Below are 72089 nucleotides of genomic sequence, written 5' to 3'. Positions count from 1 at the left end.
GTCTTAGTGCCGGTCTGGCCTAGAATTTGAGTCGTAACAAATATAATATGTTATTTAATTTTATTTTATAATTGAGTAATAATATGTTATAACTATTAAGTAACTCAAGGGGAAAGTTTTGCTATTAAACACTTTATGTGGCTCTCCTATTATGCTAAGTGGTACTAATATAGAAAATCACATGACAACAACATAGGATTAACTCATTCAGCTTTATTATATTTATTTATATAGATATAAATATATAGATAAAAAGAAGATATTCTCTCACGCCCAATATTTATCATAATCATAGGAATAATAAACGTTTCCAAATCCAATTCGACTCACCTCAAATCTGATTATTTTTTTTTCAACCCTACCCTAACCCAGATATTGTGTAGGGCACAATAACATATTATTATATTTTTATTAAAAAATATTTTATTTTTATATATTTATGTATTTAAATATTATAATTTTAGCAAATATATATATATATATATATATATATATATATATATATATATATATTATTAAAATTTGTAATTAAAAAAAAAAAAAGAAAACCCCCGTAGGGAACCTTGCCCCGCTCTTCAGCGGGCCCCAAACCTGAACTCCGGTGGGGTGGGGACGGGCAAGCGATCCTCGCCCCCGATCCACCCCTTTGCCATTCCTACAAAATTAGACAGTTGAAAAAAAGAGAAAAAAAATCCACTTCAACCATAACTCGAGGCAAACAGCAAAAGGTATAAATGCTTGATTTTTCAACCACACAACAAAAGGCAAGGAGTTTAGAATAACTGCACCTAGCAACGTTTTATGCTCCATATAATTATCATATTCTGTAAAGCAGATTTCACAAGTCTATTAAGGCACATCAACATGCACAGAACAAGATTAAACTTCGTATGCTTTGATATCTTCACGAACCCTGATGAATCCTTTGTATCTCGGTGTCTCATGAGATCCCCAATAGCTTCTTTATGTCATGCTGCAATAATGTAAAAGACCTTGAGAATTACTTAACACAATTAATATGATGGTTTTTTCACTATATGCTGACAGACGCCAATTCATACAAGATTAACTTGGAGATATAGACATGCTTCAGAAGCGGGTTGCACTTTACCTCGAGACTTAGAGGAGAAGTTGTGGGGTAGTAACGATCAACAACTTGCCCGTCCTTATTGACAAGGAATTTGGCAAAGTTCCATTGAATATCATCACCAAAAATTCCCCATTTGCCTGACTTTAAGAACTTGTACAGTGGAAAAGCATTCTCACCATTCACTTCCACCTAATACCAGTGAAGTAAGTGAGGATGGTTGTTTCACAAAATTCACATTAAAATAATCATATCAAATTTCAGATGATAAAAATAAATGGCCAGTCATTCTCACAAAAGCAGCCATAAGTAATATTTCAAAATTAATGAAAGATTGTAGTGGTTAAACTCACAAGATTCACTTCAATCTAATATGGACGAAGTGAGGGAGAACGTTAGAATACAATCTTTCACAACTCACATTAAAATAAATAATCAAATCAAACTTGCAGATAGCCAAAACCAGCCATTGATAATATCTTTAAGTATTACAGTTGCTAATACAACAATTTTCTTTAGTTATTTTTCACTTCAATCTATAATGGACAGAATGAGAGGGCAGATAGTTAGAATATAATCTTGCATGCTAGATACAAAAATAAACGTGTAATATGTATTACAGGCCAGGTTAATGCTTGACGCCCCCAGGCCTAGACCTGGCCTGAAATTTGATTGGACCTGAATTTTTAGGCCCTGCCATAGATCTCAGGCCTAAATTTTAGTCCCAAGCCCTTACATTTTAAGAGCCAGGCAGGCTTAAGCTGGCCATAGGCTGTGCAGTCCATGCCCAACCCTGACAAGCAATTAACCAAAAATAAACTTAGGCTTCGTTTATTTCACGAAAAATACTTTTCGCATTTTCTAACATTTAGAGCACTCAGGAAAATGAGCAACAGAAAATGTATTCTTAGTCAAAGGGAAAACTAAGTCATTTTTAAAGAAAATGACCTTTGTTTTTTAAGGGAGGAAGTCATTTTTCATTTTCTAGACTTTAATAATGTTATTGAAATATGAAAATACTTATATATATATATATAATATAACTACATACCATTAGTTTAACATTACAACCAAATAACGAAAAATATTTACATAGAAAATATTTTTTTAGAAAATATTTTTCATACACAAACTATTTTCCACGAAACAAACAGAACCTTAGAGGCTATTTATTTGACTCAGGCATATGATTTATTTCATTTACCGTAAGTGAATATCATTTATAAGTGATGCTAAGTGGCGAAGCTGTAATGAAGTCTCAGCCATAAGAGTAATATACAACAAAATGAGTCCTATAACTGTCAAAAGGAAAAAGGAAGCTGATATTCACATTTGAGTGTAAATTTCATACATCTGACATTTACCTTGCCAAATACAGGAAATTCTGATTTAAAGCGAGTGCAGACAAATTCTTGAATCTCATTGTTACTTCCTGGTTCCTGCTCACCAAATTGATTGCATGGAAATGCCAATATTTCAAGGCCTGCAATAAGGCAAATACAAAGTTAAGTTGTATATATTACATAGAAACGACGGAACAAAGACCATTGCCATTTCATTTTTCTTATAGCTATACACTCCAGATGAGCTACTGAACATCTCTAGCGTGCAGATACTAAGGAATTTGGAGTAACTGGATTATTGACAAACATAGTAAACACAATGACAGGCATGTCTCAACATGCCTAGACACATGGAGATAGGAAGAGCATGTGATTCGCAATCAAGAAAGTGATGCTTTGACGATACAAACCAAATGAATGTTTTTCTAGGATCTAGCCAACAAACTTTTTCAAGGTTATTGAAACCAGAGACATCAAACATAAAATGCAAGCACAAGTTACTAACCTTGGTCTTTGTACTTCTCATATAACTGATTCAGCTCTGTGTAATTTGAGTTGGTCAATCCACTGTAGAATCAGCCAACATTAAGGAACAACAATGGAGAAAAAAATCTTCCACTCAAAAGAGAAAAATATGGGAAGTGGGGCAGGGATTAAGAGATAGAGGATCACATGAATATGCAGGACGGATTAAAAAAAAATGAGAACCTTAACTAACACTTTAGTCCTTAAATAATGTACAAGGTCTAAGATACAGCAGAAACAGTTGCATAACCTCTAAAAAACCAGGCAAAGTTCAAGCTTAGCCACAGAAAATAAAATGGAAAAAAAAATTATGTGGGAATACCATTTAGAAGCAACATTAACAATTAATAAGACTTTTCCCTTGAAAATGCTAAGATCTACATCATTTCCATTAGCATCCTGCAATTGAAAAAAAAAAAACATACAGATTATTTTATGAAGAAAACTGAATGGTTATATTATCTTTAGAGGACAGCAAAAAGAAGGACCGACCTGCGCCATAAAGTTTAGCTAGATGCCCAAATGGGCCTGAAATATCTTAGTAGAAAAGATGTAAAATAGCTTAGCCTACACACTATTAGCTCAAGTGGTAAAAGGGCAGATTGCATTGAAATAGATCTTTAAATCTTAACAAGAAAAGAAAGAATAGTGTGACTACTACTCCTTCGTTTCTTGCAAATAATGGTCTCACTATTGTATTGAATAGAGTATTTATTTCATGGTATTGAATAATACCTTGGAGCATCACATGCTTTTAAATGCATTGCAATACCAAAGCCATTTGAATTAAGCAGTAGATTAATGAGAATCATTCAAACTCAAGGTACTTAAAGGGCTGACACATCAACCTCAGATTCTTCCATTATTAGCGCTTACTAGGAGGAGCGATAAGAAGAAAAATTTTAATTTAGCGTTCTGGATTTTTCCAGCATCATATTATAAACAGAAAGCAGTATAAGCAAGAGGCCACCAACTTCATCTATTTCTTTTGTAGAGCTAAATATATTTTGTTGACACTTTTTGCCTCTAGTATTCTGTCTTCAATTCCTTAAAAGCAAAACACAATACAAATTATTTTACATAGATAAAGCTAATTTTAGCTAAAATTTAGTAAAATCTAAACGTGCTCGAATGGGTTGACACTTTATAGCATTATAAGCAAGCAACAATCATCACATAAAGATGTTTCCAATAAGCAGTCAAACTTGGAAGAGCATAAAGAAGATTAGTTTGAAGAGCAAAATGCCATCTTTTCTACAGAGTTGGAAGTAGGAACAATTTGCATAGAAGACTAGGGAAAAATTAAGAGCAAAATACAAATTTATCAACTAATAAAAAGTTCTCAAATTTAGGCCAAGAAATTAACCTTGATAGTGAAGTCATAGACTGATTCAGGGTACTTAGGGGGCTGGCTTGCCATTACATGAACAAAAAATAGAGAGAGAGAGAGAGAGAGAGAGAGAGAGGCTCAAGACGAGAATAATTGGTGAGCGACACAGCATAACAAGAGAACAGTGGAAGGACGGTAAAGTTGAAAGACAACAGAATATGCAAACAAATATGCTCTTTTTTTGTTTCTAACAAACAAACAAACAAGCAAGTATGCTCTGCAAATAGTTAAATTGACTTTTTGAATCGTAATATTAATATTGTTGAACGTGTTTAGATCTCTGTGGTTACGCTCCTTGCCGATGAGTCATGGAAAGCCCTCCTGGCTGTTGGATTGAAATGGTTAAATTGACTATAACAATATAATTATTATTTTAAATTATTAACTTTTAAAATTTTATTTTAGAAGTTACACAAGCATTTACCTTTTATTTGAATCTTTATTTGTGTAGGCCACAAAAAGAGGAATTAAGCAGAAAAAATGAAGAGAAAATAAAAAAATATAAATTTAATTTCTTTAATGATGTTTGGATAAATTATTAAAATGGGAGAGAAATGAAATTTCTCCCTTAAATGAAAAGATAGATGTCACAACTCAAATTTTGAATCGGACCGGCACTGGAACTTAGGTCAGCATAAGATCCTCAAAGTCAGTAGTAAGCCTAATTATTCTCTAGCCTAACCTTAAAGCCCATATCCAATCCCATTTTGAAGAAATCAACCGGACAAAGTTCAGCTACAAACTGGACTATTCAACGAGGAGTTTTTTTTAGCTCGCTCGACCTGTGATCACAACATATATATAATAGGGAGCACAACTCACCCTTACAACTCACAATCAATCAGTTTAATCAAATAGGAGCTCAGCTTCCTCATACAAAATATATGTCCATCCTATTCAACCATGCATGCATAATATTAAGTTTACAACATCAATTAATAATCTTTTATAACCTCAAATCAATAAAATATTTTTAGCACATGTGGACTTCTAGAGTTTAAATCAATAACATAACATAAATATAAATACAATAACTATTAAACTTGCAAGGAAGAAAGCAGCTAAGTCACAAAGAAAAACTCTCCTATAACCTGAAAAAATTGGTGAATAGGAGTGAATGTTTAACTTATAGAGTAAGATATTGATTTTATATACAATTTCTATAACTATCTAAGTCTAGTGCAACATTTTCACACAATTCAAACATGTCAAGTCATAATCACACCAAACATAATCTGGAGCACTCACATACCCGTGTGTGTGTCAAATCTATACTTATACATATATATATGAGAGCTGATCCCCTATACAGCTCTCTCAATTTCAACCTCTGCCAGAAAGATCAACTCAAAGCTGGATTTTCTCTTAATATCCAAATGTGGGGGCCAACAAGATCAACTCGAGCCATGCTTACCCCTACTTATCCATAATAAGGATAAGATCCCAGCCAGTCAAGCTCCAGCCTCGTCTACCTGTCTTACCCATATCCATATACACACCACATGCACACCAACTCACACACGCGACTCTAGATCACCATAAAGTAACAACCACAGCAATGTCATCAAATACAAATGCAATACAAGGCATGCCTAGCAAATAACTATGTACATATATCAATACGTGATGCATGAACATGCCTTGAATATATAATAATATTGAAATTATAAGTAAATTCAATATCTACTCATGGTACTTCACAAGTCACTGCAGCGATTGGGCGGAGGGGGAAGGCTGGCCTAGCTCACCTAAATAATTACATTATAAACTGATCAATATTTACTTAAAATAAAACTTCAAAAGAGTCAAAGACAACCTAAGTTTTACCGTAAATTTGGCAGAGTTTTTCTTGTACCTAAGATCTACCTAACCTGCACAAGGACTCAAATAACTCTTCTAACTCATACACCTTAATCCATATCCCATCAATGTCGTATGGCCCCTCCTGGGCCCTCCAAAACAGGCAATATTCAAAAAATTAAAAATTTACATTTTAATTCCCAAAACTAACATTTTATAAAAAAAAATCATTCAAACGAGCTCTAAAATTTTTAAAATTTTGCCCCGCTGTCCTTAACAATATTGTAAAGCTAATGTAAAAGGAATTATAATTTTCTAGCAACCCACGAATATTTTATGACTTTTTTTTCTAAACCCGATACTAGGTAAATGAAGAAACATAACGTTCGGGTTTACCTACGCCAATTTCGATGCTTGGAACACGTCTAGGGCATCTGCAAATGATGGGGAGAACTATAATTTCAATCCGATTCTAAAACGGTTCCAGCAGCTTGTCTATCTGAATCGAAATTGTAGATCCAGGCGCTAGTCGAATTTTCAGAAAATGAAGGTACTTACGTGAAGCCCATATAACAAGGGGTTAGAATATAATTTTTTTCAAAAATAAATAAGCTTATTTAAAGCCTAAAAAAATAATATGAAGTCCATGGGACCCATTGAATTTTCAGTGTTGGAAAATTTTAAAATTTATATTGTTGCGAATCTCTAGTCGAGTGGAGCATGTCGGTACTCTAGGAATTTTCATGGGGTTCCCGATTTGGGAGAAAATTATCTCAAAAATCAAAATGGGCTAAAATTGGACAATACACTCAATGAAAATTTGTAATCTTGGTGTCTATGGAAAGCTCTTAAGGAGTAGAAGGTGTTTAGGACAAGACTTGATCCGATTAGTGGTCGAATCAACCGGATTTGGCATTGAAAGTTGAAAAGTCGCGTGCGTAAAGGGGAGGACTTTGACGCGATTTTTCGGCCACCTGGGACGTCAGCCAATGGCTGGGAGACTTGGGGGAGGTGCGCTGGTGACTGGGTAAAGGAGGGGCGGTGGTTGGCCAGCGAAGAGGAAGAGAGAGGAGAGAGAAAATGAGAGGAGAAGGAGGCTGATTGGGTGATGCGCAAGGGAGGCGAGAAAGAAGAAAAAGAGAACCAGTCCGATTTGATCGGTTCGATTAGGTCTAGTTCGATTCGACCAGTTCGATTTAAAATACATAAAATTAAATTTTTACTCTACTCTGTGATCCAAAACGAGACCCGAAAATTCTGAAAAAAAAATTCAGAAAACTGAAAAAAATTTGTGGAATTCAAATATATTTTTAAATTTGCCACGTAGTCTTTAAATTAATTTCTAAAAATTAATGAAATTTATTATTTTAAGAAAATCAAACCCGATTTTTTAAATTCAAAAAATTTCAAATAAATTTTCATAATATTTAATATAATAAAGTATTAATATTTACATATAAAATAATTATTTAAAAATTATGAGTGTCACAATAGAAAATATCTTTTATACCCTTATTTGTTTTCTTATATCATGAAGAAAATGACAGTCCACATGTATATTGATTATATTTATCTATATTTAAACTACATGTGGAACATTGATCATACTTCAAACTTGCTTAATTTCAGTGTTGAAACTCTGATATGAATTTAGATAACTTCCAGCATGAAATAGATTTCACATGGTAAAACTCATGACTGAATTATACTATAAAACGTATTAAAAGTATCATTGAAAAAAATAATGAAGGAAGCATTTTCACATAACTTTCTGCTACAAAAAAAGAGTAAAAATGACGGAAGATGAGAGACACTTTCTGCAGCAAAGAGGAGCAAAATTGGAACAAAAGAGAAATGATTTTTCTACTAAAGTAATTGAAGGGTATTGAAGTACTTTCCACACAAGCAACAACAATTTCCCTACATTTCCCTCCAATTTAGAGAGAAATTTTTTTGGGCAGATCCAATGGAGAGTCGAAATGTATTTTCTCCCTCTTTTCTTTTCCTTTCTCTTCTTTTCTCTCTTTAAATTAATGTCCAAACAAGAGAATTGATGGAAACCAAATTTTATTTCTTTTCTTCTCTCTATTTTCCATCAATCCAAACAAAGGGTTAAAGTCAATTTAAAATATTCAATACTATCACTGAATCATGTCATCATAAGAACAAAGAGTTGATCGAAGTTAGAATAGACATGAGTCGATTTTGAATTGAAACTAGATCAACTTAAATTGAATCTAAGATTAAAGTTAATCAAATTCATATTTAACTTAAATTCTAAATGAATTGAACCGAAACTATCCTATTCGGTTTCAAGCCAAACCAAATCTTCTTATTTCAAAAAAAAAAAATGAACCTTTAAATTTAAACTAACTCAAAACAAAATTGAATGGAAACCTTGAAGAGAGGTTCGAAATTGAATCCAAACCTTGAAGAGAGGTTCAGGCAAATTCAGATTCATCCTTTTAACAAATCATAAAAAGGCAAATCTAGACCAACTAGAACTGAAACCAGCCTCAAGGTCGGGTCTAATCGCAGTACTACAATTATTAGCCAGATTTTGGAAGTATTCAAAATGGCAATAATCGACTATTCTTGGAATTGAGCCTATTTTGCCTTAAACTGAGAGATCTCGCACAATCACAGCCAAGTTGGCTATTGTTCTTGTAGGTTTCATTCTATAATCTTTAAAATAATAGATTTATGGAGGGAAAAAAAAAAGATACGTTTTAATCATAACATGATACCTTAGAAAGTCTAAATATTAAATCACTCAGATTCCAACTAAAAGAAAAAGAAATTATGAAAGAGTACAGAAAATACAAAGGATCAACTTCAATGCACATCCTAACATGATTTTAGAAGGGAAACAGATCCTATAAAGTACATCCCTTCATGGTGCTTATTCATAATTATTTTTTTAGTGCTCTCGATGTATTAATTTAATAATTAACCCAACTCATCAGTTAGGACTTGATGATAATAATCATGACTTACTTTCAGTATTATACTTCGCTTGGAAATCAAAAATAGGAGGAAGAATATTGCTCGCATGGAGAAAATTAGTAGTAGTAGGCCTCTAATTGAAATAATTGAAGCAGAAGTCATCAACTTATCAATGACAACATGCATGATGATAATCAGGACTTACTGTCAATGTTATGTGATCAATTCTCATTCACTGGTGGTTCTTATTTTCTCCTTCTACAAGCAAATACATTCTTGCTTGTACTCAGGAGTATATATATATATATATATATATATATATATATATATATATATATATATTACACAATAATTCATAAGCCCAAAAGCACCCCATTCAAATTAGTCATAATTTGAACCAAAGAGTTAAAAAGATGAAAATAAATCAATGTGCCCTTACTTTGCGTGTAGCTATTAATGATTTTGATACATAAATAAATATAAAATATTTTAAATTTATTATTAATTATTATGTATTTAATTTTTATGTAATTGAACTTTTTGTCTCTCAATTTTTTAATGAGATTTCATATATTACAAAAATAAAAAATATTTTTAATAGAAAAATAAAAAATAAAATACAAATAAAAATATGAAATAATTTGAGATTGATTAAATCATATGATTATTTTTATTATTTTAAAATGTAAAAAAATTATATTATATTAATATATTAAAAAATATTCAAACATTTTCTTCATTAATAATATTAATACCATTCTAAAAAAAGATATTAATAATATGAAAAGTATATTAATAATAGAAAATGAAAAAATAAAATTTGTTTGCACTATATATAAATTTTTAGGTATATGGAATATATGTTAATAAGAATTAATGATATTGAAGCTAAAAGCTAAGTTAATTGGCTGGCGTTATATCTATAATTTTTCTATCATAATAATTAGGATTTATATATTTTTACCGAATAAATACAACTAAAATAAATAAAATAATATTTTATGGAAATTAAATACAAATAATAAAATAAAAAATATTATAAACTTTATCCAAAAATATTAGAAAAGAAAAAGACAACCTTATTGAAAATAATTAATTTAATATAATATAAACATATATAATTTAATTATTTAAGATAAGAAATTATTTTATTTATTTTATTATTTTAGTTATTTTTTTCAGTAAAAGTTTATAAATCTTTATATATATATATATATATATATATATATATATATATATATATATATATATATATATAATAGTAGCCAATTAATTCAACTTTTAGCTTTAGTGCTATTAATAAGTATTAACATATATTTCACATACCAAAAACTTTATATAGTATAGATATATAATTTTATTTTATTATCTTAAAAGGATTAAAAAATTTTGATGTTTTAAAACGATAAAAATATAATATAATTTAATCAATCTCAAATTATTTCACATCTTCAATATGCATTTTTATTTTTTTTTAATTTTATTGACATTATTTTTTTTTATATAATATTATTAATCTTGATTAAAAAATTGTGAGATAAAAAGTTTTCATAATCAACCTACGAGTTAAAATATGAAAATAAATCAATGCTAATGCTCCGTTTTTTGCTTGTAACTATTAGTAATTTTAATATAATAATAAATATAAAAGTATAAAAAAATTTTAAATTTATTATTAATTATTCTGTATTTTATTTTCATTAATTTTATGTAGACTAAACTTTTAGTCTTACAATTTTTTTAATGAAGATTTCATATATTACAAAAGTAAAAAAAAAATATTTTTAATAAAAATAAAAATATAGATAAAAAAATATGAAATAATTAGATATTGATTAAATCATATATATGATTATTTTCATCATTTTAAAATATCAAAAAAATTCTATATCATCTTAATATATTAAAAAATATTCAAACATTTTCTTCATAAATATTATTCTAAAAAAGGATATTAATAATATGAAAAATATACTAATAACAGAAAATAAAAAATAAAATTTGTTTGCACTATGGAATATATATGTTAATAAGAATTAGTGTTATTGAAGCCAAAAGCTAAGTTAATTGGCTATCATTATATTTATAATTATTTCTATTATAATAATTAGGATTTATATATTTTTATTGAATAAATGGAACTAAAATAATAAATTAAATAAAATAATATTTTATGAAAATTAAAAAACAAATATTAAAATAAAAAATATTATAAACTTTATCCAAAAATATTAGAAATAAAAAAGACAACCTTATTGTAATTAATAAAAAAATTTGATATTTTAAAATGATAAAAATATCATATAATTTAATTAATTTCAAATTATTCCATATCTTCAATATTTTTATTATATTGTTTATTTTTTTATCAATTTTATTGATACTATTTTTTTATATAATATTATGGAATGTTGATTAAAAATTGTGAGATAAAAAATTTTATTTATATAAAAACTAATAAAATTAAAATATAAAGTAATTAACAAGAAATTTAAAATATTATTTTATTTTTATATAACAAAATTAAAAAAAAATACATAAATTAAAATTATTAATAATTACGTACAAAATCACAAATAATTTCTTTATGCATACGCGTGTGCATATATATATAAAAGCTGAAATTGTGGCCGATAAAAGTAAACAATGTATATAAGCTGAAATTGTGGCCGATAAAAGTAAACAATTAGGCATTATAAAAAATTGCCAAGTAGTATATTAAAAGATTTAACTTAATATAATTGTAAAAAGTAATAAAAATAATTTATTAATTAATTTATCAACTTATTTCAAAATTTAAAATTAAATTGTATATATCTTTATAATCTTTATTATATGCAAAGTTATGTCATTTGTTATTAAAAATATAAGATATTATTTTTTACATTCTTATAAAGAAATATTTAGAAAAAATAATTAATAATCACTTAAAACGTAAAAATTTTCATCTAATTTTGATAGGTGCATAATTCTTCAAATTTTAATATAAATTTAAATTGCATTTAACATAATTAATTAAAAATTTTAATATTAAAAAATTTTAATATAATTTTAAAATAAAAAAATAAATGTTAAATTATATTATCAAAATAAAATAAATAAATAATTTATGTAACGCACGAACAAAATAACTAGTTAACTTTACATTTTAAATCAAATGGAGGGTCTGCCGCATTATTAATTCATATCATAAAATATCTCTATTTATAAATTTAAATGTTATTATTTTTATCTTATCAATTAATTTTTCACAAATTTTAGGGAAAATGATTAATTTTTTTCATTGCTTATAATTTATCCCCATTTTATGGTAAAGCAATTAATAATTTTTTATTTGTTTATAATTTTTCTCTATATAGAAATGCGATTAATATCTTTTTAAATCATTGTAAATATATTAAATCAATGCGAAAGTGAATACATCAAATAAAGTTAAACCAAACAAAAATATTTTACAAATACAAAGTTATATCAATTATTATTAAAAATATAAGATATTATTTTGTTATATTTTGCAAAAAAAAAATTTGGGGAAAAATAATTAATAATTATTTAATAATAAAATTTAATTTAATTTAATTTGATACACGTATAATTATTTAAAATTTTAATATAAATTTAAATTATATTTAACATAATTACTATGTTATGCTAAATGCCTCTCTTTCAACTCAATATGCTAAAAAGCTTACTATGTTCAGATGGCCCAAGCATAACTTTTGAGTCAATAAAAGAAATTATTCTTTTAACAAATGAAATAAATTTTAGAAAAAAAAATTACAGGATGAAGCTTCAAAAATATTACAATGATTGCAAAACCGAATAAAATAAAGAAAGATATTGATTAAAATTTGTGATCAAATATGCAGTTATGGATGTGAAAAATGACATATTCTTAATTTTTAAATAAATAAATAAGATTGAAAAAAAAACACTTGATGCTACAACTACAGGTCAATAAAATTTTATTTCTTTTTAGAAAAAAATATATTATGTTATTATTTTTTAAAATATTTTATATTTTAAAATAATTAAAATTCTAATGAAATAAGTGTTTAATAAAATTTTTTACACAAAATATACTTATTCTAACTATATTTGTACTAATAAAAGAATTTATATTTGATATTTTTAATCAATTTTATATTTAATGACATGAAATGAAAAAAAAATAAAAAAGAGAGATTCTTAACATATAACCAAAAATTGACTAAATGTTATCAATGTGCGTTGCAAAATATAATTATCCTAAAATTAGTAAAATTAGTCATTTTCAATGGGATAAGAAAATTTCTATTCTTATTTATTTTTATTATTAGAAAATAAAAAAGTAAATAGAAAAATAAGTAATAACCCAGTGGAGATTGGTGATGGGCGTACCTGCAAGTATACGGGTCATCTCAAGTAATAGAGTGATGAGTCAAGTATCGTTCCCACGAGGATTTGCCGTTTGAGTACCAAACTATGAATGAAGCGATTATTTGGGCTAATGATTGATGAATAAATGGTAAATGTAAATGAGTAAGGTAAATTGATTAATCTAATTGGAATGGGTAAAGAGCAAACAAATAAATTTTAAATTTAGTTTGTAATTAAACTAAATTAATAATGGGTAATTTAAATCAAAGTCTAATTATGTTAAGAGTGATTCCAGAGTTGGGGGTTTATGCATAAATTAATTGAAATTTGTCTTGGGTATTCCAATTTTAAAGGAAAAATAGAGTTTGAAGGAAATTGATTTTAAATTCCTTTGATATCTTTTTCAAGCAAATCAAAGTATATTCTAAAATAACCAAACATACTTTCGTATGTTATTTGATTACTTAAAACCCATTAAGTTTTATAACCAATAATTAATTCCTCTTAAAATCCTAGTTTATTTCTAAATCTAGGTGATTTTAAGTTCCAATCCTTGATTATCTATCAATGACTTTCACATTTCGGTCCTTCAATCAAAAATCAATACCAATGGGTACCAACATTAGGTAAGTAAATCAAGCACACAAGAAAGGAATCAAAACTCGTATTTATGTAAAATAAGGAAATACCCAGTCCAAATCCACAAATTAATCTAAAACATATTTCCCAACTCTGAAATCTAAAGATTTTACTCACTCATAATAGTATTTACAAGAAAGATTGATGGAAAAGTAAAGAAAAATATGATAAGATGACTAAAATAGAAAAACCCAGGTAGAAGAACCAAAAACTCTTATTTTTGGAGCTCCAAAAACTCTTGCTCCAAAAAATGGTTGCAGCAGCTCCTCCCCAGAAAAATGGCGTTTCTCCTCCTCTCTCTATTTATATTTCTTTCCTTTTTGTTTTCTCCCCTTTCTTCATATCGCAAAAACTAGGAAATGATGAATTTATATCGTCCCAAAAAGTTGCCCTAAAAGTAAATAGGAGCCAAGGAGTGGATAGGAAATGAGGTATAAAATTATCCAAGTCAGCAGCATTATTCACGTTCTGGCAGTCTGCTTAGGGTATGGCTTAACCCTAAGCAGCTTCTTAGCAAATTTCAGCATCTGGTTGCACTGTCTGCTTAAGGTTAAGCAAACCCTCAGCAAATCTCGATAGACTTGGAGTAAAATGGACTTTTCTGCTCACGCTTGACTTCCAGCTTGACTTGTGCTGCACCTTAAGCACTGCCGCTTTATCCTAAGCAGGATCTTAAGCAACTCTCGATAGGTTGTGGAGTAAAAGCTTGAATATGTAGGATTTAAGCCGTGATTGACTTTCAACTTGAACAGGCTTAAGGTTAAGCTTATATGACATACCCTAAGCAACATCATAAGCAAAGTCTCAAGCAAATTTCGGCTAACTTGTTCTTTCAAAGCTTGATTTCTTCAACTTTCCTCCATGCTTAAAGAATTCCAAATTTCTTCAAATCACTTCCTAATGCACTCATTAATCTTCGATTTGTCACAAAATCCTATAAAAAACAACAAAATTATAAAAATCAAATATAAAGTATCTAAAGTTAACAAATAAGCTAAAATAAAGCTAAAAACATAAAATACACTAAAATATAAGAGCAAAATGGATGCAAAACTACCCTAAAATGCCTATATGAAATGAGTGTAACAAATTCCCTCAAACTCAAACCTTTGCTTGTCCTCGAGCAAATTAAAAATAATTAATGCAATTTGGGGTACCTTACCTTAAATTTATGAAAATTACTTATTCAAACTCTCAAGCTTACCTTTAGCCACCAACAAACCATATACCCACTTTCAAGATACAAAGAGTTTAATCCTCACCAAAGTTATCACCGCTTAGCCTTGGGTCAATTATCCATATCATCAAGCCCAAACCAATCAATCACAAAGAATAATCATGCCTAAATAGACTATAGGGTAATCCATAAACTAAAGTGTCTCAAATAATGATGGAAGTAAATAAATGGATTAATGATATCCCAATCCCATAGGCAATTCTCCTATTCCAATCTCCACTAATGTAGCAAAACACCATCAAAAGATCAAAAAGACTTTCAAGGGTTGTAATGGGGCTAAGAGGGTGATAATGTGGCTAACAAGGAAAGGATAAAAGTAATAAAATATGAGAATAATCAAATTATTAAAAGATCAAGACACACAATTTTTTTTTTTGGAAGAAAATGGAAGAAGGAACTTTACAACTATTCACCAATGCTAGCATATAATTTTGAAGCTTTTGGAGGGACTACATAAATAACATTGACTTGAATTACAATTGTCCCATTCAATTCACCCCCAAACTTATTTCTTTGTGTACTTGGGTGGTGAATTACTTTACATACCATAATTGAATTTGCTAGCCTTTTTACTTTAGTCACTTCTCCCAAGTAATTATTATTATTATTATTTTAAGTATATCTATCACTCAAAGAATTATTTTCATGGAGGGTAGGTAAGTGTTTGGGTTTATGGCTAGGCATTAATGTGGGTTCCAAAGAAATAAGAGGGATAAATGTAGGCTCAAATTGGTTCCAAAGGAAAATTTTGAAGTGAGGTTGGCTAAGGCTAAAATATGAGTTTAAAATTCAAAGAATGCCTAGATCATTTTTTTTTCAAGTACATGCTATGATTTCGCTTTGAAAGGTTTAGAAAGATTGTTCTAGGATTGATGAGACATCAATTAGCTACTTCTCATCCTAGAGTTTTCTCTAGGCACTCAAAGTCAACGCAATTGATTGGGTGGCCCTTGGCTAAGAAGATATAAACTAAAGCAAGAATCTAATAACTTTGCACCTATCTAGAACTTTTAATCCATCAAACCCTTCTAAAAGTAAGCTTAATTGCTCTTCAAAGTAATTCTCAATCCTCTAAGGATAAGGTAAAAATTTATTTTTATGATATGCATGATCCTAAAAATGAATGCATAAATCAAATTTAAACTAAGTGTAATCTATATGAAAACTATATGCAAATGTTTGTGTATGAGTATAGACATGTGTGTGGTATATGTATAAGTTTATGGATTATCTATATATGAATGAATAAAATGCAATAAATGAATGAATAAAAAATTTAAAGAAAATTTTAAAAATTTTGCAAAAATTTTGCTCTCACCCCCAAACTCAAATGAAACATTGTCCTCAATGTCTAAAATGAATGCAAAGATGGGCAAAATTGTGTGAACTAATCAATTAATGAAATATATACAATTGGGGATTAAATCAATATAAGCTCAAGAATTCCAAAATTAGCTCAAAATGATATTAACAATGAAGCTTTAGAGAGAAAAATGTGAAAAAGTATCCCAAATGTATGAATTTACACTGCTTAAGATGTTGCTTAACCTGTTACGTAGGGTGAGCAAAAGCATAAGCATTGGCAACATATCATAAGCATAAATAGTAGAAGGATAAGCTGTTACCTCAAAATGATGTTAAACATATGTAGCTCAAAGTAAATTATGCAACTCATCAATATCAACAAAATTAGGACTAAATAAAAGATAAAGTACAAAAATAATGTGCAAGAAGATGGAAAAGTGTAATGAAATAAGATCTAACAGTTAAATCAAGAATTAAACCAAAAAGCATTCATAGAATATCTATATCCATATCAAAAGATAAAATAAAATAAACTAAACTAAAGGAAATGAATGCAAATATAATCATAAAAACTAATTACCAAAGTATTGCAACTATTACTAAAGTTTGAAGACAAAATAAACCTAAAACAAAAATTAAAACTGAATTGAAGAACTAAAACTAGTACTAAACTACTGCTACTGTTTAAGCTCTGCTGTCAAGGCTTTACTGTTGTTTAGCTTGCTGCTGGTGGGTCTACTAGTGGCACAAGGCATTTTGCTGTGGTAAGCACAAAATTACTTAAGGTTAAGCATGACTTACATAGGGTAGTTGCTTAGGTTAAGCATGTAGCAATTGCTAAACTAACGATTCTGGTGTTGCTTAGGGTCAAGCAGAAATTTGCTTAGGGTTAAGTAGAAATTTGCTTACGGTTAAGTAGAATTTGCATAGGGTACTGCTTAGAGTAAGTAACATCATCAGCAAATTTCGGCAGGTTTTGAAAAAGAATGTGATTTTACTTACCAAAAATTGTCCAAATGCTATCATGACCCTCAGCAAATCTCAAATACACACAAACACCATAAAATTGAAGAATTTTAGCTCATCATTTCTCATAAACTTATCAAACATAATACAACCATGGGTGAATTTAAAGGCAAATAGATCAAATTAGGCATGGATTGTGATCACCCTTTTGCAATAGTCTTATTTCTAAGTTTATACCCAAAGCACATTTTAGTAGCATTTGAGACAAGTTCCAAGCATTCAAAAATTGTAGAAAATATATAGAAATTGACTTCTTAGGTAGCATGAACAGTAGCATGAAAGTAACATAAACAGTAACTTAAACAAAAACATGCAAACTCTAACTAACTACAAAAACTATATATACACTAAAAGGTAAAACTTAACAAACACTATTTTTGCACTTTAATAAAGCTCACATCAGTCCTAAATATCAAAATTGATCCTCATTCAAGTTACATTTCACAAAATTTACAAAAGACACAAAATCAAACATGTGCTATCAAGTAGATTTCAATATCAGCAATTTAGCACAAGTTTAAAAGTGTTACTGTTCACAGGGACTAGATAAATGCATGAATTTGCTTTATACTTGCTCCCTCTTAATTCTTCCTTTTTGTCTCAATTTGCCCAATCTTCATGACTGACCTACAAAAGATAAACAAATATCACTTTTGAGTTTAATGAGGGTGAAAACTGAAAATGAAATGAAATGGAAAATTAATAAACTATAAAAGGATATGCTTGGGTTGCCTCCCAAGAAGCACTTGTTTAAGGTCTTAAGCTTGACCTTCCTTTCAAAGCTCATGGTGGTTGGAATTGGAAAATATTACCTCCCTTCACAACAGGTGCTGAAATGAATTTATACTTCAACTTTTTCCCATTATATGTGAAAATACCTATTGCTTTGTTCAGAATCCCAACTATATCTTGAAGAATATTATTACAAACTTTAGATGAATCTCCTCTTTTGAGTGATTTTGATGGAGGCTTGAGCTTAACTTTCGAAGCTTCATTGTCAATCAAATGAGATGGTGAAGCTGACTTTTTCTTTCGCACTTTATGCTGATTGCATTGCATTGGAATAGCTTGATTTTCCTCTAGTTGAGTAACTTCAGTTTCAGCATCATGCTCTATAACATCTACCCTATAACAAGAATTCATCACAGCTGGTTCCTTGGAATGTTAGAATAAATTAAACTTTATTTCCTCCTCCCCCACTGTCAACTTCAATTTCCCATTCTTTACATCTATATTAGCTCCTGCAGTGGTTAAAAATGGCCTTCCAAGTATGATGGGCGTTCTTACATCCTCCTTTATTTCTAGTACAATAAAATCCATTGGAATGAAAAACTTCCCAACTTTTAATGGTACATTCTCTAAAATCCCAACTGGATACTTTATAGATCTGTCAGCTAACTGTAAAGAAATAGTTGTGGGCTTTAGATCTCCAACCTTTAACTTCTCACATATGGAAAGTGGAATCAAGCTAACATTAGCCCCCAAGTCACATAATGCTCTCTCAATACTTGTTTCTCCAATGTGACATGGTATGGAAAAACTTCCAGGATCTTTCAGCTTAGGTGGGAGCTTGTTCTGCAATGTAGCACTGCACTCCTTAGTAAGTGCAATAGTTTCATAATCTTCCAACCTTCTTTTATTTGATAAAAGCTCCCTTAAAAACTTAGCATGAGAAGGCATTTGAGAAATGACATCGGTGAATGGAATGTTGATATACAACTTCTTCAAAACTTCAAGGAATTTCCCAAACTGTTTATCTAATTGTGCTTTCTGAAATCTCTGAGGAAAGGGCAATGGTGGCTTGTACGGTGCAGGAGGCACATATTTCTCTTCTATTTTCTTTTTATCTTCTTTCTCTTCATTTGCTTCCTTAATAGCTTTAGCTTTAGTTGAAGTGGATTCACTCTCACACTCATCTTTCTTTTCTTTCAACTTTACTTCAATTTCGTGTTCTTTCCCCATTACCTTTCCACTTCTTAAAGTAACAGTATTGCACTGCTCCCTTGGATTCTCAGATTGGCTAGGAAGCTTCCCAAAAGCTTTACTATTTGAAAAGCTAGTCTGTTGAGCTATTTGATTCTCTAATATCTTGTTGTGTGTTTCCATTTTATCTACTTTAGATGCTAATTGAGAAATCATATCTTGTTGACTTTGATGGCTCATAAGTAGAGTCTCAATCATAGCTTCTAATCTAGTTGTCTTATCTAGTTGTGCTTGTTGTGGTAGAGGTGGAGTAGGTGCATTTTGAGGTTTAGGAATCCCAGGACCTCTATTCTGCTGAAAATTCTGATGTTGTTGATACGTAGAAGGTTGCTAAAATTTTGGTGTTGTCCTTGTTTACCTCCCCAAGAAAAATTGGGGTGGTTTCTCCACGCTGGATCATAAGTTGCAGAAAATGGGTTACCACCTGGTCTTTGATTGTAGTTTCCCACATAATCCACTTGCTCACTTGAAAAATCTTGACTAAGTGTAGAAAAATTTGCTGCACAATTGACATTTGCAGCCCCAACATCCACTAAATTACTAGAACCTCCAGTTGAAGAATCTACTTTCATGCTTAGCTTGTCCATTTTCCTTGTCAAAGCATCAAACTTAGCATTAATCATATTCATGGCATCAAGCTCAAACATACCAGCTGGTTTCTTGATCTCATTCCTCTCATAACTCCATTGGTAGTTGTTATAAGCAATTTTATCAAGAGCAGAAAAAAAACTTCATCTTTAGATTTCTCCATAAGATCACCTCCAGAAAATGCATCAATGGTACTTCTAATAGCTGGTGAAACTCCATTGTAAAAGTGTTGAACAAGCATCCACTTAGGAATCCCATGATGTGGACATCTCCTTTGCAAATCCTTGTATCTCTCCCATGCTTCATACAAGCTCTCATCATCTCTAGGTTTAAAAGAAGTCAGCTCATTTCTTAGCTTAGCTGTCTTGCTTGGTGGAAAATATTGAGCTAAAAATGCTTGAAAAAGTTCATCCCATGTTGTGATAGAACCCGGTGGCAAAGAATGTAACCACTCTCTAGCTCGGTCCTTCAAAGAAAAAGGAAATAATCTGAGTCGAATTGCATCATCAGAAACTCCATTTATCTCTAACATATCACTGATGTCAAGAAAGTGTGCTAGATGCACATTTGGACTTTCACTGGACTTCCCCCAAATTATGATTGTTGTACCATCTGACAGAGTGCAGGCTTCAGTTCAAAATTATTAGCTTCTACTCTTGGTCTTGTGATACTTGGCATGAAATCCCCAATGTTAGGATAGGCGTGATCCTTCACAGAGCGGTTGTTATTGTTGTTGGCCATTTCTTCTTGTAATTGCTCTTGCTCTTGTTCTCTTTCTTGTTGTTGTTGAGCTTTAAATTCAACTTTTCTCCTCTTAGATTCTGCTCTTAAAGCTCTTGTTGTCTTTTCTATTTCCGGATCAAAGAATAAATTGATTTCTTCACTTTTTGTCCTTCTCATAAAATAAAGTACCTGAAAAACAAAATAAACAAATTCTCAAAGTAAAATGGTAAAAGAAATTAAAATAAAATAAAATACCCAAATTAACCAAACAAACAATTGTTCAATATCAAACAAAAATCAAATCTCCGGCAACGGCGTCAAAAACTTGATGGGCGTATCCACAAGTATACGGGTTGTCTCAAGTAATAGAGTGATGAGTCAAGTATCATTCCCACGAGGATTTGCCGTTTGAGTACCAAACTATGAATGAAGCAATTATTTGGGCTAATGATTGATGAATAAATGGTAAATGTAAATGAGTAAGGTAAATTGATTAATCTAATTAGAATGGGTAAAGAGCAAACAAATAAATTCTAAATCTAGTTTGCAATTAAACTAAATTAATAATGGGTAATTTAAATCAAGGTCTAATTATGTTAAGAGTGATTTCAGAGTTGGGGGTTTATGCATAAATTAATTGGGATTTGTCTTGGGTATTCCAATTTTAAGGGAAAAATAGAGTTTGAAGGAAATTGATTCTAAATTCCTTTGATATCTTTTTCAAGCAAACCAAAGTGTATTATAAAATAACCAAACCTACTTTCGTATGTTATTTGATTACTTTAAAACCCATTAAGTTTTGTAACCAATAATTAATTCCTCTTAAAATCCTAGTTTATTTCTAAATCTATGTGATTTTAAGTTCCAATCCTTGATTATCTATCAATGACTTTCATATTTCGGTCCTTCAATAAAAAATTAACACAATACCCAATGGGTACCAACATTAGGTAAGTAAATCAAGCACACAAGGAAGGAATCAAAACTTGTATTTATGTAAAATAAGGAAATACCCAGTCCAAATCCACAAATTAATTTAAAACATATTTCTCAACTCTGAAATCTAAAGAGTTTACTCACTCATAATGATATTTACAAGAAAGATTGATGGAAAAGTAAAGAAAAATATGATAAGAGAAAAACCCAGGTAGAAGAACCCAAAACTCTGGTTTCTGGAGCTCCAAAAAATGATTGCAGCAGCTCCTCCCCAGAAAAAATGGCGTTTCTCCTCCTCTCTTTATTTATATTTCTTTCCTTTTTGTTTTCTCCCCTTTCTTCATATTGCAAAAACTAGGAAATGATGAATTTATATCGTCTCAAAAAGTTTCCCTAAAAGTAAATAGGAGCCAAGGAGTGGATAGGAAATGAGGTATAAAATTATCCAAGTCGTGACATTATTCACGTTTTGGCGATGCAGCAGGGTGCGACTTAACCCTAAGCAGCTTCTTAGCAAATTTCAGCCTCTGGTTGCACTGTCTGCTTAAGGTTAAGCAAATCCTCAGCAAATCTCGGCAGATTTGGAGTAAAATGGACTTTTCTGCTCACGCTTGACTTCCAGCTTGACTTGTGCTGCACCTTAAGCACTGCCGCTTTACCCTAAGTAGGATCTTAAGCAATTCTCGGCAGGTTGTGGAGTAAAAGCTTGAATATATAGGATTTAAGCCGTGCTTGACTTTCAGCTTGAACAGGCTTAAGGTTAAGCTTATATGACATACCCTAAGCAACATCATAAGCAAAGTCTCAAGCAAATTTCGACTAATTTGCTCTTTCAAAGCTTGATTTCTTCAACTTTCCTCCATGCTTAAAGAATTCCAAATTTCTTCAAATCACTTCCTAATGCACTCATTAATTTTCGATTTGCCACAAAATCCTATAAAAAACAACAAAATTACAAAAATCAAATATAAAATATCTAAAGTTAACAAATAAGCTAAAATAAAGCTAAAAACATAAAATATACTAAAATATAAGAGCAAAATGGATGCAAAACTACCCTAAAATGCCTATATGAAATGAGTGTAACAATTGGTGCAATTCAACTCAACATTTTGTTCTTTTGGATTTAATTGTGTCATAATTCTATAATTGATTGATATTAGATTTATCATTGAACAAATTACATTGCTGATATTAATCTCAAAAAATCATTTTTTTTATTTTTTTTTAAATTATCATTATATATATGTTATAAAAAAAAACAATGTTTGAATCGTTAAGACCTATAAAATAGATGAACATTAACAAATTTTACTAATTTTGTTATTACGTCATGAATATATATAAATTATTAAATATAATATATATATATTGATTATTAAGTGGTGGTAGTGCTGCAAAAGATTACAAGTACTTGTTAGAGTAAATAAATTATGAATGATGAAACACCAAATAAGAAATTCCTTTGCCTGTTGTCATTCTGAATCTGGTTTGGTTTAGTTGGAGAGAAGGTTCATGATTTATCCTGCGTATGAGAAGGGTTTTGTTCTTGTTTCAATCTTTGAGGTGAAGGTTCGTCTTCCTCATCTTCTTGATTTCTGCTTCTCTTTTTATCTCTGCAAAGACAATCGTCTCGAAACACAGGATGTACCCCACACTTAATTATAGCCTCGTAATCAAAATCCTCATGATATGTTGGCTTGAATGACACCTTGTGAATGCAGAACTGAAATGAGGCCTCAACGAAACTGTCTTCCATGTTGAACAATTCATTCCAAAGGAACACATGTTCTGAATATGACAGACCAACTTTCAAAATCATCAAATAGAAATCAAAATTTTTACTGTTATCTCCAGATTTATCTATGAATTGGGCTTTGCAAATAATGTCAGCCATATCATCACCAGGACAATTTTTGGGATCAAAAACAGCACAAAAGGATAAACCAATCAAGTGAGGCCGATCTAGTATGAATGAAAGAGAAGATCCACTCTGGTTCTTGTATCTCATTGTTTGAGGCACTTCATCCCCGGCTATAAATAATTTAACAACCTGTATCGAGAAAATTGTAAGTTCTTTCATGAAAGAAAGAAAAAAAAAATCCATGCTTATCTTTGTGTTTCTTGTAAAACTTGAGAAAGGGAACCATACCTTGTGTTTCAACAGATGCGTTTCCAATACATCCTCCATTACTTTCTCATATACGCCCTTATCCAAATTGATGCAATTACGAAAGTCAAGATATTTTTCTTCTTCTTCATCTTCATGTTCTTGGAAAAGGAATGATGTTGATGCAGATTCCAGAGATGTGCAATTCGATGCATGTAACTCTTCTAAGCATGGAAGCTCCGGTAAAAATTTAAGTCTTTTGCAACCATTTAATGTAAGCCAGTTTAACTTGTGTAGTTGTTTAATGCTTGCCGGTATGCTCTCAAAATTGTTTCCACCTAAATATAACTCTTCCAATGACACTAGAAAACAAAGACTCTAGGGAATTTCTAATATACAAGTGTCATCTAAATCAATTACTCTTACACAAGACAAACCTGTCAAAGGAGGCAATGTCAAAACTTCACATCCCCTACACCTTAACTCTTCCAATTTTCCTTATTGATTGATGGATGATGGTAATGTTTTTATTCCACTTCCAGATATATAAAGGACCTTCAACAATTCTAAATCCCCTATGTTCTCTGGCAATCCATTGACATTCAAACAATATGAGATATCAAGGTCTGTAAGAGATTTCAGATTGCAGATGCTTTGTGGAATGCTATGCAGTTTTTTGCAATCATTGAGAGTAACTTCTTTTAGACATTTCAACTTGCCAATGCTGCTGAGAATTTCAATCAAGCTTCTACATTCGTCCAAATATAAAACCTCAAGATTTGAAACGCTAGACAAGTCTGGAACTCTGGTTAGCTCGAAAGAGTAGCTGAGGTCTAAATATTTCAAATTTCCAAGAGCCTGTAATAAAAATATCAACAAATTAGCATATGCTAATTAACTTCACAAAATGTAGCTAAATTATAAAGTAGCACAATAACTCTTGCCTTATCTCGATTCCAAAGTTGTATGAGGTTGCTTCTAGGCATGTGAAGTTCTACAAGATTTTTTGGGCAAAAATTTAATGGCAAGGATTTCAAAGGGTATCTTTCCCAGTAAAGGTATCTTAGCTCTTCTGGTAGAAATTCAAGGCCGCTAGGAAGCAGAACTTGTCCTTGTCTGGAATAAGAAGCATCAAATAGTTTAAGAAATCTAAGATTGCACATCTTCGTGAAGGCTATGGAACTTAGCTCCAAATATCCATTCCCAGACACGTCAAGTAATATGCCTTCAACATTTTCAGTTACCTAATAAATAACAAAAAGGATAATTCAATACAATATAGTCATTGCACTTAATTCTTATGAAAGCCACGGTTTTCTTACAAAACTTAAATATATATGGTAAAGAAAGAAGATGTATAGGTTAGTTTGGTCCTTACAGCATTTGTTGTCAATACATGACAAATATCCTTATATTTCCACAACCTGCTGCGTTCTCCAAGCTGTTTGGATTCCTCATAAATAATATCCTTCCCCATTTGTTGTAACAAGTCATGCATACCCATCCTACCGTTTGAATCAGTCACAAGAGATTTATCAATTAGATGACTTATCGCTCTTCTTGGAAAAAAATCACAACCTTCTAATATTCTCTCAACACGATCTTTAAGCTCCTCTTTTAGCAAACATGCAATATCAAGAAATATGCTCTTTTCATGTCGCTCTAGTCCATCATAACTTATTTTCAAAACTGCTTGAATGTTCATATCAGGAATATCTTTTAGTTTTTCCAGCTCACTTTCCCATTCTTCAATCTCCTTGTCATACAAAGTAGAGCCTAAAATTCTAAGAGCCAGTGGAATGCCTTGAGCATATGCTATCACCTTCTTCGATATATTCACATATCCTTTCTTGGGATGATTTTGTTTGAATGCATACAAGCTAAAAAGACAAAGATCTTCATCATAATTTAATTTTTCAACCTCATATATATAATCCTCGGGGCAAACATTCTTATGCACGTGCCTATCTCTGCTCGTTACAATGATTCTACTTCCATTATGATATAAAGCACACTCTCCTGCTAGAAGCTTTAAATGGTTTGGATCATCCACATCATCGAAAACAATAACAACCTTTTTGTTCTTAAGTCTTCTCCTAATGAAAGCATGTAACTTAGGTGTGTTTATATATAAATTTTTGTCTCCTAACAATTGATGAATGATTTTATCTCGTAAAACAATTGGTCTTTGCTTTCTCATTTCCTCTCTGACATTATCAACAAAATAGTGACCGTCAAATTTAGCCATAATTCGACTAAATACTTCACCAGCAATAGTTGTCTTGCCAATACCTCCCATTCCCCAAATTCCTATGGCCCTTTTATCATTTGTTGATTCAATACATAACAAGGATTCCACTTTCTTGACACGTGAATCAATTCCAACTAAGTTATCATTGTAAGAATCACTTGAAGAGGCGTGTCTTAATTTCTCTGAAACATCGTTGGCTATTTTCTCAACTAGTTTGCATTCAGACCTGATACTTATAAAGAATAAATGCTAGTAAGTCAAAATGAGCCACTCTTAAACTCCATTTATTTTACGAAAAATTTACATATGGAAAATGATTTCTATGTAAATTGTTTTCTAAAAAAATATTTTCCATGAAAAAATTTTTCATTATTTGGTTGTAATGTTAAACTAATAATACATATGTGTTTATGCCATATATGTATAAATTTTTTAACATTTTAATAAGATTATTAAAGTTCATAAAATGACTTCCCCTTTTGAAAAGAGGATGCCATTTTGTTGAAAAATGGCTTAATTTTTCCTTTTGATCTCCGTTAATGTAATACCCGCTATTTTTTAATATCAGAATATCTATATTTAACGGAATATTCTAGTGAAAAATAAAACTTTACTAACAAGATAGTGGCAATAAGATGTGAATGTATGTTTATGTATGTGTGAAATTTTCGAATTGTATTTAAGAACGAAAAATGTTTTAAAAATTTTTAAGTGAGTATTTCTAGTAGAAGGAGTTTTGGCAGCCAAAACATGGACTTTTGATACCTAAAGCCCCTTTTTGCTGCCCAAAAGCTCTTTTGGACAGAAACAACCTCGATAGCCGAAGCCCTTTGATAGAGAGGGTATAAAAGGGATCCAAAGCCTATTTTGCTACCAAAACACTTGGATTTTTCTTCTTTTCTCTCTCTCTCAATTACTTGGGCTTATAAGGAGCTCTTTGAAGAGATTTCTTTAGATTTTTGAAGATCTAGAGGGAGATTCTTCCATTTAGAAGCGTGAAAGAGTAGATTCAAGTTTTGAAGTTTTGGTTCTCCAACCTCAAAGCTCCAAGAAAACAGGTAACTTCCTTTTCTTCTTGATCTAATGAGTAGATTCAGGAAATTTGATTAGGAATGAGGTTTCTATAATTTTGATTTCATGAAAAATTGTTTTAAGTTAAGTTTTGGGGGAAATTTATGCATGTTAGGATTAGAGTTTTGTGATTTATGAGGAAATCTTATGTTTTATTATTAGAATAATTATGTTTAAGTGTTATAGGCTTTAAATGGCTAGTTTTCCATGATATATTTGAAGAAATCCATGCATATGCTATGTTAGGTTTGGGGAAAACCTAGGATTTGAGTTTTTTAATAATGTATGTGGGTATTAAACATGTTTCCAAGTTACATTAGGCCTTAAAGATGTGTAAATGTGATGGGATTATGTTTTGAAACTTTAAAATGAGTTTGGATGTTAATGGGAGAAGGAATCTATAGGTTTTTAACTTAGAAATTTTGGAAATTTTCAAGTTTGGTAGCCAAAGCTAGAGGTTCGACTGCCGAAGCATGCAATTTCTCAAAAAATTTGAAAATATTTTAGGTTCAATAGCCAAAGTCAGCATTGGATAAAAATATCGTCTGAAGCCTAAAACTTCAGCAGCCGAAGTGGGTTCTGCCTGACTTTTTCTTCCTTCTTTTCTAAGGTTCCAAGATATGGTTTCACGGTTTCTAAGGGCTTAGAATAGGATATTTATGATATGTATAGATTTTTAAAACCTTATATAATACTCTAGGGTCCAATTTTATAAGATCGGGCTTGAGGGACTCAAAAGGATAAGAATCCAAGGATAACTCTTATTCGAGTAAGGTGGTTGATAGGCTACAAGAGGTGAGTAACTCTAACATTAATGAAACGAAAACCATTTATATGTAATTAATAAGCATCCTAATGCATCAAGTCATATTTATTAGGATCTATGCATATAGAATATAAAGATGTTGCATAATTGCATAATTTGTTATTGGTGCATTGATGGATATTGGATGACCCACTAACTCTCCCCATATTTTGACCATGTAACATTATGTATGTTATGCATCCATAATGTAAATCCCATGGGGAGATCTTTAAGTTACCCTTCAAGGGAGATCTGTAAGTTGCCCCAGGGTACATGACACAGGTCATGTTTAAAAGGAAAGTTTGGAGAGTTACTGTTGATAATATCCATTTTACGTGAAATGTTTGTAATGTGAAAATCCTCGTGAATGATGCATTGCACATGTATGAATGAATGATACAATTAATGATGGTTAGTTTACTCACTGAGCTTGTGTAAGCTTACCCCATTCCCCTAACTCCCAAATGCAAAGTTGCAGGACTAAAAGAGTTCCTAAAAGAGAGAGTATCAGGGGTAGCCTTAGCCCTTCCTTGATGTATGATGTATGGGTATATGGACATATAATTTATGAATAGATAATGTTGTGCTGGTGATTAAAGAAAAATTGGAGTTATGTAATATTATCAAGTATGATGATGTATATAATATGTTATCCCTTGTGGAAGCATGCATGTAGAACCACTACCCTTTGGGTCTTATGTATGTTAAAATTCAAATTATAAACCATTTTTATATTAAGAATGTTTATGCATGGATGAAAAGACTAAGGCGTAATGATTTGAAATATGTTTAATTAGTGAAATGCAGGAATGTATGTGTGCTTCTCAGGTTTTAGGCTTGCTACGGGTTCCTACATGTCACACCTTACCCCTCTGTAAGGCATAATATGATCCCGTAGAATACCTAATGAACTACCGAACTTCACCTACCGATAACTCATTAAGTACCCTACAAGGGATTTTAAAACAATTTTCTTATTTTTGGTAAGTGGTGAGCATTTTCTAATAGGTATTTAAAACATTTAATTGAAATTAAAAACTAGTTAAAACTTTTGGCCCATTTTATTTTTCCGCAAATTTTATAAAAATTTTGACAGAGTTCTGTCTGTATTTTGAGAAACCAATTCTTCAAATACCTGTAAAAAGCACTTCTAAAATTTTTTCTCAACAACTGTTTCAATTTCACAATCAAACTCAATCAATTTCACAATCATTTCAATAAATTTCTCAAGTTCAAAGTTCAATAATCCTCAAAATACTAACAATACATTTCATTCAAATTAAATAAAATAGTTCCATTCATATTTCATTAGAATCAAAACAATTTAGATACAACATTACAAAATTTACATTAAGAGAATTTCAAACTACAATGTATATTACAACTTTATACAAATTTTATACAAACTGCTCAAGACCCATTTTTACATGTCCATACATTTATGTGCAATATATACATCAAAAGAAATATTTACAGTTAGGGTATAAATTATACCCGAAGACTTTAAGCTGATAGTCCCTCACACCTCAGCAGCTCAGTCTGCTGCTCCTCTAGTCTCTATATCTGCGACAGCATACGAAGCTATCGCTGAGTGGTGAACTCAGTGGTGCACAAACTAATAATTTAAAACTTAATACAATTTATGCTTGACAATTCATAACAAATAGAATTTTAAAATTTCTAAATTCTTCAAAATCCATGACCTTCAGAAATCAACATTTTCATTCATGCAAATTATTCATTCGAATAACATTTTGATCAAATAGTAACTATTTATTTACATTTCTTTTAAATTCCGAGACAATGAAAAATTTTTTGAATCATTGACAAATTATTTATTTCAATCACAATTTATCAAATCATGCATAATTTAAAGGGCGTTGCCAACAATACACACTGTCGAACCCATGACCCAAAATTCACATAGATGCCGTGTTGTACACCACGACATTTCACATTCTCCCAATAACCGAGGCTAAAAGGGAGAAACAAAGACTAGCTAGTATATATGAGTACTCATTCACATCATTCCCCAACTGGCAAGCCAGAGAGGAAGAAACTCGCCCCATCAAGTGGAGGAGTTATCTCACTAGACAAACTAATGAGAATTCACAACATATTTTGTCATGTCAACTGTGGTTTCAAATCATATTCAAAACAATTTCTATTTGCAAAGTATTTACAAATCAACATATTTAATCATCATAAATTCATGCTCAAGGTTGGCAACACTTCAAACTTAAAATTTACAATCCTCAAAATAATGCAATAAATCCTTAAATGCATAAGAAAATTTATATTCAAATTATACAATTTCATTCAATAAGTTAAAATTCTCAACACAACAAAAATCATAAATCATACAATAAATTTATTTCAAATCAATTTGAAATTGAAAAATAACAAAAGAGTTAGTTGTGCACAAACCTCAAGCGAGTCACCTCTTGGCCTCGACTCGGTTCCTCGGGTTCCTTTCCGGTATTCTTTTCAACTGAAACACACAATTTTACAATGTTTCAGTACTAGAACTTAACATAAATCCAAAATAAATTTAGCTTCACTTTTACCTAGCTCTAACGCGCTTAACTCGATGTTCTTGAAATTTTGTGTTTCGGGTTACTATTCATTATACTATTCAAGTCAAATAGTTGACTTTCTAAGGCTTAATAGGTATGGGAACTCCAACTTCACCCACATACCACATTTTGGTCACTAAACTTGTTGGTTTTGGTTATTTACTTAAATCCTAAGTCTTTTAGGCAAAATTGCCAATTTTCGGTTTTGGGGTCCTAAGTTGCACTATTTCATTAGTCCTTTTATTGTTGGAATTTGGAAAACCTTCCTTCATAGAAAATGTTCCTTATTGTCTTAAGTGTATTCTCATTTTTGAATCACCCCAATTGGAGTTTTGTAGCTCAAGTTATAGCCAAAATACAATTACTGTTCACGTGCACTGTTCATGCTGCAATTTTGGTTCTGGCAGATTTTTTATCCAACTTCGTTCAGTAATTTGATCAAGTTAAGTCTATAATTTGGTCTAATTTCTTTCATACGAAATGTTCTACTATGTCTTAGGTTTCCATCGGTTCAAGAATCGCCTAAATCGGAGTTTCCTAGAGAGAGTTATAGCCCTTCAAACATTACTGCTCAAATGGAATTCTGCAGAATCGCAGGTACAGTAACTCAACTTTGCTCAATAATTTGAATGGGTTAATGGCATAATTTGGGGTGATGTTCTTCATGAAAGTTTTAGATCTATATCTTATCTAATTGCTGGTAAAATTTCAGGTCAATTTGACCTGTCTAGCTCGAATTATGACCAAATGAACAGTTACTGTTCATTTGGTAAGTTTGGTGCAGTGGCAGCCTGCTCTCATTTCACTTTGGTCAATTGTTTCACTAAGTTTTGGTCAGTTTTTGGCCATGGTTCCTTGATGAAAATTGTGCTATTTTATGTCTATTTTCATCTCCAATTGGTAGCATATCAATTGGGCTTGTAAAATTCCTGTTTTGGTCCTTCAAAGTAGGTTTGGTCATGCTGCCAGCAGCATGACCATTTGACCTACGAATTTGGTTTTCATTCCAACAATTCCCACACATCTCTTTTGGTCATTATTGACCATTTTTCATCTCATAATAGACCAAAGTCATCATTTAAGCATTTCTCCAAATTTTGGTTCACAAACCCTAGCATTCAAACCCTAACTCATACATTTCATGCAATTAACTACATCTAATGGTTTTAATGCTAATCAATCAACTAAGTAAGGTTCCTACACTCATTCAAAACCCTCAAACCATACAAAATCACCCTCCCTCCAAGCTGGACGAAATTTCAGTTTAGTCCTCTTCCAATTTTTATTTCATTTTAAGGTTATTTACAAGCTCATTACAACATCACATATGCATTTAAATGGAAAATAAGAAGTTTAGCATACTAACCTTAGGTGAAATCTTTGATCTTCAATCTTTGTTCCAATTTCTCCCTTTTTCTTTCCTCTATTCTTCCTTTCTATGGTAATTTAGAAGTTTTCTAGGGTTCAAGGTTTAAATTTATGGGAAGGATTCAAGTTATTCAAGCTTGAATAACTTATCAATGGTGGACAAACATGGAGGAGGGAGAGAGTGACGTATTTTTTTTTTAAGAAGACTTGTGTTTTATTTTTTTTTTCTTTTCTTTTAATCTTATCCCTTTTTGAAGACCAAAATTCCCATATTAATAAAATAATTTAATTAATCTTTTATGACATCCTTCATGATGTCATCACTTTTGACTTTTCTAACTTCTTTCTTTTTTTTTCTATTTATTTTTTTCTATTAGTTCTTTAATTTAATTCTCGATTCCGAAATTTTCTTTTCTCTGATTTTATTTGACAGTTAGGTCAGGAGTCAGCTCTCAGGGTTAATCGACCAAATTGCCCTTCGCCGGTTCATCCCGGTTTGCAAATAATTCCATATTTCTTTCGGCTCCCTGACCTAATTATTTGACTAGCTTAACAGTTATTTTTCATGATTTTCTCTTTTTCAATTCCCATATTAATAAAATAATTTAATTAATCTTTTATGACATCCTTCATGATGTCATCACTTTTGACTTTTCTAACTTCTTTCTTTTTTTTTCTATTTATTTTTTTCTATTAGTTCTTTAATTTAATTCTCGATTCCGAAATTTTCTTTTCTCTGATTTTATTTGACAGTTAGGTCAGGAGTCAGCTCTCAGGGTTAATCGACCAAATTGCCCTTCGCCGGTTCATCCCGGTTTGCAAATAATTCCATATTTCTTTCGGCTCCCTGACCTAATTATTTGACTAGCTTAACAGTTATTTTTCATGATTTTCTCTTTTTCACTGTGTTTATAAGGGTCCTAAGGACCGCAGCGTCACTTTTTACGGTTCGAAATTTGAGTTTAAAATGACTTCGCAGTCGTTCCCGAGGAGGTCACCCATCGCTGCGACTCTCGGCTCGTTTAACTTCTTCTGTTCTGTTTTTCTTATTTATACTTAACCAATTGAACATTACTAATTATTTATGTTTGTGGCTTATCTAGTTGTCTTAAGTGTGATTCTAATCCCCTTAATTGTCCGGACCGACACCGGTCACCGGAATAGTGAAATATACCAGGCTATACAAATAGGGGTGTTATAATTCTCCCCCCCCTTAAAATAATTTCGTCCTCGAAATTCTGTTCACTATCTGTCCTCAAATAGTCATACATATTGTTTTCTCGTGTTTTTCTCACATTTCTGCGTAGCTTCATAATCAAAATAATGGTCTATAGCACTTTAACCAACACTATTTACTCATCAATTGCTTACCTCGTGTGCCAAGTTTCTTATGAGCTTCTGTCATAAGTTAGATTCAATTTCATTTCAGTTTTAGAGGTAAGCAAATCTGTGTACTAGTGGATCCACTCTTTCTAGGACCTCGTATGATCCTATGGGTGAGAACTTAGTTTTACTCTTTTCTTATCAAATCTCTTGATTATTTGATGCAACCTTCAGTTTAGTTTAGAATATTTTAGTCTTTTCTTGTTGTTGTTTTAATAATTATTTTCCTTTATAGTCTTTTTTTCTTAAATGACCTTGTTGGTCGTATATGAACTGCTTATCTCTTTCTTGGCCATAGGTCCATAACCATTATCTTACCATCTCCATTTATGACCAAGGCCTATGTGCCATTTTGCACTATCTTGTTTGCTTTTGTTTAACTTATTTCCTTCTTGATAAAATAGTTCAGGATATCATTACGCATCTTAAGTAGGTTGTTTGCCTTGGTGGCAATTCCTCATCTAGTGTTTTTCTCATTTCTTACTGTTCTATTTGTTTCCTTCTTTCATTCCACAACTTAACTTTAATTATTTTATTCCTCAATCTTATCTTCTTCCTTAACTTGGCTGTCAAGTCGTAATTTGGTACCTCTTATCGTCCCTAATAAATCCACTATACTTCAATATTACTTTGATTTGGTTCTCTGACCATTCTAGTCAACACTTTAACTAATATTCATAATGTTTCTTTTTTACATTCGCACTAACTATTCAAATTTTTACTTCCACAACTCTTTTATCTATCAATATTCTATAGCTTATTTTCCGCTGGTCTGTGATCATTACCTTTTTTTTTTTTTTTAACCATAAACAATTCTTTAATCTTAAGAAGGGAGTCTACCAGACTCTCCTGTTACCCATGCTATTCAAAAGTTCCGCTTGAATTCTAATCTAATCCTTATGATCCGCACAATAAAATTATGCTCTTCCTAAAGAATACCTGGCCAACTAGTTCCTATCGAATTACTGTTATCAGTAGAATATCATTTCTTAACTATTTTATAAGTTATAATTGTCATCCATAGCATCCTGTCTCTTCTAGGGAAACAAAATTATATTTTGTGTCTTACCGTTACACAAATAGAATATTGTTCCTTACTAAACTTTGAGCAAAAGATCCATTGCAATACCTGAACAACTATAAACCCCATATCAGAGACTGGATGACTTAGCCCTATAGGTGTTATTTTTAAATTTTTACCATGCTAAAATCTCTAGTCCCATAACAATTCCTGATGTACTATAATTCATGCTAGGGTAATGGAGTCTTTAACTCTCACTACCTTGCAACCATGATATTTTGATATTCTAATCATAGAGTTTTAAATCTTGAATTAGGACTTTCAAACTCAGTTCTAGTAATAAAACTCTATTCTGGTATATTTGTACCAGAGCGAAAATCATTTATAACTATTCTTATCCTTATGTACTATTGGGTAGTACGTAGCTCTACATAATAAATCTCAAGTCAATACTGTAATCTGCAGCTTACAGCACAAACATCAAGTATATTGCATAGTTACTACAATACATCCCAATAGATCAAACTTCCCTATGTCTTATTTCTTTCAAATCCACTAATATCTTAAACTTATTTTGATTATGATACTTACTGACATCTATCAACAGTAATACCTTTACTTCCATTTAGGGCAGATATATTGCTATAACTTACTTCTAGGTCCTCTTGCTTTACCTAATTAGGCTTACTAATTAACTTTATAATTTATCATAGTCTAGGAGATGTCTCTCACTAGAAACTTTTCCAAAATTAACTCCAATCATGCTTATTATCGCAATTCTTATCCTAAAAGACTAATTACTAACACATTAAAATTTATCTCCATGCAAGGGAATAGCAGTTGAACATATAATTTTAGCATTAGCATATAAACAAGTAGAGCCGGAATCAAATAGTACATAATTATTCCTTTCAAAAGTTAAGGATATACCGGCAACTACATCTGAAGTCTCTGCTTCTTCCCCTCGATGCACGGCGTTCCCTCTTTCTAGTGTATTCCTCTGCTCGGGTTGGTCTATTGTGTGAGGATTACCCGAAGTGTTGTCTCTACTTCTGCCTCTGCCCCTACTGACTATTAATGAGCCTCTAAAATCAGAACCTTGGACTGATTCCTTTGGTGTAGTATGTGGCATAACTCGACGTGCGCTAGTACAATCTCGGGCGAAATGTCCAATTCCACCATAATTGAAGCAGGCTCCAGTGACCCTATGGCATATACCTCCGTGTAATTTCCCACAAACGTCACAGAGACAGGTAGGGTAGGAACTTCTGGTTCTTTGACGAATGGTTCTTGATTGCTTCCTCCCTGAAGATCCACCTCTGTCATACTTAGGAGCTCGAGGTCCCTCAAAATCTTTTCTCTTTCCCAAATTACTACTCGAACTTTGACCGATGGGTTTCCCACTTTTCTCTTTTTCATGCTGTTCTTGAGGGGGTTGGGTTTGTACTTGGGCCTGGGCTGACAGATTATCAGCCATTTGCTGAAAGAACATGGCCATCTGCTGGGCCGTTTGAGCAGTAATTTGTATAGGAGGGATTGGTGCAGTTGGACCCCCAACGCTCTGTGAAACTGGGGCCTCTCTTTGTACGTTAGCTGTATCAGACTGCTCTACAATTTTATCCCTCTTGTCCATATCTATTCACAGGATTTTCTTTTTTCAATTTCCTGTACACCCAACACAAGGAGATTTCTCCCCGTTAGTTCATATTCATGATGTAATGCACGGTATGTAACAATTATGGACATTGAGCAGTTGTACTTAACAAGGAAAGACACAAATTCACAATTTAAAACGTACTTCAAAAACTTGCTCTGATACCACTAAAACATGTCACACCTTACCCCTCTGTAAGGCATAACATGATCCCGTAGAATACCTAATGAACTACCGAACTTCACCTACCGATAACTCATTAAGTATCCTACAAGGGATTTTAAAACAATTTTCTTATTTTTGGTAAGTGGTGAGCATTTTCTAATAGGTATTTAAAACATTTAATTCAAATTAAAAACTAGTTAAAACTTTTGGCCCATTTTATTCTTTCGCAAATTTTATAAAAATTTTGACAGAGTTTTGTCTGTATTTTGAGAAACCAATTCTTCAAATACCTGTAAAAAGCACTTCTAAAATTTTTTCTCAACAACTGCTTCAATTTCACAATCAAACTCAATCTATTTCACAATCATTTCAATAAATTTCTCAAGTTCAAAGTTCAATAATCCTCAAAATACTAACAATACATTTCATTCAAATTAAATGAAATAGTTCCATTCATATTTCATTAGAATCAAAACAATTTAGATACAACATTACAAAATTTACATTAAGAGAATTTCAAACTACAATATATATTATAACTTTATACAAATTTTATACAAACTGCTCAAGACCCATTTTTATATGTCCATACATTTATGTGCAATATATACATCAAAAGAAATATTTACAGTTAGGGTATAAATTATACCCGAAGACTTTAAGCTGATAGCCCCTCACACCTCAGCAGCTCAGTCTGCTGCTCCTCTAGTCTCTATATCTGCGACAGCATACAAAGCTATCGCTGAGTGGTGAACTCAATGGTGCACAAACTAATAATTTAAAACTTAATACAATTTATGCTTGACAATTCATAACAAATAGAATTTTAAAATTTCTAAATTCTTCAAAATCCATGACCTTCAGAAATCAACATTTTCATTCATGCAAATTATTCATTCGAATAACATTTTGATCAAATAGTAACTATTTATTTATATTTCTTTTAAATTCCGAGACAATGAAAAATTTTTTGAATCATTGACAAATTATTTATTTCAATCACAATTTATCAAATCATGCATAATTTAAAGGGCGTTGCCAATAATACACACTGTCGAACCCATGACCCAAAATTCACATAGATGCCGTGTTGTACACCACGACATTTCACATTCTCCCAATAACCGTGGCTAAAAGGGAGAAACAAAGACTAGCTAGTATATATGAGTACTCATTCACATCATTCCCCAACTGGCAAGCCAGAGAGGAAGAAACTCGCCCCATCAAGTGGAGGAGTTATCTCACTAGACAAGCTAATGAGAATTCACAACATATTTTGTCATGTCAACTGTGGTTTCAAATCATATTCAAAACAATTTATATTTGCAAAGTATTTACAAATCAACATATTTAATCATCATAAATTCATGCTCAAGGTTGGCAACACTTCAAACTTAAAATTTATAATCCTCAAAATAATGCAATAAATCCTTAAATGCATAAGAAAATTTATATTCAAATTATACAATTTCATTCAATAAGTTAAAATTCTCAACACAAAAAAAATCATAAATCATACAATAAATTTATTTCAAATCAATTTGAAATTGAAAAATAACAAAAGAGTTAGTTGTGCACAAACCTCAAGCGAGTCGCCTCTTGGCCTCGACTCGGTTTCTCGGGTTCCTTCCCGGTATTCTTTTCAACTGAAACACACAATTTTATAATGTTTCAGTACTAGAACTTAACATAAATCCAAAATAAATTTAGCTTCACTTTTACCTAGCTCTAACGCGCTTAACTCGACGTTCTTGAAATTTTGTGTTTCGGGTTACTATTCATTATACTATTCAAGTCAAATAGTTGACTTTCTAAGGCTTAATAGGTATGGGAACTCCAACTTCACCCACATACCACATTTTGATCACTAAACTTGTTGGTTTTGGTTATTTACTTAAATCCTAAGTCTTTTAGGCAAAATTGCCAATTTTCGGTTTTGGGGTCCTAAGTTGCACTATTTCATTAGTCCTTTTACTGTTGGAATTTGGCAAACCTTCCTTTATAGAAAATGTTCCTTATTGTCTTAAGTGTATTCTCATTTTTGAATCACCCCAATTGGAGTTTTGTAGCTCAAGTTATAGCCAAAATACAATTACTGTTCACGTGCACTGTTCATGTTGCAATTTTGGTTCTGGCAGATTTTTGATCCAACTTCGTTCAGTAATTTGATCAAGTTAAGTCTATATTTTGGTCTAATTTTCTTCATACGAAATGTTCTACTATGTCTTAGGTTTCCATCGGTTCAAGAATCGCCTAAATCGGAGTTTCCTAGAGAGAGTTATAGCCCTTCAAACATTACTGCTCAAATGGAATTCTGCAGATCGTAGGTACAGTAACTCAACTTTGCTCAATAATTTGAATGGGTTAATGGCATAATTTGGGGTGATGTTCTTCATGAAAGTTTTAGATCTATATCTTATCTAATTGCTGGTAAAATTTCAGGTCAATTTGACCTGTCTAGCTCGAATTATGACCAAATGAATAGTTACTATTCATTTGGTAAGTTTGGTGCAGTGGCAGCCTGCTCTCATTTCACTTTGGTCAATTGTTTCACTAAGTTTTGGTCAGTTTTTGGCCATGGTTCCTTGATGAAAATTGTGCTATTTTATGTCTATTTTCATCTCCAATTGGTGGCATATCAATTGGGCTTGTAAAATTCCTGTTTTGGTCCTTCAAAGTAGGTTTGGTCATGCTACCAGCAGCATGACCATTTGACCTACGAATTTGGTTTTCATTCCAACAATTCCCACACATCTCTTTTGGTCATTATTGACCATTTTTCATCTCATAATAGACCAAAGTCATCATTTAAGCATTTCTCCAAAATTTGGTTCACAAACCCTAGCATTCAAACCCTAACTCATACATTTCATGCAATTAACTACATCTAATGGTTTTAATGCTAATCAATCAACTAAGTAAGGTTCCTACACTCATTCAAAACCCTCAAACCATACAAAATCACCCTCCCTCCAAGCTGGACGAAATTTCAGTTTAGTCCTCTTCCAATTTTTATTTCATTTTAAGGTTATTTACAAGCTCATTACAACATCACATATGCATTTAAATGGAAAATAAGAAGTTTAGCATACTAACCTTAGGTGAAATCTTTGATCTTCAATCTTTGTTCCAATTTCTCCCTTTTTCTTTCCTCTATTCTTCCTTTCTATGGTAATTTAGAAGTTTTCTAGGGTTCAAGGTTTAAATTTATGGGAAGGATTCAAGTTATTCAAGCTTGAATAACTTATCAATGGTGGACAAACATGGAGGAGGGAGAGAGTGACGTATTTTTTTTTTGAAGAAGACTTGTGTTTTATTTTTTTTTTTCTTTTCTTTTAATCTTATCCCTTTTTGAAGACCAAAATTCCCATATTAATAAAATAATTTAATTAATCTTTTATGACATCCTTCATGATGTCATCACTTTTGACTTTTCTAACTTCTTTCTTTTTTTTTCTATTTATTTTTTTCTATTAGTTCTTTAATTTAATTCTCGATTCCGAAATTTTCTTTTCTCCGATTTTATTTGACAGTTAGGTCAGGAGTCAGCTCTCAGGGTTAATCGACCAAATTGCCCTTCGCCGGTTCATCCCGGTTTGCAAATAATTCCATATTTCTTTCGGCTCCCTGACCTAATTATTTGACTAGCTTAACAGTTATTTTTCATGATTTTCTCTTTTTCACTGTGTTTATAAGGGTCCTAAGGACCGCGGCGTCACTTTTTACAGTTCGAAATTTGAGTTTAAAATGACTTCGCAGTCGTTCCCGAGGAGGTCACCCATCGCTGCGACTCTCGGCTCGTTTAACTTCTTCTGTTCTATTTTTCTTATTTATACTTAACTAATTGAACATTACTAATTATTTGTGTTTGTGGCTTATCTAGTTGTCTTAAGTGTGATTCTAATCCCCTTAATTGTCCAGACCGACACCGGTCACCGAAATAGTGAAATATACCAGGCTATACAAATAGGAGTGTTACACTGCAGCCTTAAGCTGACCTGATATCTAACGCTGATAACAGCCCTTAGTTTGGGTCGTTACAGTTAACTCATTTTCTGAGTGCCTCAAATACGAGAAAATGTGAAAATTGCTTTCCAAGAAAATATTTTTCATAAAACAAACGGAGCCACTTCTAAGTAAATAATGCACAACTAATATGTTTTGATTTTAGAATATGGTATCAAAATTGATGTACATATTAGCAGTATCTATATTTGAATTAATACTCTCATATATATATATATATATATATATATATATATATATATATATATATATATATATATATATATATATGAATAAAAATAAGAATGTTAAAAGAAAATAACCGAATTACTTGATGTTCCGTGAATCCCATCCTGATAAATTGCTTATTTCCGTCAAAGCATGGAGCCATTTATCCACCTTGTCTAAATAGCCTTTGAGTTCTTCTCTATGCTCAGCAAAAGCAAATGCCTCCCCAAAATTCCCTGTGAGGTTTTGAACGTCAGTTGGATATACATGGTAAAAAATTGGTAAGACTACTTGTCCTAAAGTTTCCTTGCATTCGAGTATCTTCACAAGCTCATCCAAGCACCATGGAGAATCTGCATAATTTTGAGAGAAAACAACTATTGAGACATAAGAATCTTCAATTGTTTCCAAGAGAGTAGGTGGGATCTCTTCTCCCTTCCGAAGGTTTTCATCCAAGAAGGTATTGATTTGTTTTCGCTGCAATGCATCAAAGAGATGGGAGAGAAAACCCTCACGAATATCTTTGCCTCTAAAGCTAATAAAAACATCATACTTGGAAGGAGTTGAAGAAGTGGAAGCCGTGGTAAGTTATAAAAGAAGGCTTGTGCAACTGAGTTTGAAGAAGGTAAAGACAGCAAATCACTATAGATTAATATTTTGGTAATTAAACTATTCTGAGACAAGAAATTTTATGAAAACCAGATTAGAAATGATGTAAAACCGAGAAAGTGAAAAAGGAAACAACAAATGCACCTTTTTGCAAGGAACATATTATGATTGGAGCATATATTGAAAAAGTGATTAACTACAAAAGGGTTCAAAGTCATGTGATTGTAATTTGACCAAGAAAAAATGCAGATAAATTAAAATAGCTACACAGTATAAATTAATATATTAGGATGTAAAATATTAAGAAGGTTTAATTTTATAGAACTAAGAGGGTTTTTTTTTTAGTTTATAAATTGATCAAATCAGTTTATAAGTTATAAAAATAAACTAATCTGTTTGTTTATAATAATTTTTGAGCTTATAAATTAAATTTATAAACTAGAAAAAAATAAGCTAGGGAACTTAACTTTTCATTTTGGTGCTTATAAATTCTATACGTATAAACTAGTTTGACCAAGTATTTTACTATATTATCCTCTTTTATTTTTTAAAATTTCATCACAATTTTATTAAATATTCTTTTTAGTCATTTTAATAATAAATGTGCTTATAAGTTATTTTTTACTAAATATATTAAGTTATTTATAAGCACTTCAATTAAACATATAATTACTTAAAATTTTAAATACCTATAAATTTAAAATTAATTTATAAGTTATACATATAAATTAATTTTTATAAACTAAATTAAACACCATTTAAGTTGTGTCTGAAACAATAAAATTAAAAATTAAAATTTTAATGCAAGGCGAATAAATAAAAAAAGGATGACATAAAATTTTATAAAAATAATTACGTTTTAATATAAAGAATACGTTTTTAATAGTAAATTATCATAAAGAATACATGACTAGGAAACAGTGCATGCGACTTCATGAATTAAAAAAAAAAAAAATACAATAATTGAAACTACTGAGGTTGACATGACACTTTTTAAAGGGAAATTACAATGATACCAAGTTTGCAGCATGTTGATCATTATTAATTCTTAATTAACTAGTTTAAAATAAGTACTTTTTTTTAATTACAATAAATACGTCTAAAGTGACACATTTCACTACTTTAAATCTGTTTAATATTACTCTAAACGTTCCTGTTAAGAAAAATATCTTTTTAAATATATTAATTAAAGTGTATTAAAAAATAATTTAAAATTAAATTTAATAAATATTAATTATAAAAATATAAAAATAATAAAATAATAATTTTAAAATAATTTTTTTAATAATATTTAAAATAATATTTTTTTTAAAAAAAATAATTTTTACCTTTCAATTTTAATACCAAATAAATACTTAATATATATCAAATCTTACTAATTAAACTAAGAAATATGGCCTTTCCTTTGTCTATTTTGTACTTTATCTTCTAGGTTTTTTTCTCACCTAGCACCTAATTGTTTTGATTAGGTGTATTAGGTAAGCCTATTGACGGGTTTAGATTAATGACAATCATATTAAGTGTTTCCTAGAGTCTTCTTTAATAAAATTTTTACTTAAAAAAAAAAAAAAACTAAGAAATATGACCTACTGATTCTGAGCAGTTAAGGTTACAAGCCTCATATTCATTGGTCGAATTGTTTAATAGCTATTATTATTAATAAAAGCTATTAAATTATAATAATAAACTCACATCCAAATAATACAAAAGAAATTTGAAAAAGTAAGGAATCTAATAAAAATTATAGTTGGATTACTAAATTGATTGGAATTTATTTTAATGGAAGTTTTTATCCTTATTTAGGTATGATTCCCTTCCTATTAATTTAAGTTACATGGGAAAAATAAATGAGAGTCCTAACTCCATGCTCGTTCCCTCTTTCTTCTTGACCAACTACATATTTTAAGGTCATTTCTTTTAGGTTATAAAAATTCAAATTAATTTTATTTTGTTTATTTTTATCAAATTTTTTTATTTTAGTAATTTCAATCCAGTTAATTTAAGAAATCAAATTGCAACCCTTTTTAGATATATTTAATGAGATTTTAATTTGGGCTGAAACGATTAGGATAATGTATGAAAATAAACTATATTAAACACGAATTATCTATGTATTTGTGATGAAAATGTGATATTTTTAAGACTTGATAAAATTAATCCATTGCCTTTCTTGCCATTGCTCCTGTGAATTTCCTTGCTATTGCCTTTGCATTTGTTGGTGTAGCCTTTGTTATGGTTTGCCTCGTCGCTAAGCTTTTGTTCTTGCTTTTCTTGTCATTTGTAATGTTCAAGACTTGATCAACCTGATTGGAAATTAAAATTTTATAAGAATTGTAACATCCCTAATTTTCAAATAATTATTATATATATATATATATATATATATATATATATATATATATATATATATATATATATATATATATATATATATTATTCTAACTCTGATATTGTAGATTTCGCGTATGTATTTTTATTTCGTGAAAATTCGATCGTCGCCCAGATCTGTAATTTCGGGCCGAGCAGATAAGCTGCTGAAACTATTTCAGAATCGGGTTAAGATTATAGGCTACCCTACCATTTTCAGACGTTCTGGACGCGTTTCAGTTGTCAGATTTGACATAGGTAAACTCGAACTCTACATTACTCAATTTTTGCCTTGTACTGGGTTAGAAAAAAATTTATAAAATATTTGTGGATGATAAGAAAATTACGATTCCTATTGCAATAGCCTTATTATATTGTTAAGGACCGCGGGGCAGGTTTATAGAATTTTTAAAGTTCGTTTGGATAGTTTTTGAAAAATATTAGTTTTGAAGTCTTATAATTGAGTTGTCTGATATTGTGATTATTGCTTGGTTTGGAGGGCTCAGGAGGGGCCATATAATGATAATGAGATATGGGTTGAATTTAGAAGTGTTATTTGAATCATTTTGCAGGTTGGGTAGGTCATAGGTATAAGGGAGATTGCCGGATTTTCAGCACAACTTAGGGTGTCTTTGATCTTTTCTAAACTTGTATTGAGTCAAATATATTAAATAATTGCAATGAAATTGTCAGGTGAGCCGAGACAGCCTTCCTCCTCCGCCCAGCCGCCGCAGTGACCTCGGTTTAAGTTTGTGAATAAAATATTAATTTTAATTGTAATTTCGATATTATTATATGTTCAAGTATGCCCATGCATCACTTATAAATATGTATCTATGTAGTTAAACACTAGGCACATTTTATATTGCATTCATAATTGTTGAAGTGCCATGGATGTTGTTTGTGGTAATTTGGAGCAATGTGTGTGCGTGGCATGCGTGTGGTATGGCATTGGATATGGACAGGACTGGTAGATAGGGCTTGAGAGACACTCGCTGGGACCCGATCCTTCGGGGTAGACACGGCTTGAGAGACACTCCCTGGGACCCGATCCTTCGGGGTAGACACGGCTTGAGAGACACTCCCTGGGACCCCACATTTGGTTTATTAAGCGAAAGCCCAGCTTGAGAGACACTCACTGGCAGAGGTTGGATTAAGAGGGCTGTATAGGGGATCAGCTCCCATATATGTATTGCTTGATAGTGTTAGGTGTGTGAGTGCTCCAAATTGCCTTTTTGCTGTTATGATATGAAAATTATGACGATATTGAATTTCACTCCACAGGGTGCATTAGCTTTATATAGTTATAGAGATTATGATTAAAATTGGTATTTTACTCTCTAAGTTGAACGCTCACTTCTGTTCATCTATTTTTCCAGGCTATAAGAGGATTATTTGTTATGGCTAACCTGCTCTTCTTCTTCGCAGGTCCATTAATAGTATTTAATATATTTTGTACAATTGAGTTAAATTTTAGACTTCACATGTGTTAGAAGCACTTATTTTTATATTGGGCATGTATTATAAAAGTTATGTTGGACCTGTAAAATTATTAATTGTATGCATGATGGGATTGGATGAGGGAGCTAAGCTCCCATTTGAGTTATGACATTTTGATTATGTGGAGGGTGAGCTGAGCTCCCCAATTTATTATATATTGCATTTACAGGTCAGGCGAGTTAAAAACTCCTCGTTAAATGGTCCATTTTATGGCCAGATTCTGTCCGGTTGAATTCTTGAAATTGGGTCCAAATGGGCCTTAGAGTTGGGTTGAGGAATAGTTAGACTTACTACAGGCCTCAGGGGCTTTAGGCTGGCCCAGGTCCTAGTGTCGGTCTGGCCCATAGGTTGGGTCGTGACAAAAGTGATATCAGAGCTTAGGCTTTAGATTCATGGGAAAGTGTGCACCTAGAGTTGTCACATGCAGAGTATAGGATTCCGTTTCGTCTTTTTTCTGTAATTCTTCATTTCTAGATTCTGCATGATTCCTCGGTTAATATAAGAGTGCTTCAGTTTAGCACTTCAGTTTTGTGAAGTACATAGAAGTCTGAAATAGAGTTAGCAGACATGTTGAGGTCTGCCATGGAAATATGTTCTCTAAAAAACACTATATTTCTATTAGTATGGGTCTAAGTGTTGTGCCTATCTGGTGCTAGGCACAAGTACATAAAGGTGAGTTTTGATAGTATAATTGCATTAGATAAGGGTGAGGATACCACTGCTGGCAGTCGTCAGTGGATGACCCAGTCAGAGTTAGTTTATGACAATAGTAGATTCAACAGAGATAAGAGATTAGGAGACCTAGTCTGTAAGGATGTATCGTAGTAACTATATAATGTTCTCGATATCTGCTCTGTAAACTGCAGATTACAGTACCAATATGAGATTGTTGTGTAGAGCTGCGTGCATCCCTATGGTGCTCCATAATGAGGGTGTTTGCGGATGGCCTCTGTTTTGGTACAATTATGCTAGAACGGAGTTCTATATCTGCAGAGAAGTTGGGAACTCCTGGTTAGGGATCTAGAGCTAGAACATCGAAAGGTCACAGTTGGGTGGTAACTAGAGTCAGTAACTCGGTTACCTTAGCATGAGCTTGAGTTACATCAAGAGTTACCATCAGACCAGAGGTTGCGGATTAGTTGCAAAGTAAATGTGAAATCTATAGAGTGAGACCATCTGGTATTCGGTATGGAATTTTGGATGGTTTTTGCAATATGACAGACGTTTTGCTTAGAGCTTAGTGAGAATAGTATATCTTATGTGTATCAGCAAGGTGTAAAGTATAACCCTACTACCTAGGGAAGGTCAGAACTATGAATTGATGATTTACAGAGCTATGATATGATAAGAGAGTCATTAATTTGACATGGTTTTAGCAAGGTGGTAAATATAGTACCTTTGTTGTAGTAAGTTAGGGTATAGTCCTATCTTTTCAGAAGGGATTGAAGGTTATTACTAATAATGATGACTTATGAAGTAGTGTCCCAGATGGGATTGTAGCGTGAGATAGAGAGTTGTTGGCTCAGGTGTTCTAGAGAGGGTACAAGTTCCATGTAGGAATTATAAGATGTAAGATCAAGATGTATGTAAGCCTTTAAATTGAATAACGGGTTTGGATACCTAGAATTTTAAGTTTCAGCTAATTAAATGGATATGAAAAATTAGAGTTGCTACAGATCCCCTTCTTAAGGTAGAGGGGGTAGTATGTATCCAAAAGGGTAAGAATAGAGATCACGCAGGAAAAAGTATGACTGCTATTCCCTAAGTTCATCCTTAGCTTCTTAATGCTTAAGACTAAAGTATACTCCAAATAAAGTAAAAGAAAAAGGACAAAAGTTAGCATCGATAAATCATAGAATATGTATATATATATATATATATATATATATATATATATATATATATATATATATATATATATATATATATATATATATATATATATATATATATATATATATATATATATATATAGATGGAGTGCGGTTCAAATGCAGTAGGAGAGATAGCCTAAATGCCAGTAGAAGTCTAGCTAGGGTAGTTAGAGGATCAATTCTGAGTAACATTGAGGTATAGATGACGTGGTAGGGATAGTGGAAAGGTATAAGTTTCTGATATGACAATCAGGTTCAAAAAGAAAATAGAGCTAAAGGATGGAAGAGTGAAGGTTTGGGTTTGGTTAAGATAAAAAGAGTTGGCTAAAGAATAAACTGGAAAAACAAATTAGGATAAGATTAGGAAGAATAGAGCTAAAATACCGAGGAGGTGAATGCGGTTCTAGGAAGGGTAAATGAGATTAAAAAAAAAAATAGAGAGTGTAAAAAAGGATGGCATTAGGAAGAACATTGTTAAGTTATGAAACCCAGAAGTATAGGACTTAGAGCAGGTCATAATTGATGTAGTGTTAGGAGCCTGAGCCTAGAGCTTAGAGTTACAGGATCTGGATTAGACCTTATCTGTTTTCTACCCCCAAGATAGGATAATGGGGCAATGACATAAGAACCCTTTTGGTTGTTAACAGTATAATGGAAATTGTGAGGCGTGCGACCAAAGTAGGTAGTAACTATTGAGCGTGCTGTGGTAACTTGAATTGTATTGTCAGATAAAGAAGCAAAATCAGTAGGAGTAAGTTAGATAAAAGTCAACATAAGGGATATAAATATGCAAGATGAGGGATAATGTCACAGAGGCTTGATATTAAAATTTAGAGTGGTGAGACCTAGAGTCAAAAATTGGAGTTAGACATATATTTTCAGTGTGATCGATAGAATAATTATGTAAAAAAAAAAAAGAGTAATAATAAATAAATAAATAATAGTATGATAATATATAGTAGAACGCTAATAACGATCAGAATAGGACAAGATAGGTATAGGTGTAATTATAAGATATTGAGAAGTACATGGACTAGAGGAGTGGTTGTTGGTAAGATTGGAGTAGATCTGAAAGAATCTGTGAGTGCTTTTATCTTCTAGAATATAACTAAGTATAAGGAGCATTGGACAAATAATTATAAGTGTGGAAGATAAATGGAGAGTAAAAAGAAAATAGTAAATTCTAAGATTGTAACATCCTCCCGGTAGCAATTCCGCACAGTCTACTGTTCTGGTGACCGGTGTCGGTCCGGACAGCTAGAACGTCCGGAAAAATATTCAAATCAAAGTGAGGGACCATAATTAACTCAAATATTAATGAGAAAAATTTAGTTAAAATTTTAGAAATAAAATATAGTTAAGTCAAAAGAGCCGGTGCCCAAGCGATGGGTAACTGAGAGGTAAGTTGCGGTTCGCAACGAGGAGCCCTAGATCGGAGAAAAATTATAAAATAATTTTTGGGACTCCAGAGAAGGGTCATTGAGGTTCCTATGGCATTAGAATGCCAAGAAAATATTTAGAAAAATTTTTTCAATCTGCATGCACAATTTTGACCCGTTAAGCCAAATGGAGGGCATTTTGGTCATTTCGCCTTCAAAGGTGATTTTTGGCCGACTTGTCCAGTTAAGTAAATAATTAATATGACATAAAATATGAAGAAATATTGCTAAAAATTAAATTGAAATGTGGTAGAAAAGAAAAGAAAAGAAAAATAAAGGAAATTAGGGATAATGACATCACATGATGTCATTTACATACCCTCCACCAATCACCATTCAATAAGTCTTTTTTTAAACAATTAAAATAGACAAATGGACTCAAAATTCTGCTGTTTCCTTCTTCTTCTTCAGCCAAAACGTGAATCTCTCCCTCTTCTCCCTCCATTGATTTTCAAACAAAAGCTTCATTTCTCATGCTTCCTCACCATATTTCCTCAAGACCCCAACACTAAAATGAATCCTTGGACCTAGAGGAAGTGTTTGGCAGCCAAGAGAGTCCAAGAAAATAAAGATTTAACTTGGAGAAATCTGCCCTACAAGAGGTTAAAGTGAGGTTAGTGCCTACTTATATATATACTTCTTTGATTCCATGTTAGGAGCTAGAAATAAGTGAGAAATTGTAAATTAAATGAATAAAAGTTAAGTGTATGCATCCCTTGAATTTTTGGCAGCCCTAAGGAAGGATGAGTTTGATTGTTTTAATGAATTTAGAGTGGATAGAAATGATGTTTAAAGTATGAATATGCATGGATGTTGAACTAGTGTGCTAATTGAGGTTTATGGGCAAATTGAATTGGACATTAGGGTTTTGAGAAGTGAAAAATTGATTTGGCTTATGAAATTATTAGAGCACATTTTAATGGTCAATTAGTGACCATTTTAGGTAAGTTGACCATATTATGGACTGAAAAATAGGATTGCAAAGTGAAGTTGTAGGCTGCCCTAGGACAGCAGCAGAGGGACTGAAAATTCAGTCCACTTGCACTGCCATAACTTTGGCTGTGTAGGTCCAATTGATGTTTGGCCAATTGGACATGAAACTAGGTTTATAATGACACATTTTTGCTGAAGAAACCATGCCCAAAAGACCAAAGCAAGAGGACCAAAACTTGGCCCCAATCCGGATACCCTGCAAACAGCCCCTGCAGAAATGACCAAATGAACAGTAACTGTTCATTTGGCCATAACTCACTGTAGATATGGTCAATTGACCTGAAAGTTTTACAGCAACAAGTTAAGACATAGAAAAACAACTTTCATGAAGAAATCTACCCCAAATTATGACCAGAACCTAATCAAATCATTGAGCAAAGTGAAGTTTACTGTACTGAGATTTCCAGAATTTTCATTTGAGCAGCAATGTTTGGAGGACTATAACTCTCTCTAGAAAACTCGGATTTAGGCGATTCTTGAACCGATGGAAACCTAAGGCATAGTAGAAAATTTCATATGAAGAAAGTTAGACCAAATTATGAACTTAACTTGATCAAATTACTGACCAAAGTTGGACAAAAAATCTGCCAGACCCAAAATCTCAGCATGAACAGTGTACGTGAACAGTAAACTTATTTTGGCCATAACTTGAGCTACAAAACTCCAAATGGAGTGATTCAAAAAAGGAAATTCAACTAGACAAAATAAGGAACAACTTTCATGTTTACCATTTCCTCAAATTCCCACTGTAAAAATAACAAATGGAACAGTAAAGATGAAGCATGAAAACTGAAAATTTTGCTCAATTAGCATTAAGCTTAAAAATGGTATTGGCAACCAATACCAACAAGTTTGAAATACAAAATGTGGTATGTTTGAGGTGTTAAGACCAATACACCTATTTTCTATCCAAAAGTCAACATTTTTGTTGACCAATGAGGTGAATAGTGACACCAAAACCAAAAATTGGCAATTTTGCCAAAATGACCTAAACTTTGAGAAAGTGACCAAAACCAACAAGTTTTGAATACAACATGTGGTATGTTGGGAGTACTAAAACCAATGTACCTATTGTTTATGCAAAAGTCAACATTTTAGTTGACTAATGAAATGAATAGTGACATAAAAACTTGAAATTCAAAAATTGTGAAACTTAAAAATGCAAAATGCCCTAGTAGGCCTAATGTGATTGGTTTGGATAGTTTGGCATGCCAATAGGATATTGTTTTAGCAGTACTGCGAAAGGAAAGGCTTTATGCCTGTATTCATGGCTTTATGCCCGTATTCATGGCTTTCATGCCCGTATTCATGGCTTTTATGCCGATTATGTGATATCATGGCTTTTTAGCCATACTGACTGCATACGTGGTTGACGTTCTGCGTCCCATGGTATGACGGCCCGAGGCACCGCGGTGTCCAGTGCCAACGACCCGTTATCGATCGATCGTCAAAGATAGGTTACTTGGGCATGGAAAAGTATAACTGTGATTGAACTGATTATTAAAGAAAATACGAAAATTAAGAATCAGGAATGATTACAAAAAATACAAAGAAGCTCAAGATCATGAAGAAAATAATTAACGAAATGCATGAAGAAGTTAATATCATAAAACATGAATAGCCCTCGACTAAACAATAAGTTAGTAATTATTCATTTCTTATGAACACAATAGCAAGGAAATTATTATTTTTATTTGCATATTATATTTTCTTGTATTATTTGCACCACTAAGCTTTATGCTTAGCGCGTCGCTTTTGCAACGCGTAGGTACTGAAGATTTGGACAGAGGGCCCAGTAGACCACAGATTGGGTAAGGCCGTTCACAGTCTGCATAGTGTCCGTGTCACCTCACCATCCACAGTGCATTGGTAGGACGCTAGGTCCCATTTTGTATTTTGAGATTTTTGTAAATTTGGTAATTAAACTCTTATTTTAACATATGTATTTGAACAAATGTAATATAATTTTGTATTAATGTAAGTACTTGTAATTTGTGATTATAAATCACATGTGAGAATTTATTTATGATTTGAGTCTAATGATGATGTGAAATGATAAATAGAGGAATCGTTAAGAAATTGCTGTAACTTGATGTGATACAAAATGTGAATTGTATATGAGTACCATGAGATGAATGATTGAGAAATAAATGAAATTGATGAAATTATTCTGAGACTTTGTTGATAATTGGAGTTGGGATTAATTGAATATGATCATAGGAAGTGTTTTTCACAGGTTCCGAAGAACTGTTTTCTCCATTTTTAGCCGGTACTTTGTCGGATTTTCTATAAAATTTTCGGAACCTCAAATAAATTACAATTTCAATAAATGAATTATATTTCACAAGTTATTTTCAAAACTATGATAAAAATGAATTAAGATAAAATAGAGTGCTCCGGCATACTGAGTGGCATAACTTGCTCGGCTACACTGTAGTCGGGTAAGGGGTGTCACAAAGATGATATGTCAGGCAGGACAATAGTATAACAAATGATAGATACAACTGATATCTTGTAATAACGCACAATAATTACAAAGAAATAATGAAACTAAAAAGGGAGACCAAGGGGTATGAGCTAAATCTTGTTTATCAAAGAATGGTATACCATAAATGATGGGAGAACATTTCTCCTTCTTTTCAAATTGGTTCGTGTTTCAATTCTAAGAGATTATGTTAAGAAGAGAGATTGTGTCAAAGTAACCCAATTAATTGAAAATTTGATGGGCGTTAGTACATATCCGATATTTTGAGGCGAAAATGACGATAATAGTGTACCTAATGTTAAGTATAAAAGAATGATCAGAGAGGTGACATGAGTTAAATCGAGCTAGTTACTAGGTCTTACAACCCTTTTGAACTATAAGCTGGAGGAAGTGCTATTTGCTAATGAGTTACAGCAAATGAAATTGTTGCTAATGAGAAAAGTTGAGGCTGAAGTTTAGAAAGCTATGGGCAGTATATGTGATTATATTAAGGAGAATGAACACGTGAAGTATCTTGTTCAGAACTAAGGCATGGCACATATTTCCCAAGCCAAGTTAGGTCAGATGGAACTTATAATTTCTGGGGCTCCTATCCATCTAGGATGAGCAATTTCCTACTAAGGCTGGTAGGGAATGATAATGTTCTGATAGGTAAGTTGGGAAAGGGGATACAAAAAGAATTTTCTATGGTTAATTACAAGTGTTACGTAATGTGAAGAATGTGCTAGTAGGAGTCAATCGTAAAGTTAGAATTCTCGAAGTAATGAAACTAGTAAGCAAGATAAGACTAAGAAAATAAAAAATAAAAAAAGTTAAAGTTGATGATGGGATGGACATCCTTGAAGGAAAAGGTGTAAGGGTGAGATAGGACTAAGATTAAGGAATAAGTACAACATGTTGAAAAGATATCAACGATAGTAAAATAAGAAAAGAAAGTGGATAAGATTCAAAGGACAGGAAGAAAGCTCGGTAGAGCTAGTTATATGATGAGGATAAGAAGGAATAGGTATGCTAGGAACACACTAAGAGATGTTTGAAACAAGTTATTATGAGATGATAGATTAAAAGAGTAATAGAGCCTCGATCTGAGTGACAATGTGTCAGAAGTAGGCCACATACTAAAAAGCTTTAGGAAGAAGTTTAGATATTTCCATTCCAGAAAAGGAGTGAGAAACGATAAAGTTGCATTAATTGGATTGTCAGGGAATACAAATACATTTGTCCTATAAGAGAAAAGACCAGTTCACTTTCCAATATTGATAAGTGGTGTAGGGTACGCTGGTACGCTTGACAATTGGATGGAGCTATACATAACTAGTTACATAAGATGGACAAGAGCTGGTCTAAGGACCTTAGTAATTGATGTGGCCCAACCGCAAGTGCACGGGTCGTACAAGTAATACAGTAAAGATATCGTTCCCACGAGGAGTTGTGTTAATGATTGAATTTTTGATATAAAAAGTTGACTAAATTGAACTAATTTTGAAATTAAAACAATAGATTGAATGGGTATTGGAGTATGAAATTTATATGTGCAAAATTGATAATCTATTCAACTATGTAATGATTTAACTAAAATTGCATCAAATTGAAATAAGCAAGTTCAAATATGGCAATATTCAAAATGGCAAGCAATTAAATTTGATTGGAAATTAACAATGATAAAAAGGTGATTCCGGAGTTCGGGATTTCATATTCGAGCTATTTTGGGATTTTAAATTGGTTATCCAATCTTATGAAACTTATGGGTTTTAAGGAGATTAATTCTTAAATCCTTTGAATTCCCTTTCAAGTGAGACAAAGAGTATCTTAATCAAACTAATCCTACTTTCGTGGAGTTAGAATTAATTAAGACCCATTAAGTTCTTTAATTAATCTGTGAATCCTCTTAATCCTTAGTCTATTTCTAGATCTAAGTTAATTAAGTCCAATTCCTTGATTATCTATCACAAGGCCTTCTCCTTTCGGTGCCTCAACCATGGATTAAAAACATTACTTAATGGGATCCTACACTAAGCATGTCATTAAGCACACAAGAAATGAATAAAACTCATTAAGACCACAAAATATGGATTACCCAATCAAAATCCTCAAAATATCTCAAATATTACAACCCTTACTCCAGAATCAAAAGTAAACTACTCACTATCCATAATGCTTACAAGATATATTGAGTTTAAATGGAAATAAAGCTTTAATCTAAGCTAAGAAATAAGAAATTAAACACTAGAAATGTAGGAAAAATGTAAGGAAAGAAAGAAATATGCAAATCTTGGTTGAAAATGGTGTGGAAGGTGAAAGTGACTCCTCAAATTCTGCCTCTCTTCTCCTTTCCTTTTCTGCTCCTTGTCTCCCCCCTTTCTAAAATGGGAAATGAGACTATTTATAGCATTTTCTGACATGGAGCCCTAAAATGGTGTGTTCTAGGAGTAATTTTTTGAGGGAATCTTCTGCCAGCTCATTAATGAAACCTTTATGGGACTGCATAAGTGGAATGCATAAGTTATGCAGTCCCTTATGCGATTTTCGACAGTTCACTTATGCGAAACTGCATGACTTGGTGCATAGGTTATGCACAATTCCGTGAGAGTGCATAAGGGAGGCGTGAATGTACATAAGCTATGCAGTCTCCTTATGCACATTTCGGTTGGTTCTGGAACAATGATTTTTCTCCTTATGCAGATCTGCATAGCTTATGGGGCAAGTTATGCACAATTTGGTCAATGCATATTTCAGCTTGAAAACTTGTTTTTGATATCTTTGGCTGTAGAAGTCACTCCTCAATGGCAAAATTTCTCTTCAGTCCTTCAAAAACACCATTTTTCCTACAAAACAAAGTAAAAATTACAAATTAATCCAAAATTGACAATTATGAAAAACTAACTAAATAACTAATGAAATTAGCTATAAGTGACTAATAATCAAATAAAATGGCTATGAAATTAAACCTAAATGACTATGCAAAATGTATGCATCAAATACCCCCAAACTCAAGCTTTTGCTTGTCCTCAAGCAAACTTTAAAATGTGGTGCAAAAATTTTAGGGTTGCCTTATCCAAAGAGCTATGAAAATCACCTATTAAAGTAACTTAACACCCCTTTAGCCATACCAGCAATCCATATACCCATCCTTCAAAATGCAAAGAATTTAATGCTTATCCAAGCTTTCACCGCTTAGCCATCAAGTCAATTATCATTCAAAATCCCCAAACCAACCAATCAAAAGAGAGAGTCATGCTCAAAAGGAATTCTAGGACCGTCAATAACCAAAGTGTCTCTATATGGAATGATGGAATTGAATGAATGAATGAATAATTTTCCAATCCCATAGGCAAATTCCCTACTCCCATCTCCACTAATGTAGCAAGTACTATCAAGAGATCAAAGGTCTTTTTAGGGATGTGTCGACACCATATTTTGGCCGATCCCCAGAATTAATAAACTTTGAAACCGATCCCCAGCACTAAATTTTCCTTTGCCAGCCAACTACATTTCCGACCTCTCTTTGCCATATTACCGATCTCTCTTCACAGAGAATTGAATCAATGCTAAGCCCTCGTATCATCTAAAGTCTTGCCAAGTCGCTCACCGATCTCTCAAGCCAATTGTCAAATTTCCTGACCGGTCGATTACATTCCCGATCTCTCCTGTCAAACAAAATTGAATCAATACTAGATCTTTATGTCACTGGTCTTATTGCCGATCTCTCATTTTAAGTTTAGGAATAATTAAGATTCCGATCCGATGTAATGATGATCTTGATTTTAAGTGGGTTCACCAAATTTCCAATTTTTAATCAAGTCCCTATTAACGTTGATTCCCTATCGATCTCATGCTCATTATGTTTTTCGATCTCTCACACTTAGGTTAATAATCTCTTTCAGTTACTTCGATATACTCAGACAATCAAATGTTAAACAATTTAGAGATTTTCCGATCACAATCATTCATTGAACAAAAGAGGCATTTCATTTCATTTCAAAAAAATTGTACAAGTCATTCAGCTGGAGGATCACCCCCAGTCTGATCTACATTTTGTCCGTCTCCTCCCTCACCCTCCTCCTCACTATCCTCACCCTCGCCTTCGGGAGCCAGGTCGGCCATCCAAGAGAAGTCCTCCTCTGGGTAACACTTCTGCAGCTCGGCCAAGAGATCCTTGTGAGCGTTCACATAGGCACCGGCTATTCCAGTCACCATCTCTTCATCTTTTGTCTTAAGCTCCTCAGCAAGATGAGCGACTTGAGCAGATTCATTGGCCCGGAGTGCCTGGACCTCTCTAAGAGCACGATCCCTTTCAGCCAGAACATGAGTCTGTTCGGTCGTCTTATCCTCATAGTACTTCATCCGCCCCTCAATTTGAGATATGTAATCCTGAGCGGATGAGAGTTGGGATCGGAGGGATGCCACCTCTTGACTCTTCTTCTCGACCTCCTTACCCAGGCGGTGCGCCTTTTCCCGGACTATGTGCTGGTTCACCAAGCACTCTACATTCAGACTCATGGATCGGGTTAGGATGTCGTCAAGATTGTCCGGAGACAGTCTTTCCCGATCCTCCCGAAGGCAGATGGAAGATCCCAAAACTTTGGCAAAATCGGGGTTCTCTCGAACGGTTCGGTTATTCTCTAGGGAGGCAATCAGTACTTGGGCGCCACGAGAAGGGGGCCTCGTAGGAGGTCGAGAACGACCCCCTTCTGTGCTTGGAGCAACTGGAGGAGGTGGAGGCGGCTCTTCCTGTTGAGGAGGAGATCGGACAGCTTCAGTGATCGGCGGCCCCAAAGGTCGGGGCGGGCCTCCTTGCGTCTCCCCAGGTTCATGGCCGGGTGTTTGAAGTAGTGCCGAACGCTTCATCTCCTTTATTTTCCGAGAAATCTCTCTCTCCTTCTTCCGCTTCCTGGAACCTTCATCGCCGCCATACCTACACAAAAAAGAGGTCAGTGAGATCGATAAGGTCCAAAGATCTGAGAAATAGAAAATACCGATGCCAAGATCAGAGAGCTGAAGCCCGCGCGCTAGCGTGATCAACTCCATCGCCCAATGATGCATTTCGAGTCACCGCATCTAAACAGGAGTACTTTTGAGTGGCAGCTTGATTCTTCAGCTCCAGCACTATTAGGCTTTCCTCCTTGTTCAGGGTAATACGCTTCGGAATCAAGGGCCCCTGGTGCCACCAGTTATGGGGGAAGTCCTTGAAGCAGGTCGGATTTTTGCTCCTCAGAATGAAGAAGCAGTTCTTCCAATTCTTAAGGGAGGAGGGCAGATCGGTGAAGAGCCCGCAATGAGGCTTCGCCTGAAAGAACCAATGCTCGTCATCCTTTCGCGAAGTTAGCCTGCGCGATTCGGCGAACACCTTAGCCAGAGGTCTGATTCCCTTAGCTCGCACAGCCCTCGGAAGGCTACCAAGATCCGCCATGAGTTAGGTGAATTTGGGCAATGCACACTCGGTGGAATTTTAGGACCTCTTTGAAGAAGTCGTCCGGAGGAGTCAAGACCGGCCTTTAATCGCTTCCTCGTATACCATCACCATGTCATTCTCTTCAAAGGAGTGATCGGCTCAGTGATCGCCGTGACACCGGATAAGTTCATATGAATCGGGCTCTATGTTGTACTCCTGGCTAAACGACTGCAGATCGGTTTCTTGCAAGATCGATGGCAGCTCGTCCATAGGAAGATTCTCCCTCCCCGAAGGAGTTGCATGCCTTGATGGTGCGATCCGCCCCCGAGCTGGAGCGGAGACCCCAAGAGGTTCTCGTTGTGCGCTCGGCCCGACCACCTCTTCTTCATCAGACGACCATGAAACATGGACGGAAGGTGGGCTTGCCGCTCTCTGACCTTCGGCGCCGCTCATTTTTAAGAAAAACAAAGAACTTAAAGCTAAAAGAAGGATTAAAACCCTTACCGGAGCTTGAACGGAGTCGGAAGAGCTTGAAAAATCGAGAGAGTTTTGGAATTGCTTGCGAGAGACAGAAAATGGCATAAAGTGAGAAACTGGCTAACCCCTACCCCTATTTATACTCGTTTGAGCATTTAATGCTCACGATGTCCCAGGCAATGCATCGGTTAACGGGATTCGCCAGCTGTTCTGACACGTCTCTCAAATTCCATAAAGAGAACGACTAATTAGAGATCGGCATATTAAGATAAATGTTTCGAATTGCGGATCAGTTAAGGGTTGTTCAGTTGGGAACCAGATCGGATAAACACATCAGAGATCGGAAAATAATCAATAATAATAAGATGATAATTGACTTTTATTTCCAAGAGATCGGATTACATCATTTGGGCGATCTCTAGGGATCGGAATAATAGAGATCGGAAGATGGGGGATCAGCAAGAGAGATCGGAATAGGAGCATGGGAGGGATCAGAAGGCAAAAAGAATAAGACAAAACCCAAATAACCGTCGTCAGAATCAGAGCTGAGGTAGTTAAAGCGTGGCAGACGAGATCTCCACCGCACGCCTAAGAATCGCCTGCAATGCTGACAGGTGCCAGGATATGTCATGACAGTTCTGTACATCCCAATCTCCACCGTTGATTTCACTTGTAAGGACGAACCCAGAGCCCTTGGATCAAGAGAGGAGACGACAAGACCAGCGCCTTTCGCTCTTAGCCCTCAGATCGCTCCGGACAAGAGGATTTGAGACCGTCAGATTGAAAGAAGAAAAGGACAAATATTCTGAAGAATAATCTCAGCCGTTCATTTTGGTTCTCTTTAATTCTCAAGCATTCGATCATGTCCTTCAAAATCTAGACCCTCCATCTCCCTCAAAATAAATCCTGACCCTTCATGGGGAGCACCCGATTCCTATAAATACCTGCATGAAAAACTGTTCAAGGGGACGGGCAAAAAAAAAGAGAGGTAGTTATTATAGCGGAAGAACTTTGAAACTTCATTCAGTTTGTTAGTCTGCTACTTAGAAGTGTTGATTAGAAAGACTTTTGAAACTAGTTTTCTGAAGTTTTTTTCTTGAAAAGGATTCTGAATACTGGAACTCTACATTTTCAGTTTGTTCATTATCTGGTCACACTCTCACTTTCAGCCCTTTATCATCTCTGTTTTCATTCCCATTGTCCAAGCTCAACTTCATTCCACTCGGTTTTTATCTTAATCTGATTGCATTTTAGCTAAGCACCCTTTAGTTCACGACGAACATCAGCCCTCAGGCTAATCAATCCGCTGTCTTATCACTATTTGTCACCTCGTAGTCATTTCAATAGATTTGGCTCCTTACAGGTAAGAGCTCATATTGCTGTTTTATTAACTGTTTACATTTACTTTTCGCACTTTCTTTGTTCTTCTTACGTATGCGATTTTCTCCAAGTTCATTTTGTGCAAAAGAACCCCAAAGAATGTTACTCTCGAGTTATCTCTTGAGTGATCAGTCCATCATTTTATTGATCTTCGTCATTTCTGAATGCAAGCTTTCTAGCTCCTAGTAGCGTGTAAGTGGTTGGGTAAAACGTAGGTAACTGCAACTTAAGGGCCTCTTTTAAAAGAGAGAGCCTGAATAACACGTCAGGAAAATAGCCAAACTATTAGGCTGACGTAAACGGCAATTCGGCAAGATGCCATAAAGTGGAATAAAACCAAAGTAAACGAAACAGAATAGATCGGACATTAATAGGTATTGGTAAGATGACTACATGGAAGGTCGGTAAATCAAGTCTAGTATCCCCCATTTAGTCACAAGGTATCAAGAAGCCTTATCCCCAGCATCTTTGAATGCCAGAATCCTTAGCTCTAGGCTCTTATGACATGTAGCTGAAATTAAAATTCGGGAGATTGGAAAAGTCCCTTTTAGGCTCCTTTTAATCTAAAAGAGATCGGAGGAGAGTTCTTATCCGGTCTCCACTCAAAATTTTAATAAATATTAAATAGAGATCGGAGGAGAGTTCTTATCCGGTCTCAGCTCAAAATTTTAATAGATATTAAATAGAGATCGGAGGAGAGTTCTTATCCGGTCTCAGCTCAAAATTTTAATAAATATTAAATAGAGATCGGAGGAGAGTTCTTATCCGGTCTCCACTCAAAATTTTAATAAATATTAAATAGAGATCGGAGGAGAGTTCTTATCCGGTCTCAGCTCAAAATTTTAATAGATATTAAATAGATATCGGAGGAGAGTTCTTATCAGGTCTCAGCTCAAATTTTAATAAATATTAAATAGAGATCGGAAGAGAGTTCTTATTCGGTCTCAACTCAAAATTTTTAATGCTTTAAAAGAGATCGGAGGAGAGTTCTTATCCGGTCTCAACTCAGAATTTTAACAAATATTAAAGAATTCGGAGAAGAGTTCTTATCCGATTCTTAAATTAAATTTTAATAAAATATTCCTTTCAAATAAAATTAACATACAACAGTAACTCACTAAGGTGGTCTCATTTACTTATGTATCTGGGTGATCCAAATTTAGTGAAAAATCAAATGTTCCTTTAGTCAAAAGGATTAACATGTCTATTCAAGCCCTCCTAACTAATGCAAAATTAAATCTACTTACCCTTATTAAGGGACGAGGTGGGGTGCCTAACACCTTCCCCACCCGTTTACGGACCCCGAACCTAGAATCTCTTTTTTGAAGTGGTTTTATTTCAATTTATCTTCACAAATGGTTTTCTTTAGTTTCCCTCAAAACTAAGGTGGCGACTCCTCACTCTTTCCCACTTCGGTGAGGGTTCATTCAGGCGACCGCAAAATCCCTTGCGACAGCTTGGCGACTCCACTGGGGACGAATAGTCGGATTTAACTCCGGTCTAGAGGTCCAAAAGTAGATCTAATTTTTTTAAATCAAATTATAGTTAGGTGGGCTCACCCGGCAATACTTTATGTGTTAATTTTTGTTTATTCCTACTAACTGTTCCATTTATTTTGCTTGTTTTGCTTGTTTTATTCCTTACAGTGCTCTTCGTTTCGAAAAAAAAAAGAAAAAGGAAAAAATGGAAAGAATAAAATCCCCCTGAATTGGGAAGAGGTAAAGGTGTCCCTTCACACACTGAACACTCACACGATGTCCTTACACACTTCGGTCCTATACTCGGGCTTTCTTACCCTTTTAGGAAAGTAGGAGGGGGTCATGTAGCGTGCAGTGGGTTTTGCCCGTTAATATCCGTGAAGGCTTCGCCGATTGAAACTCGTTCTATCCACTGTGATACTCGTGGAATTTTCCCGATAATATCATGGTTATAGAACGGGGCTCTACTATTACAGTAGGGGCAATTTGGGAACCTGTGGCTTTTAGAAAATTAGACCTTGAGCTAAACTATCACAATAGCTGAAAGCCGTAGTAAGCTACCTCGTAAGATAGAACTATCCAATTAGGTAGCACTCATCCGGTATCAGGAGTCTCCCTATGCTAGGACAAAAAGGGGCATACTTACTCTTACCCCGTTCTGCTTTAATTTCCTCTTCTTCATTTTTGTGAGGGTAATCTTGAATTCTACTGAAACACCTACACATTTTCCTACTTTGATAAATGTGTATGTGTCACCCTGCCAACAGTATGATTCAAAATTACCCAAATTTATCTTGCTAACGAGTTTTTCCGCAGGCATCATCAAACCAAGAGTCTGTGAAAAGGATAAGGCATCATTTTTATCATGGCATCCTCGAGTCAGTCGGCAGAAGAAGTTCAGAATGCTAAACTTCGGTCCAAGTCAACTCATACTCCAGTAGCCTCGCAAAATAATGTTTCCAAGGCACATGCTAGCTTACTACCCTCATGGATCTGAATAAAATTGAAGTCAGAATGAACAGCCTCGAGGGTCTGTCTAATGGATGGAGGTCGCTTCCCGATCAGGTCAAGGCACGATTTGAAAGGAAATACGGGAAAATTGCAACCCTAATGCGAGTCAAGGTCCAAATCCCGGCATTAAAGGCCATGCTGTCAGTTTGGAATCCTAAGTACGGGGTATTCTCTTTCAATGACATTGATACAGTTCCCACTATGGAAGAATATCAGGCATTACTGGAGATTTCTTACTCAACACAGAATCGGATCTACCTACACCTTGAGCATAGGCAGACCTGGAAACGATTAACACATTTGTTGGGTATTCCTTCGGAGGAGGCAAAGTCAAAAGAAACGGTCAAAGGGAACACGCATGGATGGTATTGGACCTACCTCGAGAAGCGGTTAGATCAATTCCTCCAAGAGAAACAGTGGGATCAAGCTTCAGTAGCACTCGCATTGGGAATCTATGGCCTGATTTTGTTCTCGGGACCATTAGGAATCATAACCTGCAAAGACGGTGGAAGTATTCAGGCGGTAGAAAGGCGGGAGGTCAATCCGATACGGCAATTCTTGCGAGACCTTATTAACCCTTACCTACCGCACAACAGGGTAAAGGGTCCATCAAGTGTTGTTCTCAATTGTTATATCTCTGGATCATCAGTCACATGTGCCCTGTGGAGACAAAGGGATTGACTTGGTACCTTGACCAGCCTCCCATCGAGAAGATGACCGGTTAATGATCGGTCAAGAATGAACAAGAGTGGCGGGAATGCATTTTGAGTTCAATAGCCATGATTATTGTTGGAGGAAGCGTGGCGTCAGGCCAATCCGCTTTGATCAACACGGAGGAAATCGATCGGTGTCCCTAATCGGAGTAACCGGATACACAAGTTACACTCCGGCCTTGGTAATGAGGCAGTTTGGCTCAACACAGTCCAGAATCGACATTGAAGAATATCACCAAGGTCATTTCTACCATGAGCTCAAGGAAGAGGAAGGGTTGAAAATGGCTCGCAAGTCTTGGGAGAACATCACCGTGGAGAGATCGCCTAAAGGCCTGGCGCCTCGGGCGATTATCTTAAATGGAGAGTCGACAGGACCAAGAATACTCAACTACAGACAAGACAAATGATCCGCCGAGATGTCCTATTAGAAGAAGCTGATGATTGCCTGGTTGACTCGTTACAAAAGGCAAATACCGAGAACTCGCAACTGCAAGAACAAATAAGACAGTTGGAGGACAAACAGTAGATTCTCAAGAGGAAAGTAAGAAGGCTCAGGGAAGAGGCAAGGGCCGAAAAGATGGGTTTTGAAGAGCAAGAGATACGGTGGGAAAAGGAAAAAAGCTCTCTCCACGCTGTAATGAAAGAAGTAGAAGCACAGAATAATAAGCTTCAGGAAAAAATGAAATACCAAGAGATACTCGTTGAAGAGTATAAACAGGAAAACAAAAAGAAGAAGCTCGAATTAAAAGAATAGACGCTACTAATCAACGATATCTTGAAAGAATGTGCTAACGAAAGGAAAGAGAAAGAAAGACAAGCTGCTCTCTATCAAGAGCTGAAAGAGAATGTCGACCAGCTGGAGAGAACAATAGCACAGGGAAAGCAAGAACTCTTACCTGAATCTGAGTATGCTCTGAAAGCATTCGACCCTGCCAAACAAGAAGAAAGGTTATATGAGTATCTCAGAAAATGTCATCTCATTATAAAAAACCTCCCAGAGCCTAGGCCGATGTAAAGAACATGGTGTACAAATTATTCAGTTAGTGAAATGATTTTTGGACCATTGTTTAGCAAATTTGTGAATGAATAATATGACTCCCGTAGGAACTCCCTCGCTAAGGTTATATGAAAAATTGAATGCGCTATATGGACAGGTATCATAAACGTGCATTCAATCCAGTCTTTCACAGTCAGACTATTGAACGATGCCATGATAAAAATGATGCAGTTATCCTTCAACAGATTTCATTTCTGGCCTTCAAATGCCACCGTATCCTTCGTCCACATCAGGACCCTATTTAATTTTGATCAAAATTCACTAAAAATTTCTTTTTTTTGACTCCTTACAGAAAAACAACATTGCTTCGAACAAGGCAAGTCTGACCAAGCACGCGATTCAACCCCAGCGAGTGTACTTAACAAGATCTCGAACAAGAAAACTAATGGAAGATCAGGAACAAGTACAGAACCTACAGGGGCAAGTGTCTGAACTAAAAGACCAGGTTTCAGAACTTATGAAGCTGATGAGGGAGATGTCCCAAAATAAGCCAGCTTCAGACCTTAACCTACCATTACCTCCCCCACCTCCTACAACGGTTGATTCTCACTACGCTTTAACCTCTTTCACTTTCCAGCCATCAATCCCGGATCCGACGGTCACTGTCAATCCGGTTCCACTAAATAATGAACCTCCTTTTTCTTATTATCCAGCCATCCCGAATGCCGAACCATCCCTTTCGGCCCGAACCTCCAATTCATTCTCGCCTCATTTCCCGGTTGGGGAGTACTCACACAACAGAGGAAAAAGTAAGATGAGAGAAAATGAGAAGTCATTCCGCTCTGGAAGAGAGATTGAGAGCTATAGAGGGCCTGAATATCTATGGCTCAGTTGACGTGGCATCACTAAGATTAGTACCGGATGTGGTGGTGCCGCCCAAATTCAAGGTCCCCGATTTTGACAAGTATATTGGGAATTCGGACCCTCGAATTCATTTGGCCACCTATATTGCCAAGATGTCCTCTATGACAGATGATGACAGACTGTTAATCCACTTCTTTCACGAGCCTCTCGGAGCACCACGAGGTGGTGCGTTGAGCTAGACAGAGCAGCATCGCGCCTGGAAGGATTTAGCCGAGGCCCTTTGAAGCAAGACAAATTTAATCTGCGATGTGGCCCCTACAAGGAGGGATCTTCAAAATCAGTGCGAAAGACCGGAAAGCTTCAAGGAGTATGCCCAGAGATGGAGAGAAAAGGCGACAGAAGTACATCCCCCGGTGACCGATAATGAGCTATGCTCTCTATTTATCGAGACTTTGAAGGCTCCCTACTTCAACTTGATGATTGGAAACACTTCCAACAGCTTCTCTGACATCATCCAGGCAGGTGAGAGAATTGAGGCCAACTTAAGAATGGGACGACTGCAGGAGTCAGCTGAGAACCCTGCAAAGAAGACTGCCAATTTTGGCAAGAAAAAGGAGAGTGATGTGCATTCCATCACTCGGCAGAATAATTACTCCCTATTTCCCCAAAATAACTACCGGCTATATCCTTCCTCTCATGGCCAAACCATCGCAAACATTCCGCCTCCTCTCCCAAATTATCCACACCCGCGCCCACAATATCCCCCGCCTGCAAATTACCAACTAAGACCACCTCCTCCTCCTGTTCAACCAAGACCACCACAAAACAACCCAAGACCTCCAAGGAACCCTGATCCACCTCTTCCCCTCCCTCTCAGTGAAATATACCGATACCTTGTCGGTATAAACCAAATTGTACCAGTCCCCTTAGACCCAATCCAGCCGCCATATCCCAGGTGGTATGATGCCACTGCCCGTTGTGAGTATCATGGAGGGGCACAAGGGAATTCAACTGATAACTGCGGGGCACTCAGAGGGAGAGTGCACGCTTTAATCCGAAATGGGTGGTTGAAGATCGAGGGAAATGGTTCCCTCCCCAATGTTGCCTCAAATCCATTGCCCAACCATAATGCGAGTAATGGAGTAAATATGATAGAGCCAGATGGAGAGAGGTTGGCACCAGAGGTAGACGAGCTCATCCCTCACTTTGAGGGGATTTTTGCCATGGCAGTAAGAGAAGGCCATCTTTGCCCCTGGATATCAGGGTCGGGAAAAGATACGGGATGTCCTTACCATGGAGGGGCAGCTGACCATGAGCTGCGAGATTGTGAGGGATTCAAACAAGAGGTCCAGAACTTGTTATCCCTCAAAGTTCTGAGATGCCAGACAAAGTCAAAGACGGAAGGGGGAGTGAACACCACTAGATTCAGCCAAACTGCTTCTACCTCCGAACCCAGAATCACCTTCTCACCCCCAGTAGCCTCACCGCCAGTAACGGTTATCCGAACTCCGCCCCAGCTCCCTGTCACCAATACTCACGCTGTCCCTTGGAACTATAATTTCCAAGTTTTCACTCAGGGAGCGTCAAGCAGTACATTCGCTCCTAATCTTGCCTCACCTCTGGCACCACCAAAACCATGTTTTGCTCCTCACGAGCATTTCAGAATGACTTATGCTGGACCTACCAGCAACATTACTCCCCAAACCAGTCCTCAGCCTGTTATCGCCACAAAACCCTCTCCGCCTGAGCAAGAAGTCGAGTTTATAACTCGAAGTGGGAGGTGTTACGGGAACAAAGAAAGAGAAAAGAGGAAAGGGAAAGTAAAAATGGGAGAGTCATCAAGAAATACAGAAGAGGAGGTTGAGAAAGCAGGGGAAGTAAACCCTGCTGAACATAAAGAAGAGGAAGAACTGCTGCTCTAAATAATGAAACAGAGTGAGTATGATGTAGTGGAGCAGTTGAGGAAGACACCTGCCCGAATTTCACTGTATCACCGTCATCGAGCTCGGAAGTCCACCGACAAGCCTTGCAGAGAATCCTCGGATTAGGCCTTTGTAAACCCCGACATCACACCGGGCGCTTTGAGAAGATAGTAGAACAAATCTGCATCCACTTTGTAGCCTTTTCTCAAGAGGAGATAGACCTCGCAGCTTAGGGCACAATAAAGCTCTACATGTAACTGTGAAATGTAAGGGTTGTATAGTGGCCAAGGTCCTCATCGATAACGGATCAGCCCTCAATATACTGCCTAGCGCTACCTTAGCCAGGCTGCCGGTCGACCAATCGTATATACGTCAGAGCGCTATGGTGGTAAGAGCCTTTGACGGTACCAGGAGAGAAGTGCTGGGAGACATTGACTTGCCAATCCAAGTCGGTGCATGTACTTTCAACGCCACGCTTCGTGATGAACATTGAGCCGCCTACACTATGTTGTTGGGGAGGCCGTGGATCCATTCTGCGAATCTCGCTTCCTTCAACTTTGCACCAGAAAATAAAATACATTAAGGACGGCAAAATCGTCACTGTAAGGGGTGAAGAAGCCATATTGGTCACCAAACCGCAATCACTTCCTTATGTGGAAGCGGCTGAGGAGTCGTTGGAAATCTCTTTCCAGGCCCTCGAATTACAAGATACCGGGAAGGAAGGGGCTATGGCTATGGTGGCCAAAGTAATGTCAAGAAATGGGTATCAAGAGGGAAAAGGCCTAGGCATTGCCTTGCAAGGGATCGTGGAGCCGATACCGGCTATCCAGAAGATAGGCCGTTGCGGATTGGGTTATGAGGAAGATGCTCTCGTGGATGGGCGATTCTGGATGAGAAACAGACTTCGAGATCAGAGATTCGACCAGAAAATCGGGAGAATGAAAGTAGTCCCAAGAATTACGGATGTATTCACTAAACCGGTCATTGACAATCCGGTAGAGGTGGAAGAATCACCTGATGAACCATCCATCGATGTCATCTACCTGGATCCCTTGTATGAAGCTCTAGTCTCACCGGTAGCTGAGGGGCAGGAACTAGACAACTGGACGGCAGAGGACATCCCTGTACTCAATTTCGAGTAAAGTACCTTTGGTTATCTACACTTGATCATTTTGTCCATGGTGACAAGTGTAATACTGTAAATGGACCTTTTTCTTATGGCGTAAATATTAATGAATTAATAGCGCATTTTAAATCCAATTCTTTCCTTTTGAATTTCATCCTTATGATATATTCCATTTTTATTCATTCAGGACCATTCATCAATTAACACCTAATAATCCAATAGACTCAGAAATTCCTCTGGTTAATTTTGAAATCCCCATAACTGCCATTACTTCAAGTGATTCTGAGGAAGACCTTACAGAAGAAAGCAATGAAAAAGATGAATCCTCCCTAGTGCCTTGTGAAGACGAAACACACACCATAAATTTAGGCACAGAAGAAGTAAAAAGGGAACTTAAGGTAGTGGAGAGTGAAGAATTGGGAGATATGATCAGTCTCCTTGAAGAATTCCTCGACGTATTTTCCTGGAGCTATGATGATATGGTGGGTTTGGACCCTCAGATAGTGACACACAAAATTCTCCTAATTCCGGGGACGGTCCCGGTAAAGCAGAAGTTAAGGAGAATGAATCCGGCCACACTGCTTAAAGTTCGGGATAAAGTCAAGAAACAGTATGACGCTAGGTTCCTGGAAGTGGTCAAATATCCCCAATGGGTGGTTAATGTCGTCCCGGTAATGAAGAAAGACGGGAGAGTCAGAGTGTGCGTTGACTACAGGGATCTTAATAAAGCAAGCTTGAAAGACGATTTCCCTCTCCCTCACATTGATGTATTAGTTGACAATGCTGCAGGATTGGGCAGGTGTTCGTGTATTGATGGGGCATCAGGGTACAATCAGATCCCGATGGACGAGGAAGACAAGGATAAGACTGCTTTCATCACTCAATGGGGAGTGTTTTGCTATCGGGTCATGCCTTTTGGGTTGAAGAATGCTGGCGCTACCTACCAGCGCGCAATGGTCACATTATTCCACGATATGATGCATAAAGAGGTGGAAGTGTATGTGGATGATATGATCATTAAATCCAGAGGAAAAGAAAGCCACGTACAGGTGATGAGGAGGGTATTCGAGAGACTCAGAAGATATCACCAAATCGAACCCTGCCAAATGCATATTCGGAGCTAGATCTGGGAAATTGTTGGGATTCATAGTAAGTGAGAAGGGAATAGAAGTAGACCCAGACAAGGTTCGAGCTATTCAAGAAATGCCATCCCCAAAAACAGAAAGGGAGGTGTGCAGTTTCCTGGGAAAGTTGAACTACATTTCGAGATTTATTTCTAATCTCACCGCCAAAGCTGAGCCTATTTTCAGACTACTCCGAAAGAATAATTCCACCCAGTGGGATTCAGTTTGCTAGGAGGCTTTTGAGAAAATTAAGCAATACTTGACCAGCCCGCCAGTATTGGTTCCACCTGTGGCAGGAAGGCCTCTTATCCTGTATATGGCGGTCCAACAGAACTCGATGGGGTGCGTTTTGGGACAACATGATGATACCGGCCGAAAGGAGAGGGCTATTTATTACTTGAGCAAGAAGTTCAATGATTGTGAGTCAAGGTACTCTTTCTTAGAAAAGACTTGCTGCGCATTAGCCTGGACAGCAAATCGCCTCAAGCACTACATGTTGAATCACAAGACATGGCTCATCTCCAGGATGGATCCTATCAAATATGTGTTCGAAAGCCCATTCGTACTAGGTAGGATAGCCAAGTGGCAGGTTATACTCTCCCAATACGACATAGTCTACATGACCCGGAAGGCAGTAAAAGGTAGCGTGATCGCTGACCTCCTAGCAGAAAATCCTATCCAGGATTATGAAGCTTTGGATTTTGAGTTCCCTGATGAGCATATTAATGAAGTGGATCATAAGAAGAGGCCACCGATGTATGGGAAATTTATTTCGACGAGTCACAATTTGTCCAGAATGGAATTGGAGCTGTATTGATATCCCCGGATGGAAAACACTTTCCGATAGCCATTAAGTTGAGATTTGACTGCACCAACAACGTCGCGGAATACGAAGCTTGTGTGATGGGTCTACAGGCTGCCATCGAAATGAAAATCAGGAAGTTGGAGGTATACGGAGACTCAGCCCTGATTATATACCAAGTCAAGGGAGAATGGCAAACCAAGGATCCCAAGTTAATCCCATATCAGAAGTACTTACTGGAGCTGATTAAGAAATTCGAAGAGATCTCTTTCACTCACCTTAGTAGAGACAAGAATCAATTTGCTGATGCTTTAGCTACTCTAGCCGTTATGGCTCAAATCGAAGAAGGGCAGATGGCTCAGATATTGAAGATTAAGGCAAGGAATGAGCTAGCTTATTGCTTCATGATTGAGGAAGAACCCGACGGTAAACCTTGGTATCATGACATCCTGGTCTACTGCAGAACCAGAGAATTCCCCTCAGGGGCAAACCGAAAAGAAAAGAGGATGCTTCGGAGATTAGCATTGGGATACTTCCCCAGTGGTGAAACCCTATACAAGAGAGGGTCCAACGGTGAACTATTGAGATGTGTGGATGCAAAGGAGGCAAAGAAAATCCTTTTCGAGACTCATGAGGGAAATTGTGCAACCCATGCCAATGGGCACATGATGGCTAAACAAATCATGCGACGGGGATATTTTTGGACCACAATGGAAAAAGATTGCATCGAGTATTTCCGGAAGTACCATAAGTGTCAGATCTACGCAGATCCGATAAATGTGCCACCTCACAAGTTGTTCAACCTCGTCTCACCATGGCCTTTAGCAATGTGGGGCATCGATGTGATCGGTCTCATTAACCCTAAGGCATCCAATGGGCACAGATTTATCCTAGTAGCTATCGACTATTTTTCTAAATGGGTCGAAGCCACGTCATACGCCCATATCACGCAGAACACGTTTCTCAAATTCCTCAGAAACAATATCATCTGCCGGCATGGTCTCCCTAATGAAATCGTCACTGATAACGCTAAGAATCTGAATGGCCCGAAGATCCAGAAATTGTGTGATCAATACAAAATCCGACACCTCAATTCCTCCCCATACCGTCCCCAGATGAATGGAGCGGTGGAAGCTGCAAACAAAAACCTCAAAAGGATAATCCGGATAATGACGGTCACGTATAGGGATTGGCATGATATGCTTCCCTACGCTCTCCACGCATACCGGACTTCTGTAAGAACCTCAACCGGGGCAACTCCATACTCACTGGTTTTTGGGATGGAAGCGGTATCACCTATTGAAGTTGAAATTCCTTCCCTAAGGATTCTGAAGGAATCAGGGATTGATGAGTCGGAATGGATCCAGTCAAGGTTGGATCAGTTAGACTTGCTGGATGAGAAAAGGTTAGCAGCAGCATGTCATGGGCAGTTATACTAGATGAGAATGGCTAGAGCATTTGACAAAAGCGTTCGCCCACCCGAATTCCAACCCGGGGACCTAGTTCTGAAGAAAGTGCTACCAAATCAGAATGATCCCCGGGGCAAATGGTCACCAACCTACGAGGGACCTTATGTGGTTAAAAAGACATTTTCTGGAGGAGCCTTGATTTTGACCCACATGGACGGTGAAGAGTTTCCGAGACCTGTGAATGCTGACACCGTCAGGAAATACTATGCCTAAGAAAAAAAAAAAAAAGGGGGTAGGAGCGAAAACCCGAAAGGGCACTCCTAGCAAAATGTGTGAAAGAGGGAGAAAACCCGAGAGGGCGCCTTCTGCAAAATGAGTGAAGGATGAAAACCCGGAAGGGCATCCTGAAAAAGTGAGTTTAAAAAAAAATCTAGGGGTGAAAACCCGAAAGGGCATCCCGAGAACAAAAAGGGAGAAATAAGGAATGGGGGGCATGAAACCAGGATGAAGAGGAAACTGTCACGGCATGAGGCTTCAGAGAACTTGAAATGATGGCATTTAAGGGATTTCAAAATCAGCCACAGGGAATATGTGAGATCTATCCTTGTACCCTTCTTCTTTGAAACTTCTTCTTTGTTTACATTAAACCGTAATAAAATCACACTTCATTCCCCATGTTTCTATCTTTCCCTTATATTTATCTTTCTGCAATCTCGTTATTTAATGCGCTATTTAAATCAGTTAAAATTTTTGCCATAAGATTAAGATTTGACAATTGATAACCTCACGTACTTTACTATGAGATTTGCAGGGAATGACCTAAAAAAAAAAAAAAAAACTAGAGGTGAAAACCCGGAAGGGCACTTCTAGTCATATAGACGAAGGGGAAGTAAAAACCCGTGAGGGTGCTTTTCGGGAGAAAGTCTGAAAAACAGAAATGGGGCATTTGAAGAAACGAGGCCATAGGTCAAGTCTTGCAACTCGTCCTCCATTCGTCATTGGCCTTCGGGATTCTGTTAAGTACACTTCATTGGGGAAGAACTTCTTGTGTCCGGATTAGGCTTGCTTTGTAAGTGCAATTTAAATTTCCTGTTATCAACCTCTGGTTCCTTGATCTAAGTTGATTTTAATTTCCTGCAATTTAAATTTCCTGTTATCAACCTCTGGTTCCTTGATCTAAGTTGATTTTAATTTCCTGCAATTTAAATTTCCTGTTATCAACCTCTGGTTCCTTGATCTAAGTTGATTTTAATTTCCCGCAATTTAAATTTCTGTTATCAACCTCTGGTTCCTTGATCTAAGTTGATTTTAATTTCCTGCAATTTAAATTTTCCGTTATCAACCTCTGGTTCCTTGATCTAAGTTGATTTTAATTTCCTGCAATTTAAATTTCCTGTTATAAACCTCTGGTTCCTTGATCTAAGTTGATTTTAATTTCCTGCAATTTAAATTTCCTGTCATCAACCTCTGGTTCCTTGATCTAAGTTGATTTTAATTTCCCGCAATTTAAATTTCCTGCTATCAACCTCTGGTTCCTTGATCTAAGTTGATTTTAATTTCTCGCAATTTAAATTTCCTGCTATCAACCTCTGGTTCCTTGATC

The 72089-nt window shown here is 34.7% G+C and overlaps 3 protein-coding genes and 1 non-coding gene across 4 annotated transcripts; 1 reads left to right on the top strand and 3 right to left on the bottom strand.

Annotated features, from left to right (window-relative positions):
• Window positions 1–726: 726 nt before the first annotated feature.
• Window positions 727–4493, bottom strand: LOC110660851 (probable glutathione peroxidase 8). Its single transcript, XM_058153668.1, has 6 exons — window positions 4322–4493; window positions 3278–3354; window positions 2936–2997; window positions 2452–2570; window positions 1112–1279; window positions 727–973 (listed from the first exon to the last, which is right to left on the bottom strand). The coding sequence occupies exons 1-6, from the start codon at window positions 4373–4375 to the stop codon at window positions 941–943; spliced, it is 513 nt and encodes a 170-aa protein (XP_058009651.1). The 5' UTR covers window positions 4376–4493; the 3' UTR covers window positions 727–940.
• A 13947-nt stretch (window positions 4494–18440) lies between these two features.
• LOC110665340 (uncharacterized) lies at window positions 18441–19763 on the bottom strand. Its single transcript, XM_058152218.1, has 2 exons — window positions 18838–19763; window positions 18441–18783 (listed from the first exon to the last, which is right to left on the bottom strand). Exons 1-2 carry the CDS (start codon window positions 19761–19763, stop codon window positions 18441–18443), a joined length of 1269 nt encoding a protein of 422 aa, XP_058008201.1.
• A 716-nt stretch (window positions 19764–20479) lies between these two features.
• LOC131183738 (small nucleolar RNA R71) lies at window positions 20480–20586 on the top strand. Its single transcript, XR_009151763.1, has one exon. It is a non-coding gene; the product is annotated as a small nucleolar RNA R71 (small nucleolar RNA).
• Window positions 20587–23400: 2814 nt separating this feature from the next.
• LOC110660830 (disease resistance protein RPV1-like) lies at window positions 23401–43756 on the bottom strand. Its single transcript, XM_058152217.1, has 8 exons — window positions 43712–43756; window positions 43299–43436; window positions 40628–41076; window positions 25376–26474; window positions 24942–25241; window positions 24553–24855; window positions 24040–24234; window positions 23401–23940 (listed from the first exon to the last, which is right to left on the bottom strand). The coding sequence occupies exons 1-8, from the start codon at window positions 43754–43756 to the stop codon at window positions 23401–23403; spliced, it is 3069 nt and encodes a 1022-aa protein (XP_058008200.1).
• Between the last annotated feature and the right edge of the window lie 28333 nt (window positions 43757–72089).

The sequence above is a fragment of the Hevea brasiliensis genome, chromosome 9, assembly GCF_030052815.1.
Source record: "Hevea brasiliensis isolate MT/VB/25A 57/8 chromosome 9, ASM3005281v1, whole genome shotgun sequence".
Taxonomy (NCBI): Eukaryota; Viridiplantae; Streptophyta; class Magnoliopsida; order Malpighiales; family Euphorbiaceae; genus Hevea; species Hevea brasiliensis.
Note: the sequence above shows the minus strand (reverse complement) of the source record. Positions and strands in the feature narration are given on the sequence as shown.

Bases quoted from the DNA above. Each gene is read 5' to 3' on its own strand.
- LOC110660851 (XM_058153668.1), bottom strand. From the start codon at position 4,375: ATGGCAAGCCAGCCCCCTAAGTACCCTGAATCAGTCTATGACTTCACT. The intron at 3,355-4,321 runs GTTAATTTCTTG...TTTCAATTGCAG, and splicing joins TCTATGACTTCACTATCAAG to GATGCTAATGGAAATGATGT. The intron at 1,280-2,451 runs GTAAATGTCAGA...CACTGGTATTAG, and splicing joins AATTTCCTGTATTTGGCAAG to GTGGAAGTGAATGGTGAGAA.
- LOC110665340 (XM_058152218.1), bottom strand. From the start codon at position 19,763: ATGGAAACACACAACAAGATATTAGAGAATCAAATAGCTCAACAGACT. The intron at 18,784-18,837 runs GTTTAATTTATT...TTCTTGTTATAG, and splicing joins GTGGGGGAGGAGGAAATAAA to GGTAGATGTTATAGAGCATG.
- LOC110660830 (XM_058152217.1), bottom strand. From the start codon at position 43,756: ATGTCAAATCTGACAACTGAAACGCGTCCAGAACGTCTGAAAATG. The intron at 43,437-43,711 runs GTAGGGTAGCCT...ATTTCCAATCAG, and splicing joins GTCCAGAACGTCTGAAAATG to GTTGATCAAGTCTTGAACAT. The intron at 41,077-43,298 runs GCAATGGATTAA...ACTCCTTCCAAG, and splicing joins CAGGAGCAATGGCAAGAAAG to TATGATGTTTTTATTAGCTT.